General features: G+C 44.8%; 2 protein-coding genes across 2 annotated transcripts; one reads left to right on the top strand and one right to left on the bottom strand.

Annotated features, from left to right (window-relative positions):
• The first annotated feature begins 27933 nt into the window (after positions 1-27933).
• LOC125507581 (arogenate dehydrogenase 2, chloroplastic-like) lies at positions 27934-32545 on the top strand. The gene is made up of 5 exons (XM_048672124.1): positions 27934-27953; positions 28068-28296; positions 28358-28584; positions 28689-28857; positions 32368-32545. Exons 1-5 carry the CDS (start codon positions 27934-27936, stop codon positions 32434-32436), a joined length of 714 nt encoding a protein of 237 aa, XP_048528081.1. The 3' UTR covers positions 32437-32545.
• An 11856-nt stretch (positions 32546-44401) lies between these two features.
• On the bottom strand, positions 44402-47979 carry LOC125507583 (protein SMAX1-LIKE 3-like). Its single transcript, XM_048672125.1, has 3 exons — positions 47353-47979; positions 45396-45558; positions 44402-45309 (listed from the first exon to the last, which is right to left on the bottom strand). The coding sequence occupies exons 1-3, from the start codon at positions 47931-47933 to the stop codon at positions 44518-44520; spliced, it is 1536 nt and encodes a 511-aa protein (XP_048528082.1). The 5' UTR covers positions 47934-47979; the 3' UTR covers positions 44402-44517.
• Between the last annotated feature and the right edge of the window lie 24110 nt (positions 47980-72089).

The following is a 72089-nucleotide window of genomic DNA, read 5'->3' on the forward strand; positions in this document are numbered from 1 at the left end:
AGAGGAGAGGGAGAGAGAGACGCCTTAGGATTAATCATATTCAACACACGTTTTTTTGTTGTTTTGTGTGAACACCGAGGCCATCGACGATGAGGGTGAGAAGGAGGATAAGCGGCAACACAAATATGATGTCTCGCAAAAATAAAGGAGATGGACCTATTTGTGGTCTTGAGTGATGGTTGTTGAGTTAAGAGTGTGTGTTATGTTTTCTCTCCCGTTGCAACGCACGAGCTCTTTTGCTAGTTATAATAAAGTCTTTACCTAATAATAAAGCAAATTGATTTTCTTTCGTCCGTCATGGCATTTTTCAGAAAAGTTCCTCTATTTCAAAGAATTCAACCCGCAGTCCTGTTTTAAGTTAAAACGAATCGTTATTTTCGTATTTTACACAAAAGTCCTTGTCTTTACTTGAAATCAACTCGCCATCCGGATTTAAGTCACACCCGAACCGTTATTTACATTTTTCGAAAACCCCCCTAATGTTTTAGGTAATTCATCCGCATATCATATTTAAGTCAAAGAAATGATTTACGTGTTATATATGAAATTTGATTAGAAAAATATGTAGAATATGAATATGAGATTATTTTTACGTGTTAAGTATTTTCAAATATTATTTTGGAATATATTTGAGTCAAACCAAATGATTTTCTAAATTATATGTATCTTTTAAACCGTAACTTCGATTTTAACATATTATATATGAAATTTTGTTAGAAAAATGTGTGGAATCTAAATATGATGTTAATTTTTCCTGTTAAATATTTTTAAAATATTGTTATGGAAGAAAAATTATAATTTATAGCGTAAGATCCGTTTTTTCATACCGGCGGCGATCCATATTACAAATAAACACCCCACTTTAACCATATAGGGAAAAGAAAACATCGATAATTACATATGCATACCTCTGAAAAATGCCGCAGGGGAAAACAACAGATTTCTCATCGCGAGAGAGAGAGGGGGAGAGGGAGGAGAGAAGGAGAGAGAGACGCCTTAGGATTAATCATATTCAACACACGTTTTTTATTGTTTTTTGTGAACATCGAGGCCATCGTCGGCGAGGGTGAGAAGGAGGATAAGAGGCAACACAAATATGATGCCTCGCAGAAATAAAGGAGATGGGCCTATTTGTGGTCTTGAGTGATGGTTGTTTAGTTAAGAGTGTGTGTTATGTTTTCTCTCCTGTTGTAACGCACGGGCTCTTTTGCTAGTAAATAATAAAGCAAATTGGGTTTCTTTCGTCTGTCATGGCATTTTTCAGAAAAGTTCCTCTATTTCAGAGAATTTAACCCGCAGTCCTGTTTTAAGTTAAAATGAATAATTATTTTCGTATTTTACACAAAAGTCCATGTCTTCTCTTGAAATCAATTCGCCGTCCGGATTTAAGTCACACCCTAACCGTTATTTTACATTTTTTGAAACCCCCCCTGATGTTTTAGGTAATTCATCCGCGGATCATATTTAAGTCAAACAAATGATTTTTAAAATCATCCATATCTTTTAAACAGTAACTTCGATTTGAACATGTTATATATGAAATTTGATTAGAAAAATATGTAGAATATGAATATGAGATTATTTTTACCTATTAAGTATTTTAAATATTATTTTGGAATATATTTGAGTCAAACCAAATGATTTTCTAAATTATCTGTATCTTTTAAACCGTAACTTCGATTTTAACATATTATATGTGAAATTTTATTAAAAAACGTGTGGAATCTAAATATGATGTTAACTTTACCTGTGAAATATTTTAAAATATTATTATGGAAGCAAACTTATAATTTATAGCGCAAGATTCTTTTTTTCATACCGGCGGCGATCCGGATTGCAAATAAACACCCCACCATAACCATATACGGAAAAGAAAAAAATCGATAACTACACATGCATACCTCTGAAAATGTCGCAGGGAAAAGAACAGATTTCTCATAGTGAGACTGAGAGAAAGCGAGCGAGAGAGAGAGAGAGGGAGAGAGAGAGGGAGAGGGAGGAGAGAAGGAGAGAGACGCCTTAGGATTAACCATATTCAACACACGTTTTTTGTTGTTTTGTGTGAACACCGAGGACATCACCGACGAGGGTGAGGAGGATAAGCGGCAACACAAATATGATGCCTCGCAAAAATAAAAGAGATGGACCTATTTGTGGTCTTGAGTGATGGTTGTTGAGTTAAGAGCGTGTGTTATGTTTTCTCTCCCGTTGCAATGCACGGGCTCTTTTGCTAGTCTCTACCAATATAAAAAGACCTAAAGGAGCAGATCCAACTGATCTTGGCCATCGAACTAAGTCAATTCAACGACCTAGACTGCTCCAATGGCAAGCGTTAAACGTGTTTAATGTGCAATTAATATCATACCAAATATTACACTAACCACAGAATTAACACACAAATAATAGCATATCTAATATCCGCGTGCAATTAATATATTGCCTAAATATTAACGTGCATTGCACGTGCGCATTTACTAGTGTGGACGGTGGACCTAGTGGCAAATGTGATGCATCGAGGCATGTGGCTCCTCCCAGGTGTATCAGGGAAAACTGTATCTCACGCGCCTATCCACATCATCAAATAGGTCCAATATGTAATAAACGCTTCTCACTACCTCTTCATGCGCATGCAACCTGCCATAAATAACCATTTTTTCGTGCACTCTCAAGCATCAACATCCTACATTTCTTTTGCTATGTGTACATGTGTTGACGTCGTCCAATCGTCCAGAGGTCCGACACGAGTCCCCGACCAACCATTTGGTTAGACTTCGCGTGTTGTTAATGCGATCATTCGATTCCAAAAGCCGAACTGACCGCCTTTTCTAATTCTCATACCCTCACTAGTAGAAAAAGGGTCAAACGTGAAGCACATTAGTGCCGGTTTGTATTTGAGCCGGCACTAATGTATACATTAGTGCCGGTTCCAACGGCTAGCCGGGCCGCTTTCATTAGTACCGGTTCGTGGCGAACCTTTAGCACCGGTTCGTGCCATGAACCGGTACTAATGAGAGTGGTGGCAGGATGTTGTCAGACTGGGGCCCCTCCAGCCCCTTTAGTATCGGTTCTTGGCACGAACCGATACTAAAGGTCGTCCTACATAAATCCTTCATCCACCCGAGCTCGCTCTGTTCTTCCCCTTTCCCCTCTCGTCTCTCTGTTCTTCCCCTCTTCCTCTCGAGCTCATCACACATTTTGCCCAAAATTTGTCAAGATTTGAAGGCCCCCATCCATTCAAATGATCACAAAGGTTAGCAACTTTGTCCTTTCATCTCTCATTGCTAGATTAGCTCTTGCAATGCTTTATATAGTGATTAATTTGTGAGTTTAGTAATTTGGGAGGATATATATATATATATATATGTGCTAGTATTTGATTTATATGCAATTTGAGGTCAAAAATAACACTTAGTTTGCATATGTAGGTGTGGTTTACTTAGTGCCTTCTAAATCTCCGTCGTAGCCACTGTCCATCGCCCGCACCGTCCCGTCGCCGGCACCACCTTGTGGTGAGCCTCTTGTTCATGAAATTTTATATAAAAATTGATGTTTGTGTGATTTGGATATATAGTTACTCGTATAATTATCTTACCCGTACGTTGTTTGTTATACATATAGTGCCATGGTTTTGATATCCGTCCCCGTCGGCCCTCGTCCTTGTTATGATTCGGATGTGGTATATATATTCTCTTTTAAAACTAGTTGCATTTCGTGTTTATGACAAATTATGCCCATCAAGTTGACATAGAAATTTTTTCTAGGAGGTATGTGAACCGGAAATTCCAACCGACCCTATTGTCGAGAGGTTAAATTTAGTTGAAAGAGAAAACGAGTACTTGAAAGAAAAATTGAAAAGAATTGAGGGGGAGAAGATGGAATTGGAGTTGCATGTTGCCGATGTCGTCGATGATCACAAGATCAAGATGGAGAAAATGCGCTTGAAGATTAGAAAGATTAGAAAATATGCCATCGATAGTGAGGCTTGGTATCATTATGCTGTTGGATCCATTGTTACCTTAGTTGCGATCTTGATCGCATTTGTTGTTGCATTTAAATGCTTTAGCTAGAGTTATTTGTTTGTTGCATTTAAGTGTTGTATGAACTTTATGTATGAACTTGTATTAATTTGGTCTATTTGGTGTTGTGTAATGAAGATGAGCCGGCAATGGATGTACAATGACCGATGCTCTCCCCAGTTCGTTGAGGGCGTGCATACTTTTCTGCTTGCGACTGAGGCAAACAAGCGGGCGGATGGTTTTATGCCTTGTCCATGTGCTGGCTGTAAGAATGGTCACAATTACTCTACGTCAAGAACCATTCACGTCCACTTGTTTAAGTCCGGTTTCATGCCCCACTATAATGTTTGGACCAAGCACGGAGAAAGAGGGGTTATGATGGAAGACAATGAAGAAGAAGAGGACGATGACAACTATCCTGGCCATGGGTTCCCTGAATACGATGATACAACAATGGTGGAAGAAGCTGAGCCGGTAATGCGGGAAGAAGCTGAGCCGGCAATGCGGGAAGAAGCTGAAGAAGAGGCATCAGATGAGCCCATTGATGATCTAGGTCGGGCCATTGCCGATGCAAAGAGAAACTGCACAAGTGATTTGGAGAAGAAGAAGTTGCAGCGCATGTTAGAGGATCACAAAAAATTGTTGTACCCGAATTGCATAGGTGACAAGAAAAAGCTGGGCACCACACTGGAATTGCTGCAATGGAAGGCAGAGAATGGTGTATCTGACAAGGGATTTGGAAAGTTGCTGGTAATGATAAAGGATATGCTTCCAAAGGACAACGAATTGCCCGAGAGTACGTACGAAGCAAAGAAGGCTGTCTGCCCTCTAGGGTTAGAGGTGCAGAAGATACATGCATGCCCTAATGATTGCATCCTCTACCGCGGTGAGTACGAGGATTTGAACGCTTGCTCGGTATGTGGTGCATTGCGCTATAAGATCAGCCGCGATGACCCTGGTGATGTCGAGGGCGAGCGCCCCAGGAAGAAGATTCCTGCCAAGGTGATGTGGTATGCTCCTATAATACCACGGTTGAAACGTTTGTTCCAAAACAAAGAGCATGCCAAGGCGATGCGATGGCACAGAGAAGACCGTAAGAAAGATGGAAAGTTGAGAGTACCCGCTGACGGGTCGCAGTGGAGAAAAATCGAAAGAAAGTACGGGAAGGAGTTTGCAGATGATGCAAGGAGCGTATGGTTTGGTCTAAGCGCAGATGGCATTAATCCTTTTGGGGAGCAGAGCAGCAACCATAGCACCTGGCCTGTGACTCTATGTTTGTATAACCTTGCTCCTTGGTTGTGCATGAAGCGGAAGTTCATTATGATGCCAGTGCTCATCCAAGGCCCTAAGCAACCCGGCAACGACATTGATGTGTACCTAAGGCCATTAGTTGAAGAACTCTTACAACTGCGGAATGGAACAGGTGTACGTGCGTGGGATGAGCACATGGGGGAAGAATTTGTCCTAAAGGCGTTGCTGTTCGTGACCATCAATGATTGGCCTGCTCTCAGTAACCTTTCAGGACAGACAAACAAGGGATACCGCACATGCACGCACTGTTTGGACGATACCGACAGTATATATTTGGCTAATTGTAAGAAGAATGTGTACCTGGGACATCGTCGATTTCTTCCGAGCAGGCATCCCATAAGAAAGAAAGGCAAGCATTTCAAAGGTGAGGCGGATCACCGGAAGAAGCCTCGCCACCGTACTGGTGCTGATGTACATGATATGGTCAAGGATTTGAAGGTGGTCTTTGGAAAGGGTCCTGGTGGACAACCTGTTCCGAATGACGCTGACGGACGCGCACCCATGTGGAAGAAGAAATCTATATTTTGGGACCTGCCCTATTGGAAAGACCTAGAGGTCCGCTCCGCAATCGACGTGATGCACGTGACGAAGAATCTTTGTGTGACCCTGCTTGGCTTCTTGGGCATGTATGGGAAGACAAAAGATACACCTGAGGCACGAGAGGACCAGCAACATATGCACGGAAAAGACGGCATACATCAGGGTCATGCAAGCTACGCTCTTACCAAAGAAGAGAAGGAAATCTTCTTTGAATGCCTGCTCAGTATTAAGGTACCGTCTGGCTTCTCGTCGAATATAAAGGGAATAATAAACATGGCAGAGAAAAAGTTTCAGAACCTAAAGTCTCATGACTGCCACGTGATTATGACGCAACTGCTTCCGGTTGCATTGAGGGGGCTTCTACCGGAAAACGTTCGATTAGCCATTGTGAAGCTATGTGCATTTCTCAATGCAATCTCTCAGAAGGTAATCAATCCAGAAATCATACCAAGGTTAGAGAATGATTTGGTGCAATGTCTTGTCAGTTTCGAGTTGGTGTTCCCACCATCCTTCTTCAACATCATGACGCACGTCCTAGTTCACCTATGCGAAGAGATTAACGTTTTGGGTCCTGTATTTCTACACAATATGTTCCCCTTTGAGAGGTTCATGGGAGTCTTAAAGAAATATGTTCATAACCGTGCTAGGCCAGAAGGAAGCATCTCCAAGGGCCGTCAAAATGAGGAGGTCATTGAGTTTTGTATTGACTTTATTCCTGACCTTAAGCCGATTGGTGTTCCTGAATCGCGGCATAAGGGAAGACTGGATGGAAAAGGCACGCTAGGAGGGGAACAAATAATATGTATGGACGGACATTCTCTCACTGAAGCACACTACACAGTTCTACAGAATTCCGCCTTGGTGGCTCCATATATGGATGAACACAAGAATTTGCTATGCTCCAAACACCCGGAGCGGTCTGATGACTGGATTACACGTGAACAAACCAGGAGTTTCGCCAGCTGGTTGCAGACACGTACCATGCATGACACCTCTATTGAAGATGACCTGTACTTGCTGTCCCAGTTGCCATCTTCGAATATAATGACTTTCAAAGGGTACGAGATAAATGGTAATACATTTTACACGATCGCCCAAGATAAGAAGAGCACCAACCAAAACAGTGGTGTCCGCTTTGATGCAGAAACCAAGACGGGAAAGGAAACATATTATGGTTATATACAGGACATATGGGAACTTGACTATCGACGTGGTTTGAAGGTCCCTTTGTTTTGGTGCAAATGGGTCAATATGACACGAGGTGGGGTAACGAAGACCTGCAGTACGGAATGACAACAGTGGATCTCAACAATCTTGCGTATGCAGACGAACCATTCGTCCTAGCCAATGATGTGGCACAGGTTTTCTATGTGAAGGACATGTCTACCAAGCCAAGAAAAAGAAAAGATAAGGAAGCGAATGCATCGTACGATGAGCCAAAGCGGCACATAGTTCTTTCTGGGAAGAGAAACATCGTGGGAGTGGATGACAAGACAGACAAGTCAGAAAATTATGAAAAGTTTGATGAAATTGCTCCATTCACAATGAATATTGACCCGAGCATCCCGTTAAATGATGAAGATTTTCCATGGTTACGGCGCAAAGGGACACATGCGAAGAAAAAGTTTCACATCCAAAGATCTGGGATGTGATCGGCTTCACTATCATCACTTTCTTCTGTGTTTCACACCCAGAAGGGAATCTCTGTAATAGTTAGGGTAGTTAATTATGTGTTTTGGCATTTGAAACGCAAAGAAATTTTATGTGCAAACAAATTCTTTCATGCCTTTACTGATTTTTAAAGTTAAGTTATTCACAAACTAGTGATTCACACTAATTTCAAATAATTCAAAATTTAAACTATTCAAATTTGAAAACTATGGGCACTAACAGAAAGTTTGTAATTTTTTGTACCTAAAGCAAAAATATTCACAAAGAAACTCTAAATACACAAAAAACAACTCAAAAATAAATAAAGCAAAAAAAATAAAATAAAAAAAGCCCGCCTACTAGGCCAGAGCGGCCTGCATACGACTAGAAACCCAACCTGCTGTTGGGTCAGGATGCAGGCCCGCAAAGGCCCAGTAGGCCAACAGGGCAGCACAGAACATGTAGGCCCAGTAGGCCTGCTTTGGAGAGGAGCTCGAGAGAGCTACCGCACGGGGGTTTATAAACCAGTGCGGTCGCCCCTCGGCTAGCGAGGTGGGACTAAACTTGCGCACCGCACCTGCGCCAGCGCACCCCCTTTAGTACCGGTTCGTGGATCCAACCGGTACTAAAGGGGGGCCTTTAGTACCGGTTGGAGCCACCAACCGGTACTAAAGGGGGTGCGGTTCCCGCCGCTTGGCCTGGCCAAAACAGGCCTTTAGTACCGGTTGGTGGCTCCAACCGATACTAAAGGTGCCTTCTATATATACAACACTTACGAAAATTTCATTCTCCCTCTGTTTCTTCCTCTGTTTCCCCATTAAAGCACCGCCCGCGCGCCCCGATCGATCAACGCCGTCGCCGTCACCGCCCCCGTCCCCGTCGCCGCCCTCGTCTCCGTCGCCGCCCCGGGCCCGTCCCCGTCGCGCTGTCCCCGCGTCGCCGCCCCCGCGTCACGCCCCGGCCCGTCGCCGCCCCCGACCGTCGCCTCGCCGTCGCCGTCGCCCCGCTGTGAGCTCTCCCCCTCTAACCCCTCTCCCTCACCCCCGGCGGCCACCATGGGCGCCGCCCCTCCCCGAGCCCATACACACACACACAAGCATGATGAACACACACATACACACGTACATATGTATGAATTAATGCATGTATATATTAGTATATACGTATTTTGTATGTTTAATTAGTTTAGATTTTTTAGATTATTATTTTTTCACTAGTATATATGTATGAATGCATGTTAGATGGATATAATTAGTGTTTAATTAGTATGGAATTTTTTTTATATAATGTTGTTTTTCAGTTTTTTAATGGATGTATAAAAGTTGTGTTTTCTGTTTTTAGTGTTAGATGCTTAATTAGTATGAAATAGCATATAGAATTTTGACATATGCAATGATAGCATAATTAGTGTTATATAGAAATGTTAGAAATTTTAGTTATGAAAATCCAATCATTAAAAAAGTTACTTTTTGCGGGCATATAGCTAGTATTTGTTCTCAACGATGCCCGGCCCGCATCCTCGCCGTCGACCCGTCCGCGACGACGTCCGACTGACCCATGTCCGGGACTGGGCTCCGCCGGGCTGGCACTGGGAGGTGCTGCCTGGAGGGGCGCGCCGCTTGATGAGGAACCCGGCTCCGGGTCCCGTCGTCGACCCTGATCTCGTTTGGTGGTGTTCGCGTGGGCCAGTTTCGGTGCGGAGGGAGCCGGCCCCGCCGGAGGTGGTACGTCGCCGTGTCAGGGAGGAGGACGAGCACGTCCATCGCTACATGGTTGCGTTAGAGGGCGGCAGGTTCTCCAATACCTGGCAGTTTCTTCAGGGATCTCACTTCAGCTATGATCCTGTGAGGGTTCCTTCTCTTTGGGTGTCCACCGCCCGCGCCGCAGGAACCGCGAGTGTCCTAGATTCTTCTGTAGTATTCGATCTTTAATTAGCTACCTAGCCAGTGATGTACTATTCAATATTATATATTATTCGAGACAATGTATTCGAGATTATATCTATTATTTGAGACGATGTATTCGAGATTATATCTATTATTCGAGACGATGTAATTTGAATACTAAATTGTTTTATATTTCTTTTGGCATAGTTAAATAAAAGCTATGGCGGACAATACCAACAGAGAGGGAGAACAGACCATGTTCGATATAATACGCGGGCCAGATGATGATCAGAATGAAGAAGATTATGACGGCTCCGAATTTCTAAACAACACCGGAGAGGGTGATATGATATTTGATCGCGACGACCGAATTGATGAAGTCATGACCGGCGAGGTATATATATTTATATAAGCAGGCATCTGGTGATCATCACATGTTTTAAATGAGTTGAAGATATATTAACGAATCGATCTTTCTTCTTTCAGCCATTCGGATCGAGCAAATCTTCAGGCAACAGGACGAAACAAGGCCCGAACAAAAAGTTGAAGGAGGGCGTAAAGTATAATATTGAGGCAATCAAACCTAATGGCGAACCATTAGCGCCTAAGAAGATTGCGGACAAGAGTTCGTTCGTCAGTGCGGACTTCTTGTGAAGGACCAACTCCCGATCTCCCTTCAAGAATGGAGAGAGCCAGCAAAGCCACGTCCAGATCTTACTTTTGTCGATGACAGACAAAAAAGTTTGCTTTGGGATACTCTAATGGAACATTTCACCCTACCAGATCATTTCACAGAAGCAGATGTGCAGAAAGTCAAGGACGCTGCTCTTAGGAAGATGGCGATTGCATTCAAGAACCACAAGAATCGTGAATGGGACAAGTACGTCAAGGGAGGAAGGAAGACTCCAGTATTCGAGGGAACACTAGAGAATCAAAGTGCTCATTAGGACGATTTCGTGAAATTCAAGGATTCAGAATTAGCTAAGGAACGGTCGAGAATAAACAAGAAGAATGCCGAAAAAAGGATAAGTTCCATAAGCTGGGGCCAGGTGGCTATGCGGTGGCAATGCCTAAGTGGGATAAGTCTGAGAAAGAGATGGAGGATGCAGGTGTCACTCTGGTTACTAAGAGCTGGCCCCCCAGGTGCAGGACTTGGTTCTATGCGCATGGGGGGGAGTTGGACCCAAAGACAGGCAAAGTTTCGACGAAGGCATGTCTGAACGGAGCCGACGATAATATACTTGTTGCAGTAGAAGAGGCTCGAACGGGGGTGTTCCAGCCCAACAGAGAGAACGACGAGCTTACGCGTGCCCTGGGAAATCCTGAACACCCGGGAAGAACGCGAGGCAAGGGCGCTATTCCGTGGTATGAGGGGTTTTTGGACTGGAACGCCGACTACAGAACCCGTGCGAGAAGGAAGATTGCGGAGGAGAAGCAGAGGAAGATGGAGGAGGAGAAGAGGAAGCTGGACTATGAACGCCTTCAAGGCCTAGAATTAGCGCATGCGGACTTGGTAGTCAAATTCCAGCGGCAGCAGGAGCAGATCGACTCACTTAGCCAGCAAAGGGGGTCTCAGCAGCTGCAGCAGCTAGCGGATGATCCAGCATTGGATACCACCGCCCCATCCATGCCGAGAAGCAGCGTGGGTTCCGCCCCGTTTGACGCAATGCTGGATAGATACAACGTGGATGGCATCGCGGAGAACACTAACTGCGAGCTACACTTCAAAATTAAGAGCATATCCTTGAAGGTGGTGGACGACGTTGCTTATACAAATCCCCCGATGCAACCTTCCATTGCAACCCGATTCCAGCAGGCTATGCTCGTGTTGTGGTTGATGAGGTGGCGGACCAATATTCGGGGCTAGAGCTTGACATTCCTGGAGGTGACGAGGAGCACACACTCGGAGATGCCAAACATCGTATCATCCTATGGAGAAAGGATTGCATCATCTTTCGAAGGCCACCGACACCGCGTCACCCAACTCCTCATCGAAGTCCGCCACCGAGTCAGCAGACTCCCGCTCCTCCAAGTCCACCAACGCGTGAGGCCACTCCTCCTCCTCCAAGTCCGGCAAAGTGTCAGGCCACTCCTCCTCCAAGTCCGACACAGCGTCAGACGTCCACCCCTCCTCCAAGTCCGGCACAACTTCAGGCCACTCCTCCTCCAACTTCGGCACAGCTTCAGGCCACTCCTCCTCGTCCAACTCAGCCCCGTCAGCCGTCTCCGCCGCCTCAGCAATCGCAAAAGAGACACCCCACAGCTATGGTGCGTAGCGGTACGAGTCGAGGTCATAGTACAGGAAGTACAGGCGGAGGCAAGCGATATAAATATGGTCCAAACCTCACTACTCCTCTTCCTGAGAGGGCTTATGACAGGACCGAGGAGCAAACCAATGCCATAGTGCGGGCAGAAGTCGACGCCCATTTTGGACCGAAACCGCCACCGCCGCCAAGGGAGAAAGTGCCTGTGGAAGTAGTTGACCACTTCATTCGTATGGCTCAACCACCAGCTCCTAAGCCTGTTGACACAGACTATGAGCGCCACATCAGGAAGTTGCATCGACAACGTCTACAGAAGGAGGCGAGCTCAAGCTCGAGCAAACAACAAGCAGCTGTCAAAAAATGCGGGAAAACCGTTGCCCAGCTGGGAGAACAGGCGGCGCAATCGATCCCCCCGTTTGTTGTGCTGCCAACAACACGTGACAGTATGCGTGACCAATATTATTGTGGGCAAACAGTTTACGTTCCCGAGGTGGGCGATGTGGTAATAACCCAGGATCATATAATGTAGGCTGAAACTCTCAACATCACTGTTGGACAACTCCTCGAGATCGAGGACATGCCTGTGCTTACAAAGGAGGAAATAAAACGGAAATATGCCCGGGGCCAACCTTTGGTCAAGACAGAAGAGGTCAAGAAGCTCCCAACGAGAATGTATGAATTGCATCAATGGTACATGGACATTACCAAGAGATCCGATCGAGAGTCCCTCATGGTGCAAGTCAAGAAGGATCATTACTACCATGAGAAACCTGTGACCGTCGAGTATTCTGAACTGTTTCAGTTATACAATCAAGACGTACTCGACAAATCTATCGTTAGTTGCTATTGTATGTAAGTGATTTCTTTCTGTAATTTAAGTCTCAAGCTAGCTGTAGTGATCCTTTTGATCAATCATTACCTGTAATTATCCTCACTATATTCTTTTCTGTGGTATTATGCAGGATGAAGATGTATGAAATGAGAAAATGTGGACGCTATGGCATTGGGTTCATTGACCCAAACACCGTTAATGAATACACATGGGAAATAAACAAGCATCATGAAAAGCAGGTAGAGGACAGCATGCTAGAGTTCTTGAAGCGCCTCAAATACAATGAAGATATACTACTTCCTTACAACTTCCAATGAGTCACACTTTCTTGTACTACAAATTCTCTGTTTTTGCCTACTAGCTAGCTACATGTTTTTGCTTACATATGCCCGCTTAATTAAGACATGCAAACGTGTGTGCATGCAGATTTCACTGGATCTTGTGTATCATTAAAGTTGACGCCGGAACAGTTGAAATACTAGACTCACTACTCAAAGCAAATAGTGACTATAACATCTTGTTTGGGATAGTCAACATGTAATTTCAATCATTATTAACTATATATCTCAGCCTATTTAGTTCGTCATTTCATGATATGAACTATTTAATAACCCCTTTATTCATTTTCTTTGTCGGCGGGCAGGGCTTGGGCAAGGTTCATCAGCGTCACGGAAGGCGAATGGAAACGACAGCTGAAATGGTTTCGACCCAAGGTAAGTAATTAAGTAGTACTAGCTAGCTAGCTAGCTGCCATCTCTTTAATTATCATGCTTGATTAATTATTATCTGATCAAATTAAATTCCATTCTCGTAATAAAGGCCCTGAAGCAGGCGCAGGGGACTAATCTGTGTGCATTCTGCGTTTGCGAGAATATTCGCATGATGGCATCCGAAAGGAGCAGATCTCAAAGACAGGAATGGGTACGCTTGTCAGAACACTATTCACAATTTTTACACCATTATCGATATTTAGTCACACAACTAATACACATGCATATTGATCTCCTTCTTAACAGTTCACAGAGGTGCGGGACAAGCTCCTAGGAACGGAGCGCGTAGAAGCACTTCAAGAGCAAATAGCGGGATTTTTGCTCGACCAGGTCATAAATCCGAAGGGAGAATACTATTACCCGCTACCGCCCCCATCGACCAGGTCATGAACCACTTCCAATTGTCATCGTGCTCCGAAGGCACCAATTAGGCTAATGCCACTGGCTCCGAAGGCAACATGCACATGTAGGAGAAATTGTATATAGCTATATATACATGTGTGTATGTGTGAATTAATATGGTGGTTTGTGAGACATTGATGATATATATATGATTGGTTCTACTAGAAATTCTATATATATATATATGCATAACGTGTACAATGTGTAGTATCGTAAAATACCAGCAAACGAAAAAGAATTAAAATGGAAAACACAAAATTAAATGAAAAAGAAATCATAAAACCAAAAACCCCCCAAACATTTTAGTACCGGTTGGTGTTACAAACCGGTACTAAAGGGCTCCCGGCCCCCGGAGCTGGCTCGTGCCATGTGGTTGCCCTTTAGCACCGGTTCGTGCTGAACCGGTACTAAAGGGGGGCCTTTAGTGACCACACTTTAGTGCCGGTTATGGAACCAGCACTAAAGGGCCTTACGAACCGGTGCTATTGCCCGGTTCTGCACTAGTGCCTTCATGTCCATGTCTCCTTTTCTCTCCATAGAATTCCTCACTTCTCCATTGCCCATGCCAAGCTACCGTCCAGGCTCCAGACTAGTTGAACATTTAGCTACTACATGCGGTTGGCTCCTTGGAATTTCCCTGCGCTGCTCACTCACTATGCCCAGGTCTGCACAACGCACATGGCCCTCAACAGCCGCATGAGAGCATCTCCAACAGCTGCGCCAAAAGGTGCGCGCGTGATAAACTGGACTTTTAGCGCACGTGTGACATTTTCGCGCGCTTCAGCGGGGGCGAGAAACTAGCACGCGTCGAAAACGATTGCGCGCGCGGGAAAAGGCGGCATCTCGCGCGCTACTTTTGGCGCACCGCTTCCGGCACGCCTATAAATTGCGGCGTTCACCATGCGGCTATCCATACTGCCACGCGCGCCTATCCCGCTTCCTCGTAGCTTCCTCGCCGCTCCAGCGCCTCGCCACCGACGCGCCACCATGCCGCCGCGCCGCCGAGGAGCGTCAGGCTACCGCGGCGTCCGCCAGCGCCCCAATGGCTGGTACTACGCCGAGATCTGGTCCGGCAACGTCCGGCTCGGCCTCGGCACCTTCCAGACTGCGCATGAGGCCGCCCGCGCGTACGACGCGGCGGCGTGGCGCCTACATAGGCCGCGCACGCAGATGAACTTCCAGGACGTGTACACGCGCCAGCAGGCGCAGGACGTCGCCCTTCGCCTCGTCTTATCACGGACGAGGACCGTGCAGAGCACACTCGGCTACAGCGCCGTCTCCTCATCGCCGAGGAGGACGAGCGAGGCATGGCGGAGTGGCGCCGACGCCACCCAGAGGACGTCGTGAACGAGCATGCCTACTAGGCGGAGAGGACGGCAAAGCGCCGCGAGGATCGGTTGGAGGGGCGTCGGCGGAAGGCCCTGGCGCTATCGTAGTGCGATATCGTTGAAAATGGTGGGCAGTCGATCTTTTTGGCTAATGATCCTCGTTCGGACGATATGTGGCTCGATACCTCAGACCAGACCAGCGAGGATGATGATGATGATGATGATGATGATGATGACGACTGGGAGTAGGTTGTAGTTTCACTATCTAGTTGCACTATCTAGTAGTGTTTTTATGTCGTCGCACCGTAGTTTTATCTATCTATGCTATAGAACTACGTAAAATATCTATGTATCATTTTTATATATGAATTTTATTTAGTATCGTTTTTATTTAAAAATATGTACGCAATGTTCGTGCGATAGCGCGCTGCATTTTAGCGTGGCTACTGGAGCTATGCGCACGTTAAATTTTAGCGCGGCTGCTGAAGCCAACGTTGCCCACCGCGCTTTTTCAGGCGATAAACGCGCTGCAAACTACTTTTTAGCGCGCCGCGCGTTGGACGGCTGTTGAAGATGCTCTGAGTGAACATTGGCCTATTAGCCGACCTCATCTTCTCTTCATCTGGTCCACAACATATGAAGACACAAGAAGACAATAGTGTGTATGCTTTATCCTCGTCATTCATCTATGTAGTTGACTACAGAAAACAATCAAACCGTGTCATTGCTTTTTTTCATGCAAACCAACTTTGATAGATTACAAACAGAAAACCAAGTCAACAAATAAAAAACCAAGTCATATGCACTATTTTGGTTGCAGGATTTGGTCACATCCCAAGGTTTATGTATCCTATATTGTAGAAGAATCGGCCCAAAGCAATTTAAAGGCATGCTTTACCGGTGTGTATGTTGTAAAAATTATGTGCTAATAATAGCACTTGCTATAAACTATGAATTATATCTCTGTTATCACTCTTACATATTATTTCATAAGCAACTACCTGATGATTCTTATTTAAATTTTTGATTTGGTATAAAGTTTATATATTAGACTTTATAAAGTATGAACTCTAAAATATGGTATTTGGTCTGACACTCTGATTTGAAAGATAACGAGCGATCCCTTACTCCCTCGATGGGGAGCAGGTCGTGTATATATTGAGATCGGGCAAGCCTGCCTTGGCATACAAGGAAGAGATACAAGAGTTTGAGAAGAATACGAGAAGGAGAAGGAAGGTCGGTTGAGATTACATGTTTTCTCTAACACCCTTCCTTAATCTCAACTATCCTAAATTAAGATTATTCTTGAACTCTTCAAATGGTCTTGCTGAAAGTGCCTTTGTGAAGCCATCTGCTACTTGGTCCTTGGAGGGAATAAACCGTATCTCAAGTTTCTTTGCTGCAACTCTTTCTCGCACAAAGTGGAAGTCAATCTCTATGTGTTTTGTCCTTGCATGAAACACTGGGTTTGCAGACAAATATGTTGCCCAAATTGTCACACCATAAATATGAGATAGGATTTTTCTTAACCCCCAACTCATCAAGAAGTGATTCAACCAAAATAATTTCAGCAGTTGCATTTGCCAAGGACTTGTATTCTGCTTCTGTGATTGAACGTGACACAGTGGCTTGCTTTCTAGCACTCCAGGAAATAAGGTTGGACCCAAAGAATACTGCAAAACCTCCAGTTGATCTTCTGACATCACTACAACCTGCCCAGTCAGCATCAGAGAATGCACTAATAAGGGAGGAATTAGACCGTTTGAAATGAAGTCCTATTCCCATAGTATGCTTCACATATCTCACAATTCTCTTAACAGCTGCCCAATGAGCAGATGTAGGTGCATGTAGGTATTGACAAACCTTATTAATAGCAAACGAAATGTTTGGACGTGTGAGAGTTAGATATTGCAATGCTCCCACAGTACTCCTATACCTTGTGCTCTCCTCCTCTCGAAGTGGCTCACCTTCATATGCAGAGAGCTTTTCTGAGGAAGACAAAGGTGTGGGCACTGGCTTACAATTCTTCATTCCCATGAGAGACAGAAGCTCGTTTACATATTTTTCCTGATTTAACACAATGCCATCTTGAGTTTTCTTGACTTCAATGCGTAGGAAAAAGTGCAAATCACCTAGATCCTTCAAGGCAAACTCTGAGCTCAAATCATGTAATAGAGCATTAGTAGCATTTTGTGAAGAACTTGCAACTATGATATCATCCACATATATGAGCACAAAAATGACTACTCCTGCCTTGTTATAAATGAACAAGGACGTATCAGCCTTGGAAGCAATAAAGCCAAGATATTTCAATTGTAAGCTCAGTCTGGAATACCATGCTCTGGGTGCTTGCTTTAAACCATAGAGTGCCTTATCAAGCTTGCAAACATAATGTGGTAATTTCTTACTCTCATACCCAGGTGGCTGTCTCATAAACACTTCCTCTTCTAGAACACCATGCAGAAACGTGTTCTGTACATCTAGCTGCCTTAGGCTCCATCCTCTGGATACAGCAATAGCTAGCACAAGTCTGATAATTGCAGCTTTCACAACAGGACTAAATGTGTCCTCATAGTCAATGCCATAACGTTGCTTAAAGCCCTTTGCAACTAGACGTGCCTTATACCTATCAATGGAGCCATCTGCCCTTTTTTGATTCTATACACCCATTTACAGTCAATGATATTTTTACCTCTCTGGTTTGGTACAAGATGCCAGGTTTTGTTCCTCATGAGTGCAGAATATTCCTCATCCATCGCCCTTTTCCACTTAGGATCATCAAGTGCACTATTCAGCGTTGTTGGTTCTCCTCAAATACACAGCATCCCATATGGTATCATTCCATCTTTTCTTATTTTAGGGTTCCCTATACCTTTCTGTAGCCGAGTCATAACTCGTGAAGAGATTTCTGGCTGAACCATTGGAATGCTCGCCATAGAGGATCCGGGCGAATCTGCATGTGCTGACACAGCAGGTGAATTTGTCGCCACATGCGCAGGAGATCCTGCGGCCATCGGTGTGGCCGCTGCGCCTGCAGACACACGGGTGTCACCCGTTCGACCTGGCGCAGGAGATCCGCTGCCTGACCACGACTGGGCGCGCCCGCGTGACGAGGGGGATCAGGTCCCGCTACTGGTCCCGCCTGTACACGACGTGGCCGCGCGGGAGTGGCCCTCCCTGGAATCTGGAGTGGAGCCGGCTGGGGCGCGATCCGATGACGATTCGCTCACGCGATCCGAGGACTACGCACGCACAGGAGTGCCAGGTGTTGGAACTATGCCCTAGAGGCAATAATAAAATGGTTATTATTATATTTCCTTGTTCATGATAATTTTCTATTGTTCATGCTATAATTGTGTTATCCGGAAATCGTAATACATGTGTGAATACATAGACCACAACACGTCCCTAGTGAGCCTCTGGTTGACTAGCTCGTTCATCAAAAGATAGTCATGGTTTCCTGACAATGGACATTGGATGTCATTGATAACGGGATCACATCAATAGGAGAATGATGTGATGGACAAGACCCAATCCTAAGCATAGCTTAAAGATCGTGTAGTTCGTTTGCTAGAGCTTTTCCGAATGTCAAGTATCATTTCCTTAGACCATGAGATTGTGCAACTCCCGGATACCGTAGGAGTGCTTTGGGTGTGCCAAACGTCACAACATAACTGGGTGACTATAAAGGTACACTACGGGTATCTCCGAAAGTGTCTGTTGGGTTGGCACGGATCAAGACTGGGATTTGTCACTCCGTATGACGGAGAGGTATCTCTGGGCCCACTCAGTAATGAATCATCATAATGAGCTCAATGTGACCAAGTGGTTGATCATGGGATCCTGCATTACGGTACGAGTAAAGTGACTTGCCGGTAACGAGATTGAACGAGGTATTGGGATACCGATGATCGAATCTCGGGCAAGTAACATACCGATTGACAAAGGGAATTGTATATGGGATTGATCGAATCCTCGACATCGTGGTTCATCCGATGAGATCATCGAGGAGCATGTGGGAGCCAACATGGGTATCCAGATCCCGCTGTTGGTTATTGACCAGAGAGTCGTCTCTGTCATGTCTGCGTGTCTCCCGAACCCGTAGGGTCTACACACTTAAGGTTCGGTGACGCTAGGGTTGTTGAGATATTAGTATACGGTAACCCGAAAGTTGTTCGGAGTCCCGGATGAGATCTCGGACGTCGAGGAGTTCCGGAATGGTCCGGAGGTGAAGATTTATATATAGGAAGTCAAGTTTCGGCCATCGGGAAAGTTTCGGGGGTAATCGGTATTGTACCGGGACCACCGGAAGGGTCCCGGGGGTCCACCGGGTGGGGCCACCTATCCCAGAGGGCCCCATAGGTTGAAGTGGGAGGGGAACCAGCCCCTGGTGAGCTGGTGCCCCCCCATGGGCCTCCCCTGCGCCTAGGGTTGGAAACCCTAGGGGTGGGGGCGCCCCACTTGGCTTGGGGGGCACTACACCCCCCTTGGCCGCCGCCCCCCTTAGAGATTGCATCTCCTAGGGCCGGCTCCCCCCTAGGGGTCCTATATATAGTGGGGGGGGGGGAGGGAGGGCAGTGATACACTAGCCCCTGGCGCCTCCCTGTCCCTCCCGTGACACTTCTCCCTCTCCCTGAGCTTGGCGAAGCCCTGCCGAGATCACCGCTGCTTCCACCACCACGCCATCGTGCTACTGGATCTCCATCAACCTCTCCTTTCCCCTTGCTGGATCAAGTTGGAGGAGACGTTTTCCCAACTGTACGCGTGTTGAACGCGGAGGTGCCGTCCATTCGGCGCTAGGTCATCGGCGATTTGGATCACGACAAGTATGACTCCATCAACCCCGTTCTCTTGAACGCTTCCGCTCGCGATCTACAAGGGTATGTAGATGCACTCCCCTCTCCCTCGTTGTTAGATGACTCCATAGATTGATCTTGGTGATGCGTAGAAAATTTTAAAATTCTGCTACGTTCCCCAACAGTGGCATCATGAGCCAGGTCTATGCGTAGTTTCTATGCACGAGTAGAACACAAAGCAGTTGTGGGCATGGATATTGTCAATTTGCTTGCCGTTACTAGTCTTATCTTGATTTGGCGGCATCGTGGGATGAAGCGGCCCGGACCGACCTTACACGTACACTTACGTGAGACTGGTTCCACCGACTGACATGCACTAGTTGCATAAGGTGGCTAGCGGGTGTCTGTCTCTCCCACTTTAGTCGGATGGGATTCGATGAAAAGGGTCCTTATGAAGGGTAAATAGAAATTGGCATATCACGTTGTGGTTTTGGCGTAGGTAAGAAACGTTCTCGCTAGAAACCTATAGCAGCCACGGAATAACTTGCAACAACAATTAGAGGACGTCTAACTTGTTTTTGCAGCATGTGCCGTGTGATGTGATATGGCCAAAAGGATGTGATGAATGATATATGTGATGTATGAGATTGATCATGTTCTTGTAATAGGAATCACGACTTGCATGTCGATCAGTATGACAACCGGCAGGAGCCATAGGAGTTGTCTTAATTTATTTATGACCTGCGTGTCAACATAAACGTCATGTAATTACTTTACTTTATTGCTAAAGCGTTAGCCATAGTAGTAGAAGTAATAGATGACGAGACAACTTCAAGAAGACATGATGATGGAGATCATGATGATGGAGATCATGGTGTCATGCCGGTGACAACGATGATCATGAAGCCCCAAAGATGGAGATCAAAAGGAGCAAATGATATTGGCCATATCATGTCACTATTTGATTGCATGTGATGTTTATCATGTTTTGCATCTTATTTTCTTAGAACGACGGTAGCTTAAATAAGATGATCCCTCATAATAATTTCAAGAAAGTGTTCCCCCTAACTGTGCACCGTTGCGAAGGTTCGTTGTTTCGAAGCACCACGTGATGATCGGGTGTGATAGATTCTAACGTTCGAATACAATGGGTGTAAGCCACATTTACACACGCAATACACTTAGGTTGACTTGACGAGCCTAGCATGTACAGACATGGCCTCGGAACACGGAAGACCGAAAGGTCGAGCATGAGTCGTATAGAAGATACGATCAACATGAAGATGTTCACCGATGTTGACTAGTCCGTCTCACGTGATGATCGGACACAGCCTAGTTGACTCGGATCATGTTTCACTTAGATGACTAGAGGGATGTCTATCTGAGTGGGAGTTCATTGAATAATTTGATTAGATGAACTTAATTATCATGAACTTAGTCTAAAATCTTTACAATAAGTCTTGTAGATCAAATGGCCCACGTTGTCCTCAACTTCAACGCGTTCTTAGAGAAAACCAAGCTGAAAGATGATGGCAGCAACTATACGGACTGGGTCCGGAACCTGAGGATCATCCTCATAGTTGCCAAGAAAGATTATGTCCTAGAAGCACCGCTAGGTGACACACCCATCCCAGAGAACCAAGACGTGAAGAAAATATGCCCTAGAGGCAATAATAAAGTTATTATTTATTTCCTTATATCATGATAAATGTTTATTATTCATGCTAGAATTGTATTAACTGGAAACATAATACATGTGTGAATACATAGACAAATAGAGTGTCACTAGTATGCCTCTACTTGACTAGCTTGTTGATCAAAGATGGTTATGTTTCCTAACCATAGACATGAGTTGTCATTTGATTAACAGGATCACATCATTAGGAGAATGATGTGATTGACTTGAACCATTCCGTTAGCTTAGCACTTGATCGTTTAGTTTGTTGCTATTGCTTTCTTCATGACTTATACATGTTCCTATGACTATGAGATTATGCAACTCCCGTTTACCGGAGGAACACTTTGTGTGCTACCAAACGTCACAACGTAACTGGATGATTATAAAGGTGCTCTACAGGTGTCTCCGAAGGTACTTGTTGGGTTGGCGTATTTCGAGATTAGGATTTGTCACTCCGATTGTCGGAGAGGTATCTCTGGTCCCTCTCGGTAATGCACATCACCTAAGCCTTGCAAGCAATGCAACTAATGAGTTAGTTGCGAGATGATGTATTACGGAATGAGTAAAGAGACTTGCCGGTAACGAGATTGAACTAGGTATTGGGATACCGACGATCGAATCTCGGGCAAGTAACATACCGATGACAAAGGGAACAACGTATGTTGTTATGCGGTTTGACCGATAAAGATCTTCGTAGAATATGTGGGAGCCAATATGAGCATCCAGGTTCCGCTATTGGTTATTGACTGGAGACGTGTCTCGGTCATGTCTACATAGTTCTCGAACCCGTAGGGTCCGCACGCTTAAAGTTCGGTGACGATCGTAATAAGAGTTTTTGTGTTTTGATGTACCGAAGGTTGTTCGGAGTTCCGGATGAGATCGGGGACATGACGAGGAGTCTCGAAATGGTCGAGACGTAAAGATTGATATATTGGATGACTATGTTGGACATCGGAAAGGTTCCGAGTGGTTCATGCATTTTTCCGGAGTACCGGGAGGTTACCGGAACCCCGTGAGAGAAGTTATGGGCCTTATGGGCCATAAGAAGGAAGCACACCAGCCCACAAGGGGCTGGTGCGCCCCCTTTGGGCAGGAGGCCGAATTGGAGAAGGTTTGGGGGTGCGGCCCCCCTTTCCTTCTCTCCTACTCCTCCTTCCCTTCCTCTCCTAATCCAACTAGGGAAGGGAGGAATCCTACTCCCGGTGGGAGTAGGACTCCTCCAGGGCGCGCCATAGGGGCCGGCCCTCTCCCTAGGGCTGGACCAAAAGCTCGTAGCTCGTGAGCTTAATGAGCGCTCGATAGTTCGGCTCGTTAAGCTCATAGCTCGCTTCTTAATGACCAGAGCCAATCATTGATTATAGCTCGTTAAGCTTAACGAGCTTAACGAGTGAGCTAACGAGTTTCACGAGTAGCTCGTTAAGCTTGTTAGCAACAACACAACACATATTTTTATCTTATGTGACAAACTTTTTGTAACATCTCAGCCCATCTATTTAATCTAATCGACATATGAGGCAACAAACTACTTCATTTCCTTTTGTAGTCACCATATTTTATCTTGAAAACCATACCTACACATTCATCATGTATATCATAACATATTATAATCTGTTAACGAGCGCTCGCGAGCGCTCACGAGCTTAACGAGCTTCAAATGAGCCGAGCCGAGCAGGGTTTTCTGCTCGTTAATCTTAACGAGCCGAGCCTTAACCAGCATGAGCTTAACGAGTACGAGCTTAACGAGCCGAGCTGCTCGTTAGTCCACCCCTACCTCTCCCCCTCCTCCACTCCTTTATATACGAGGGTGGGGGCACCCCATAGACACACAAGTTGATCGTCGTGATCGTTCCTTAGCCATGTGCGGTGCCCCCTTCCACCATATTCCACCTCGGTCATATCGTAGCGGTGCTTAGGCGAAGCCCTGCATCGGTAGAACATCATCGCCGTCATCACGCTGTCATGCTGGTGAAACTCTCCCTCAACACTTTGCTGGATCGGAGCTTGAGGGACGTCACCGAGTTGAACGTGTGCAGAACTCGGAGGTGCCGTACGTTCGGTACTTGGATCGGTCGGATCGGGAAGACGTACGACTACTTCCTCTACGTTGTGTCAACGCTTCCGTTGCCAGTCTACGAGGGTACGTAGACAACACTCTCCTCTCTCGTTGCTATGCATCACCATGATCTTGCGTGTGCGTAGGAAATTTTTGAAATTACTACGTTCCCCTACAGTGGCATCCGATCCTAGGTTTTATGCGTTGATGTAATATGCATGAGTAGAACACAAGTGAGTTGTGGGCGATATAAGTCATACTGCTTACCAGCATGTCACACTTTGGTTCGGCGATATTGTTGGATGAAGCGGCCCGGACCGACATTACGCGTACGCTTACGCGAGACTGGTTTTACCGTCGTGCTATGCACACAGGTGACTAGCGGGTGTCAGTTTCTCCAACTTTAGTTGAATCGAGTGTGGCTACGCCCGGTCCTTGAGAAGGTTAAAACAACACTAACTTGACAAACTATCGTTGTGGTTTTGATGCGTAGGTATGAACGGTTCTTGCTCAGCCCGTAGCAGCCATGTAAAACTTGCAACAACAAAGTAGAGGACGTCTAACTTGTTTTTGCAGGGCATGTTGTGATGTGATATGGTCAAGACGTGATGAGATATAAGTTGTTGTATAAGATGATCATGTTTTGTTGAAGTTATCGGCAATTGGCAGAAGCCTTATGGTTGTCTCTTTATTGCATACGATGCAAGCGCCAAATAATTGCTTTACTTTATCGCTATGCGATAGCAATAGTTGCAAGAGCAGTAGTTGACGAGACGACCATGTGAAGACACATTGATATAGATCAAGATGATGGAGATCATGGTGTCATGCCGGTAACGATGGAAATCATGACGATACTTTGGAGATAGAGATCAAAGGCACAAGATGATGATGGCCATATCATGTCACATATTTTGTTTGCATGTGATGTTTATCTTTTATACATCTTATTTTGCTTAGTTCGACGGTAGCTTTATAAGATGATCTCTCACTAATTATCAAGGTACAAGTGTTCTCCCTGAGTATGCACCATTGCGAAAGTTCTTCGTGCTGAGACACCACGTGATGATCGGGTGTGATAGGCTCTACGTTCAAATACAACGGGTGCAAAACAGTTGCACACGCGGAATACTCAGGTTAAACTTGAGGAGCCTAGCATATAACAGATATGGCCTCGGAACACGGAGACCGAAAGGTCGAGCGTGAATCATATAGTAGATACGATCAACATAGTGATGTTCACCATTGAACTGCTCCATCTCACGTGATGATCGGACATGGTTTAGTTGATATGGATCACGTGATCACTTAGAAGATTAGAGGGATGTCTGTCTAAGTGGGAGTTCTTAAGTAATATGATTAATTGAACTTTAATTTATCATGAACTTAGTCCTGATAGTATTAGCATATCTATGTTGTAGATCAATAGCTCGCGATGTTGCTCCCAGTTTATTGTGTTTCTAGAGAAAAATTATGTTGAAAAATGTTAGTAGCAATGATGCGGATTGGATCCGTAATCTGAGGATTATCCTCATTGCTGCACAGAAGAATTATGTCTTTGATGCACCGCTAGGTGACAGACCTATTGCAGGAGTAGAGGCAGACATTATGAACGTTTGGCTAGCTCAATATGATGACTACTTGATAGTTTAGTGCACCATGCTTAACGGCTTAGAATCGGGACTTCAAAGATGTTTTGAATTTCATGGACCATATGAGATGTTCCAGGAGTTGAAGTTAATATTTCAAGCAAATACCCGAGTTGAGAGATATGAAGTCTCCAACAAAGTTCTATAGCTAAAAAGATGGAGGAGAATAGCTCAAGCAGTGAGCATGTACTCAGATTGTCTGGGTATTACAATCGCTTGAATCAAGTGGGAGTTAATCTTCCAGATAAGATAGTGATTGATAGAATTCTCTAGTCACCATCACCAAGTTGGTAGAACTTCGTGATGAACTATGATATGCAAGGGATAACGGAAACGATTCCCAAGCTCTTCGTAATGCTGAAATCAACGAAGGTAGAAATCAAGAAAAATATCAAATGTTGATGGTAGACAAGACCACTAGTTTCAAGAAAAGGGCAAAGGGAAGAAGGGGAACTTCAAGAATAACGGCAAGCAAGTGGCTGCTCAAGTAAAGAAGCCCAAGTCTGGTCCTAAGCCTGAGACTAAGTACTTCTACTGCAAAGGGACTGGTCACTGGAAGCGGAACTGCCCCAAGTATTTGGCGGATAAGAAGGATGGCAAAGTGAACAAAGGTATATTTGATATACAGATTATTGATGTGTATTTTACTAGTGTTCGTAGCAACCCCTCGGTATTTGATACTGGTTCAGTTGCTAAGAATAGTAACTCGAAACGGGAGTTACAGAATGAACAAAGACTAGTTAAGGGTGAAGTGACGATGTGTGTTGGAAGTGGTTCCAAGATTTATATGATCATCATCGCACACTCCCTATACTTTCGGGATTAGTGTTGAACCTGAATAAGTGTTATTTGGTGTTTGCGTAGAGCATGAATATGATTTGATCATGTTTATTGTAATACGGTTATTCATTTAAGTAAGAGAATAAATTGTTGTTCTGTTTACATGAATAAAACCTTATATGGTTACACACCCAATGAAAATAGTTCGTTGGATCTCGATCGTAGTGATACACATATTCATAATATTGAAACCAAAAGCTGCAAAGTTAATAATGATAGTGCAACTTATTTGTGGCACTGCCGTTTAGGTAATATTGGTGTAAAGTGCATCAAGAAAATCCATGCTGATGGGCTTTCGGAATCACTTGATTATGAATCATCTGATGCTTGCGAACCATGCCTCATGGGCAAGATGACTAAGACTCCGTTCTCCGGAACAATGGAGCGAGCAACAGATTTGTTGGAAATCATACATACTGATGTATGTGGTCCGATGAATATTGAGGCTCGCGGCAGGTATCATTATTTTCTGATCTTCATAGATGATTTGAGCAGATATGAGTATATCTACTTGAGGAAACACAAGTCTGAAACATTGGAAAAGTTCAAAGAATTTCAGAGTGAAGTGGAGAGTCATCGTAACAAAAATAAAAGTTTCTACGATATGATCGTAGAAGTAAAATATTTGAGTTACGAGTTTGGCCTTCAGTTAAAAACAATGTGAAATAGTTTCACTACTCACGCCACCTGGAACACCACAGTGTAATGGTGTGTCCGAACGTCATGACCATACTTTATTAGATATGGTGCGATCTATGATGTCTCTTACCAATCTACCACTATCGTTTTGGGGTTATACATTAGAGACAGCTGCATTCACGTTAAATAGGGCACCATCTAAATCCGTTGAGACGACACCGTATGAACTATGGTTTGGCAAGAAACCTAAGCTGTCATTTCTTAAAGTTTGAGGTTGCAATGCTTATGTGAAAAAGTTTCAACTTGATAAGCTCAAACCCAAATCGGAGAAGTGCGTCTTCATAGGATACCCAAAAGAAAATGTTGGGTACACCTTCTATCACAGATCCAAAGGCAAGATATTTGTTGCTTTGAATGGATCCTTTCTAGAGAAGGAGTTTCTCTCGAAAGAAGTGAGTGGGAGGAAAGTAGAACTTGATGAGGTAACTGTACCTACTCCCTTATTGGAAAGTAGTTCATCACAGAAATCTGTTCCTGTGACTACTACACCAATTAGTGAGGAAGCTAATGATGATGATCATGTAACTTCAGATCAAGTTACTACCGAACCTCGTAGTTAAACCAGAGTGAGATCCGCACCAGAGTGGTACGGTAATCCTGTTCTGGAGGTCATGTTACTTGACCATGACGAGCCTACGAACTATGAGGAAACGATGATGAGCCCAGATTCCGCAAAATGGCTTGAGGCCATGAAATCTAAGATGAGATCCATGTATGAGAACAAAGTATGGACTTTGATTGACTTGCCAAAGATCGGCGAGCCATTGAGAATAAATGGATCTTCAAGAGGAAGACGGACGCTGATAGTAGCTAGAATTGTCGCAAAAGGTTTTCGACAAGTTTAAGGTGTTGACTACGATGAGAGTTTCAGTACTGGAAACAGGGAATTTGCCATCAGCCAGCTCTTTGCCATCTGCCAGCTGATGGCAAAGAACGTCTTTGCCATCTGCCAGCTGATGTCAAAGAACGTCTTTGCCATCTACTTATAAAAAACAGATGGCAAATAACTGACAGACGGCAAAGAACATGATTGCCATCAGCCAATTCTTTGCCATCTGCTAGTGGATGGCAAAGATTCTTTGCCATCTGCCAGCAGATGGCAAAGAGGTTGGCAAATCCTGTGGCCGTCAAGCGTGCAACGGCGTACCAGCCCCACCTCTTTGCCATCTGCCAGCAGACGGCAAAGATTCTTTGCCATCTGCTGGCAGATGGCAAAGAGATGGGGTTATTTTTTTCCAGGTAAAAAAAACTGTGGGGTTATCCCCTCCCCCTCTCTCCCCACCCATCCAGGTAAAAAAAACGACCTTCGCATCTCATCCACACACCGAACAGCCCCCGTCGATGGCGCTCTAGGCTCGCCCTCCGCCACCCTGTCGCCGGCCCCGTTGCTCCCCCGCCCCGTCGCCGTCGCTCCCCCTCCCCGTCGCCGGCCCTCCCCCGCCCCGTCGCCGGCCCTCCCCCGCCACCCTGTCGCCGGCCCCGTCGCTCCCTCGCCCTGTCGCCGGCCGCGTCGCTCCCCTGCCCCGTCGCCGTCGCTCCCCCGCCCCGTCGCCGGCCCTCCCCCGGCCTAACTATGGGTCAGGCCAGCCGCCGCCGGCGCCAAGCCCCCGAGAGACGCCACGACCTCCACCGAGCAGGAGTAGCAGCTCGCCTTCTCGTGGCGCGGCGCCTACGAGGAGCCGTCGCCGTCACCATCGGTGTCCTCGACGGAGGCGCAAGATCCCGCGGCGCTGCGCGTGGGGATCATTGGGTTCGGCAACTTCGGGCAGTTCATCACCAGGGGCATCCAGCGGCAGGGCCACGCCGTGCTGGCCACCTCCAGATCCGACTACTCTGACTACTGCTCCGCCCACGGGATTCGCTTCTTCAGGTGACCAGCCATGCCAACCCACGAACCTATCTTTCTTCGATTCCGGTCGGGATGCAACTGCAAGGGGATCAATCGATCATGCTGTGAAATGCTGACAACAACAGAAGCTTGGAGGCGCTGTGCGAGGAGCAGCCGGACGGGCTGCTGGTTTGCAGCTCCATCCTCTCCACGGAGTCCGTCGTCCGCGCCACCCCCCTCGCCATGCTCCGCCCCGACACCATCGTCGCCGACGTGCTCTCCGTCAAGCAGTTCCCCCGCAACCTCCTCCTCGAGGTACTTACATCAAATACAAATCTTCAACCCAAACTGTACTTACCATTGATGATCACACCAGTACCAATACCACTATTTCTTCTCGTGCAACTTGGACGAGCTAGCTATTTTTCCTAAACAACAACAACAAATCATTCAGATGGTTTAGACTATAAGTAAATGGCAACAATGTTCAGTGTGAATATCAACAAAGTATAGTTAAACCTGAATGAGGCACCCTTTCATTTTTTTTCATGTTGACCAAGTTATTTTTAGATTCTCTGTTTTGACATTTGTTGAAAATAAGGTGAGATCCACCTTTTAATTTATTGAAAGGAAAGTGAATGGCCTCTGATGGATTACTACCCCGTTGTAGATAACAAAGGAGTATAGGTCAAAACATCCTTGAAGGAGCTAGCGAAGGTGAGTAGTGGACATAACATGGCAAAAATGTGTCCTAGTTGGACTGAATACAAACAATCAATGGCCTATAAGACCCTATGATCTCTCAGCTCACCATGTATGCAAAAGGAAAATTAATCCATTAGGTTCATGACATTTCAGCTCATATTTTTTCTTATAAGAGGGATTATACAGTTTAATACCCTATGACTCCCAGCTCGACATGTATGCAAAAAGAAAATTAATCCATAAGTTTCATGCCATTTCTGCTCATATAGTTTTTGATATAAGAGAGATTCTGGAGTTTAGTAGAACACGGCGTGCACAATTATGTGTTTCCTGTTTTTTAGTACTATTTATTTTGATTTTACAGTACATGAGGGAGCATTTAAACTCTTGTGCAAAAACTCCATGCTCGAAAGAAATAACCTATATTGCCTCCATCTGCTAACTTCTGACTGTTCTGATTTAAAATTTATACCTACTCATGTAGCAAAAAAATATAAAAAACCCCGTCACAGAACATAGTTCATGTCAATATCAACAACAGTATATGAAATCCAGAGGTACATACAAATTATGATCCTTCGCAGCTATTGTTATTGTTCTGTAACAAACCAAGAATCGATTGAGCTGAATAATCAACAGATTTTATTGCTGCATGCAGAGCGGTGCATAAGCACACTTGATGATTGCACCCTGTTATTGTTGACTGAACTTTGTTTTCCCTCTCAAATAATGTTATCACAAAGATTATTTCATTATGAATCTATGTCCTCTTCCTATAGCTTGCGTACCTAACTCCCTGGGATAATATAGCACCTTGCAACATGTGTGATAGTTCAATGATTACTTCATCTTTATAGGCCCAACTTAATGTCAAATCCATCAAAGAATGCAGCATATTCCCTGATCTCTTTCCTTTTTTATCTCCTAGGGTACTACCGCATCTGAGTAAATATGCATAACTAAACAACATATTCACAGGCAGATTACAGAGTCACCAGAATACTTCCCTCCAAAACAATTCAGCTATATGAATCAAACAATATGATTTGTTTTTGTCTTGTCATACATATACCAATTGGTTACCCATATCCATGCAAATGTCTCTTAATTGGAATGGAAATTTAACACACTTTTGATTCAAAAATTGAAACAGAGCAAGGCTGAGCACTCTTGAATTAGTTAGAATGCTTCACAAATCCTGTAAGTTGGTGAACTAAATCACGACTACTACTAATGCATGAATAGCAGCAGATGGTAGACCTTTTTGGGAAAATATATTTGATGCATCTTTATAAAAAGTTGAAATGTCTTGGCTGGAAGTTCATCCCAGCAGCTGGGTAGAAGTCAACACATACAAACAATCTGAAAGAAAAACCTGCATGTGAACTCATCTAGGTTTCAGTACTGAATATGTCCCAAACTCCCAATAACAGTCAAGAAGGCGGCGTTGAACTGGTTGGTGAAAAATCATTGTACCTAGCACCTTGGGTGAGTTTGCATGTAAGTTCACACACATGCAAGAATGGTGTTTATACTTTCCAAGATTTCATGATCAAGCTTGATACCACCTGACACGGAAATATATAAAAATATGATTTCAGCAAGGTACAATCAATATTACGCAAGAGACATGCCATGCATACATATATATAAAATTTATTTTCTTAAGGCAATAAAATTAAAATACCCTTTATACGTATATCTTTTGAGTTGAATCCTAGTATCATTGTCCTAATAAGTTAGAAGCTTATGCTAATTTAGCATGAGGATAGACTGAATTTTCAGTTTACACACGTGATGCTTATGCCTGTCAGTGCATGTGCTGAAGCAGCCAAACCAACATGTTCAACCTAGTGTTAAAACATACAGTGGAATCACGTGGAGGATCTTCCGCATCTTTTCCCTATATAAGAAGTCAACTACAGTATGGCGCATTCAGTAAAGTATTTGAAAATAAGTGACATCCACATCGAAGTTGTGTTTGCTTCATGCAACTACATGCATATACATTATAGCAATCTCACTACAGGAAAAACTTTGTAAGCTGTGTATGTTTCATACATGGCAAAAGTTGTTTCAAACTCGGCGAACTGTAAGCCAAGTGTTACACTCGGCGTATAGCACACAGCTTACAACTGGTCGGCTTAGTTGATTGATAGAGTAAAACCCGCATTAAAGAAAATGACTGCATGTACGTCACCATCATCATAGTTATCGTGATCAATCTCCTAGAAAAGTTGGCAAATTGAGCAGAAGAAAAGTTGGCAAATTGAGACTAAAACCCGCTTTGTTTCGTTTGTTGGTGCTAACTAGAGTAGATGACAACATTAGCATGCACAAGCCTCATGCCTCTGCTTCGCCATGAGTGTACATGAAAGAAAAAAAGTAGCTCTTATAATTTGCAAAAAATAAACAAGAATGGAGTGGCTGCGTAGCATGTTTCGGTGTTGCGGCCAGGCGAACACTTTGGTACGTGGGCACCTGCTAATTAATTCCGTCATTAGCCCTCGTGAATGGTGCGGATGATGGTGGACACCCCACGAACATGTCCACTTGCATCTTGACTTCCTCTGCACCCATCATCGTGACTTCTGACATGGTTTCGTCTATAGGATGAAATTAGATGCTACTCCTTGCGTTTCAAAATAGTTGACAGTCAAGGGTAGAAAGAACTCATAGACATGATCTATATTGACAACTTTAGTTTGGACAGAGATGAAGTAATCAATTTTGGACATGTGGATGGCATTCAAATATGTCGGTTTCGAAACTGAATCAAGAAGGCCACAACACATAAAAATTGTAAACTATGGCAAGCAGTTTGTAATATCTGCTTATTTGGATGAACATATTTTAGCTCCTAAATATCTTCACATGCTTAGCTAGCTCCAAAATGACATAATAACCTTACTTAGCTCTAGAATGACCTTAGCATGGTTTACACCAAATGACTTAGTATGCTTAGCTAGCTCAAAATGACATAATAACCATACTTAGCTCGAAAATGACCTATTTTACAGATATAAGTTGCATCATAATAATCTTCACATTTTAGTTGCATCATAATAATCTTCTTCTTCTAGTCTTCTTCTTCTAACTTTCTTCTTTCCCATTTTACAGATTTGCTTAAGATCACAGAAGCTTGGGTTGATGGAGTGCTTGTATTTAGTTTTTGTTTTGACCTTGTGAAACTTGCTACCTATGGATGAAACTATGTAATATTGATGAAACTATGTATATGTACGGATGAAACTTGCTACTATTGGTAACATGTATTGGATATATGTGTTCATGACTATTGGTAATATGTGTTGAATATGCTATATTTGTCATATAAACATATTTGTGTTTGATTTCTGTGAAAATGAATTGATATAAGAAAAAACAAAATTAAATGGGGCAATATAGTCACTTTGCCATCGGCTGGCAGATGACAAAGAGCTTTGCCATCAGCTGACAGATGGCAAAGAGGCCACGTGTCATCTACATGTAAAATTTGGGCTGGCCTATTTGGGCTCTTTGCCATCTGCCAGCAGATGGCAAAGCTCTTTGCCATGTGCTGGCAGACGGCAAAGCATGCAGCCTTTGCCATCCGTTGGCGCACGGCAAAGAGCCTGCATACTTTGCCATCTGCTGGCAGACGGCAAAGAGCCTGCAGCCTTTGCCATCTGCTGGCTGACGGCAAAGTATGCCGTTAGCCTTCTAACGGGGCTAACCCCGTTAAGAGGCTTTGCCATCTTCTAGCTGATGGCAAAGCCACAAGCTCTTTGCCATCAGCCAGCAGACGGCAAAGAAGCCTTTGCCGGCAGGGTTTCAGACAAACTGTATGCCATCTGCTGGCAGATGGCAAAGCCTTTGCCATCCGCCGACCATGCCTTTGCCATCTGCCATGGCAGATGGCAAAGTGCCAGATTCCAGTAGTGTTTCTCACTCGTATCTATGCTTAAGTCTGCCCGAATCATGTTAGCAATTGCCACATTTTATGAGATCTGGCAAATGGATAAACAAAACTGCATTCCTTAATGGATTTATTAAAAAAGAGTTGTATATGATGCAAACAGAAGGTTTTATCAATCCTAAAGGTGCTAACAAAATATACAAGCTCTAGCAATCCATCTATGTACTGGTGCAAGCATCTCAGAGTTGGAATATACGCTTTGATAAGTTGATCAAAGCCTATAGTTTTATACAGACTTGCGGTGAAGCCTGTATTTACAAGAAAGTGAGTGGGAGCACTACATCATTTCTGATAAGTATATGTAAATGACATATTGTTGATCGGAGATAATGTAGAATTATTCTGCAAAGCATAAAGGAGTGTCTGAAAGGAGTTTTTCAAAGAAAGACCTCGATGAAGCTACTTACATATTGAGCATCAAGATCTATAGAGATAGATCAAGACGCTTGATAAGTTTTTCAATGAGTACATACCTTGACAAGATTTTGAAGTAGTTCAAAATGGAACAGTCAAAGAAAGAGTTCTTGCTTGTGTTACAAGGTGTGAAACTGAGTAAGACTCAAAGCCCGACCACGGCAGATGATAGAAAGAGAATGAAAGTCATTCCCTATGCATTGTCCATAGGTTCTATAAAATATGTCATGCTGTGTACCAGATCTATTGTATACCCTACACTATTTTTGGCAAGGGAGTACAATAGTGATCTAGGACTAGATCACTGGACAACGGTCAAAATTATCCTTAGTGGAATAAGGATATGTTTCTCAATTATGGAGGTGACAAAAAGGTTCGTCGTAAAGGGTTACGCCGATGCAAATTTTGACACTGATCCAGATGACTCTAAATGTCAATATGGATACATATTGAAAGTGGGAGCAATTAGCTAGAGTAGCTCCGTGCAGAGCATTGTTGACATAGAAATTTGCAAAATACTTACGGATCTGAATGTGGCAGACCCGTTGACTGAACTTCTCTCACAAGCAAAACATGATCACACCTTAGTACTCTTTGGGTGTTAATCACATAGTGATGTGAACTAGATTATTGACTCTAGTAAACCCTTTGGGTGTTGGTCACATGTCGATGTGAACTATGGGTGTTAATCACATGGTGATGTGAACTATTGGTATTAAATCACATGGCGATGTGAACTAGATTATTGACTCTAGTGCAAGTGGGAGACTGAAGGAAATATGCCCTAGAGGCAATAATAAAGTTATTATTTATTTCCTTATATCATGATAAATGTTTATCATTCATGCTAGAATTGTATTAACTGGAAATATAATACATGTGTGAATACATAGACAAACAGTATGTCACTAGTATGCCTCTACTTGACTAGCTCGTTGATCAAAGATGGTTATGTTTCCTAACCATAGACATGAGTTGTCATTTGATTAACAGGATCACATCATTAGGAGAATGATGTGATTGACTTGACCCATTCCGTTAGCTTAGCACTTGATCGTTTAGTTTGTTGCTATTGCTTTCTTCACGACTTATACATGTTCCTATGACTATGAGATTTTGCAACTCCCATTTACCGGAGGAACACTTTGTGTGCTACCAAACGTCACAACGTAACTGGGTGATTATAAAGGTGCTCTACAGGTGTCTCCAAGTTACTTGTTGGGTTGGCGTATTTCGAGATTAGGATTTGTCACTCCAATTGTCGGAGAGGTATCTCTGGGCCCTCTCGGTAATGCACATCACCTAAGCCTTGCAAGCAATGCAACTAATGAGTTCGTTGCGAGATGATGTATTACGGAACGATTAAAGAGACTTGCCGGTAACGAGGTTGAACTAGGTATTGAGATACCGACGATTGAATCTCGGGCAAGTAACATACCGATGACAAAGGGAACAACGTATGTTGTTATGCGGTTTAACCGATAAAGATCTTCGTAGAATATGTGGGAGCCAATATGAGCATCCAGGTTCTGCTATTGGTTATTGACCGGAGACGTGTCTCGGTCATGTCTACATAGTTCTCGAACCCGTAGGGTCCGCACGCTTAAAGTTCAGTGACGATCGTAATAAGAGTTTTTGTGTTTTGATGTACCGAAGGTTGTTCGGAGTCCCGGATGAGATCGGGGACATGACGAGGAGTCTCGAAATGGTCGAGACGTAAATATTGATATATTCGATGACTATGGTTGCACATTGGAAGGGTTCCGAGTGGTTTAGGCATTTTTCTGGAGTACCGGGAGGTTACCGGAACCCCCCGGGAGAAGTTATGGGCCTTATGGGCCATAAGAAGGAAGCACACCAGCCCACAAGGGGCTGGTGCGCCCCCTTTGGGCAGGAGGCCGAATTGGAGAATGTTTGGGGGTGCGCCCCCCTTTCCTTCTCTCCTACTCCTCCTTCCCCTCCTCTCCTACTCCAACTAGGGAAGGGAGGAATCCTACTCCTGGTGGGAGTAGGACTCCTCCAGGGCGTGCCATAGGGGCCGGCCCTCTCCCCCTCCTCCACTCCTTTATATACGGGGGTGGGGGCACCCCATAGACACACAAGTTGATCTTCGTGATTGTTCCTTAGCCGTGTGAGGTGCCCCCTTCCACCATATTCTACCTCGGTCATATCGTAGCGGTGCTTAGGCGAAGCCCTGCGTCGGTAGAACATCATCACCGTCATCATGCCGTTGTGCTGGTGAAACTCTCCCTCAACACTTTGCTAGATCGGAGCTCGAGGGACGTCATCGAGTTGAACGTGTGCAGAACTCGGAGGTGTCGTACGTTCGGTACTTGGATCGGGAAGACGAACGACTACTTCCTCTACATTGTGTCAACGCTTCCGTTGCCGGTCTACGAGGGTACGTAGACAACACTCTCCTCTCTCGTTGCTATGCATCACCATGATCTTGCGTGTGCGTAGGAAAATTTTGAAATTACTACGTTCCCCTACAAGACGTTATGAACGCTTGGCAGTCACGTGCTGATGATTACTCCCTCTTTCAGTGCGGCATGCTTTACAGCTTAGAACCGGGGCTCCAAAAGCATTTTGAGCGACACTTAGCATATGAGATGTTCGAAGAGCTAAAAATGGTTTTCCAAGCTCATGCCCGGGTCGAGAGATATGAAGTATCCGACAAGTTCTTCAGTTGTAAGATGGAGGAAAATAGTTCTGTCAGTGAGCACATACTCAAAATGTCTGGGTTTCATAACCGCTTGACTCAGTTGGGAGTTAATCTCCCGGATGACGCGGTCATTGACAGAATCCTTCAGTCGCTTCCACCGAGCTACAAGAGCTTTGTGATGAACTTCAATATGCAGGGGATGGAAAAGACCATTCCTGAGGTATATTCAATGCTGAAATCAGCGGAGGTGGAAATCAAAAAGGAACATCAAGTGTTGATGGTGAATAAAACCACTAAGTTCAAGAAAGGCAAGGGTAAAAAGAACTTCAAGAAGGACGGCAAGGGAGTTGCCGCGCCCGGTAAGAAAGCCGCTGGGAAGAAGTCAAAGAATGGACCCAAGCCTAAGACTGAGTGTTTTTATTCCAAGGGAAGTGGTCACTGGAAGCGGAACTGCCCCAAATACTTAGCGGACAAGAAGGCCGGCAACACTAAAGGTATATGTGATATACATGTAATCGATGTGTACCTTACCAGTACTCGTAGTAGCTCCTGGGTATTTGATACCGTTGCGGTTGCTCACATTTGTAACTCAAAGCAGGAGCTGCGGAATAAGCGGAGACTGGCGAAGGACGAGGTGACGATGCACGTCAGGAATGGTTCCAAGGTCGATCTGATCGCCGTCGGCATGCTACCTCTACATTTACCTACGGGATTAGTTTTAAACCTCAATAATTGTTATTTAGTACCAGCTTTGAGTATGAACATTGTATCAGGATCTCGTTTAATTCGAGATGGCTACTCATTTAAATCCGAGAATAATGGTTGTTCTATTTATATGAGAGATATGTTTTATGGTCATGTTCCGCTGGTGAATGGTTTATTCTTAATGAATCTCGAGCGTAATGTTACACATATTCATAGTGTGAATACCAAAATATGTAAGGTTGATAATGATAGTCCCACATACTTGTGGCACTGCCGCCTTGGTCACATAGGTGTCAAACGCATGAAGAAGCTCCATGCAGATGGACTTTTGGAGTCTCTTGATTACGAATCATTTGACACGTGCGAACCATGCCTCATGGGTACCAAGACTCCGTTCTCAGGAACAATGGAGCGAGCAACCAACTTATTGGAAATCATACATACTGATGTGTGCGGTCCAATGAGTGTTGAGGCTCGCGGTGGCTATCATTACGTTCTCACCCTCACTGATGACTTGAGTAGATATGGGTATGTCTACTTAATGAAACACAAGTCTGAGACCTTTGAAAAGTTCAAGGAATTTCAGAGTGAGGTTGAGAATCAACGTGACAGGAAAATCAAGTTCTTGCGATCAGATCGTGGGGGAGAATACTTGAGTCACGAATTTGGCACGCACTTAAGGAAATGTGGAATAGTTTCACAACTCACGCCGCCTGGAACACCTCAGCGTAATGGTGTGTCCGAACATCGTAATCGCACTCTATTGGATATGGTGCGATCTATGATGTCTCTTACCGATCTACCGCTGTCATTTTGGGGCTATGCTTTAGAGACTGCCGCATTCACTTTAAATAGGGCTCCGTCGAAATTCGTTGAGACGACACCGTATGAATTATGGTTTGGGAAGAAACCTAAGCTGTCGTTTCTAAAAGTTTGGGGATGCGATGCTTATGTCAAGAAACTTCAACCTGAAAAGCTCGAACCCAAGTCGGAAAAATGCGTCTTCATATGATACCCTAAAGAAACTATTGGGTATACCTTCTACCTCAGATCCGAAGGCAAGATCTTTGTTGCCAAGAATGGATCCTTTCTAGAAAAAGAGTTTCTCTCGAAAGAAATAAGTGGGAGGAAAGTAGAACTTGATGAAGTATTACCTCTTGAACCGGAGAGTGGCGCAGCTCAGGAAATTGTTCCTGAGATGCCTGCACCGACTAGAGAGGAAGTTGATGATGATGATCATGAAACTTCAGATCAAGTTGCTACTGAACTTCGTAGGTCCACAAGGACACGTTCCACACCAGAGTGGTACGGCAACCCTGTCTTGGAAATCATGTTGTTAGACAACGGTGAACCTTCGAACTATGAAGAAGCGATGGCGGGCCCAGATTCCGACAAATGGCTGGAAGCCATGAAATCTGAGATAGGATCCATGTATGAAAATGAAGTATGGACTTTGACTGACTTGCCCGATGATCGGCGAGCCATAGAAAATAAATGGATCTTTAAGAAGAAGACAGACGCGGATGGTAATGTGACCATCTATAAAGCTCGGCTTGTCGCTAAGGGTTTTCAACAAGTTCAAGGGGTTGACTATGATGAGACTTTCTCACCCGTAGCGAAGCTAAAGTCCGTCCGAATCATGTTAGCAATTGCCGCATTCTATGATTATGAGATATGGCAAATGGACGTCAAAACAACATTCCTTAATGGTTTCCTTAAGGAAGAATTGTATATGATGCAGCTGGAAGGTTTTGTCGATCCTAAGAATGCTCACAAGGTGTGCAAGCTCCAACGCTCGATCTATGGGCTGGTGCAAGCATCTCGGAGTTGGAACATTCGTTTTGATGAGATGATCAAAGCGTTTGGGTTTACGCAGACTTATGGAGAAGTCTGCATTTACAAGAAAGTGAGTGGGAGCTCTGTAGCATTTCTCATATTGTATGTGGATGACATACTGTTGATGGGAAATGATATAGAATTCTTGGAACGCATAAAGGCCTACTTGAACAACTATTTTTCAATGAAGGATCTTGGAGAAGCTGCTTACATATTAGGCATCAAGATCTATAGAGATAGATCGAGACGCCTCATTGGTCTTTCACAGAGTACGTACCTTGACAAGATATTGAAGAAGTTCAATATGGATCAGTCAAAGAAGGGGTTCTTGCCTGTATTGCAAGGTACGAGATTGAGCACGGCTCAATGCCCGACCACGGCAGAAGATAGAGAAAAGATGAGTGTCGTCCCCTATGCCTCGGCCATAGGGTCTATCATGTATGCTATGCTGTGTACCGGACCTGATGTAAACCTTGCCGCAAGTTTCGTAGGAAGGTACCAAAGTAATCCCGGCATGGAACACTGGACAGCGGTCAAGAATATCCTGAAGTACCTGAAGAGGACTAAGGATATGTTTCTCGTTTATGGAGGTGACGAAGAGCTCGTCGTAAAGGGTTACGTCGATGCTAGCTTCGACACAGATCTGGATGACTCTAAGTCACAAACCGGATACGTGTATATTTTGAATGGTGGGGCAGTAAGCTGGTGCAGTTGCAAGCAAAGCGTTGTGGCGGGATCTACATGTGAAGCGGAGTACATGGCAGCCTCGGAGGCAGCACAAGAAGCAATCTGGGTGAAGGAGTTCATTACCGACCTAGGAGTCATACCCAATGCGTTGGGCCCGATGACTCTCTTCTGTGACAACACTGGAGCTATTGCCCTTGCCAAGGAGCCCAGGTTTCACAGGAAGACCAGGCATATCAAGCGTCGCTTCAACTCCATTCGTGAAAGTGTTCAAAATGGAGACATAGATATTTGTAAAGTACATACGGACCTGAATGTGGCAGATCCGTTGACTAGACCTCTCCCTAGAGCAAAACATGATCAACACCAGAACTCTATGGGTGTTCGATTCATCACAATGTAACTAGATTATTGACTCTAGTGCAAGTGGGAGACTGTTGGAAATATGCCCTAGAGGCAATAATAAAATGGTTATTATTATATTTCCTTGTTCATGATAATTGTTTATTGTTCATGCTATAATTGTGTTATCCGGAAATCGTAATACATGTGTGAATACATAGACCACAACACATCCCTAGTGAGCCTCTAGTTGACTAGCTCGTTGATCAAAAGATAGTCATGGTTTCCTGACTATGGACATTGGATGTCATTGATGACAGGATCACATCATTAGGAGAATGATGTGATGGACAAGACCCAATCCTAAGCATAGCTTAAAGACCGTGTAGTTCGTTTGCTAGAGCTTTTCCGAATGTCAAGTATCATTTCCTTAGACCATGAGATTGTGCAACTCTCGGATACCGTACGAGTGCTTTGGGTGTGCCAAACGTCACAACGTAACTGGGTGACTATAAAGGTACACTACGGGTATCTCCGAAAGTGTCTGTTGGGTTGGCACGAATCAAGACTGGGATTTGTCACTCTGTATGACGGAGAGGTATCTCTGGGCCCACTCGGTAATGCATCATCATAATGAGCTCAATCTAACCAAGTGGTTGATCACGGGATCATGCATTACGGTACGAGTAAAGTGACTTGCCGGTAACGAGATTGAACGAGATATTGGGATACCGACGATCGAATCTCGGGCAAGTAACGTACCGATTGACAAAGGGAATTGTATACGGGATTGATCGAATCCTCGACATCATGGTTCATCCGATGAGATCATCGAGGAGCATGTGGGAGCCAACATGGGTATCCAGATCCCGCTGTTGGTTATTGACCGGAGAGTCGTCTCGGTCATGTCTGCGTGTCTCCCGAACCCGCAGGGTCTACACACTTAAGGTTCGGTGACGCTAGGGTTGTTGAGATATTAGTATACGGTAACCCGAAAGTTGTTTGGAGTCCCGGATGAGATCCCGGACGTCACGAGGAGTTCCGGAATGGTCCGGAGGTGAAGATTTATATATAGGAATTCAAGTTTCGGCCATCGGGAAAGTTTCGGGGGTAATCGGTATTATACCGGGACCACCGGAAGGGTCCCGGGGGTCCATCGGGTGGGGCCACCTATCTCGGAGGGCCCCATGGGCTGAAGTGGGAGGGGAACCAGCCCCTGGTGGGCTGGTGCGCCCCCCCATGGGCCTCCCCTGCGCCTAGGGTTGGAAACCCTAGGGGTGGGGCGCCCCACTTGGCTTGGGGGGCACTACACCCCCCTTGGCCGCCGCCCCCCTTGGAGATTGCATCTCCTAGGGCCGGCGCCCCCCTAGGGGTCCTATATATAGTGTGGGGGAGGGAGGGCAGAGACACCCTAGCCCCTGGCGCCTCCCTCTCCCTCCCGTGACACTTCTCCCTCTCCCTGAGCTTGGCGAAGCCCTGCCGAGATCACCGTTGCTTCCACCACCACGCCATCGTGCTGCTGGATCTCCATCAACCTCTCCTTTCCCCTTGCTGGATCAAGTTGGAGGAGACGTCTTCCCAACCGTACGTGTGTTGAACGCGGAGGTGCCGTCCGTTCGGCGCTAGGTCATCGGTGATTTGGATCACGACGAGTACGACTCCATCAACCCCGTTCTCTTGAACGCTTCCGCTCGCGATCTACAAGGGTATGTAGATGCACTCCCCTCTCCCTCGTTGCTAGATGACTCCATAGATTGATCTTGGTGATGCGTAGAAAATTTTAAAATTCTGCTACGTTCCCCAACACCAGGCGCCGCCGGATCTCCTTCGTTATCCATGCCAGGTTCGTCCTCTTCCTCAGCATGCAATATTGGGTCAAATTGAGCCATATCTTCGAAATTTTGATCAGTTTGAACACCGTTTTCTCCAGGAACCCGCACAGGCATAAGAGAAGAACCAGTACCAGCAAAAACATCATCACATTGATTAGTACAATTGTTGTCGCCCCCATGATCAAAAGACCGAAGATGTGGAGGAAGAAGGAGGATTTCCTTGCGGAGAAGTGCACCGGCATTTGGATGAAGAGATGCAAAGGGAAACACAGGCTTATCAAACACAACATATATAGATATATAGACCCGACTAGTGGGAACATCAAGGCATTTGACCCCTTTATGCATGGGGCTATAACCTAAGAAGACACATCTTTTTGAGCGGAAAGCGAGTTTACGTGTGTTGTAGGGTCGAAGATTGGGCCAACATGCACAACCAAAAACGCGAAGAGATGTGTAGTTAGGTGTGACACCTAGGAGTCGTGTAATGGGTGTTTCAAATTTGATGAGTTTGCTTGGAAGCAAGTTGATAAGATATGTGGCAGTTAAAAAGGCTTCATCCCAAAATTTGAGTGGCATGGACGCATTTGCTAATAATGCAAGCCCCATATCAACTATGTGATGGTGCTTTCTTTCGGCAGACCCGTTTTGTTGGTGAGCATGAGGACAAGAGACATGATGGGATATGCCAAGTTTTTGGAAGAAAAAGTTCAATTTTTCATACTCACCACCCCAGTCACTTTGCATAGCAATGATCTTGGAGTTTAGTTTGCGTTCAACAAGATTTTGGAAATTGATAAAAACTTGGAACACATCACATCTTTTCTTCAGTAAATAAATCCAAGTAAATTTACTATAGTCATCAATAAAGCTTACATAATAGGAAAATCTACCAACGGAAGTAGGAGCTGGCCCCCATACATCTGAAAAGATAAGTTGTAGTGGAGCAGTAGATACACTAGTAGAAATAGGGTAAGGTAATTGATGACTTTTTGCTTGTTGACACGGATCACAAACTGACTCAACACTAGGCTCATAAGCGAGTTTATTTTTGCTAAGAACATATTTAACTATGACTGAAGATGGATGACCCACGACTATGCCACCTTGATGATGAAAGCTTGGTGACCCACTGTTTATTGGACCACGAAGATGATGATGATATGAGTAGGTAGAGGCCTCCCACACACCGTCCTCTAAGAATGATTCTCCTTGTTCTCAAGTCCTTAACCAAGAAAAAATAAGGATAGAACTCTATAAGAACATTGTTATCAAGAGTTCGTTATCAAGAGTGAATCGATGAACGGAAACAAGATTTTTTGATGTTTGAGGAACGTGCAAGATATTTGTCAAATGTAATTTTTTCACGGGGTTTTCAACAATTGAACTACCAATGTGTGTGATATCCATACCAGAACCGCTTGCCGTGCGAATTTGGTTGCCTCCATTGTACTTCTCCCGCATCGTCAACTTGTCAAGTTCACCTGTGATGTGGTTTTTTGCTGCACTGTCGGCATAGCAATTTGTGTCTACGCCATATGAGGCGGCATGTGCCTCCTTTTCTTCTGGCTCGTTCTCCTCATAGCGCCACCAGCAGACCCGTGCACCTCCTAGATGATGCATGTAGCATATTTGGCACTCATAATAATCATGTTGCTGCTCACACACCTGGTGCTGCTGTTGCTGCTGTCGAGGACGCCCTCTAAAGCCGTTGCCACCGCTGGAGGAAGAGGGTTGGCGGTCACCGCGGTCACCACGGCCACGCCCCCGTCCTCCTCGCCCACGGGATCTGCCGCTGGACTGTCCACGACCTCTGTAGACCGCGTTGGCAGATGAGTGAAATCCGCCTGAAGAGGAATCACCTAGCATCTCCATCCTTTGATCACAGGCAGAGATTTGGGCGAAGAGATCATCAGCGGTGATGGTGTTCTTGACAGCGCCGATCGCCGCCACCACGGAGTCGTAGTCGTGGTCCAGTCCGGCCAAGATGTAGTCCACCATCTCCGGATCAGAGACGGGACGACCGGCAGCAGCTAGTTCATCTCCGAGGCTCTTCATCTTCGCCATGTACGCCGAGCTTGACATGCTGCCCTTCTTAGTGTTGGTGATGGCGATTCTCAGATTGGTAATCCGAGATTGTGACTGCGAGGCGAAGAGGTTTGTCACCGTCGTCCAGAGCTCGAAGGTGGAGTCCTTCCCGACGACCTGCGCAAGAATTTCTGGCGACATGGAATTGAGGAGGTAGGACAGGACCTGCTGGTCTTTGGCGATCCAGGGCCCGTACAGCGGATTCGGCTCTAGGGCCGTGGTCTTGTCAGCCTTTGTGACCTCCACCATCCTGGGCGGAGCGGCATCTGTGTTGTCGAGGAGTCCAGTCACCTGCGCTCCTCGCAGGGCTGGTAGCACCTAAGTCTTCCAGAGGATAAAGTTTCCTCGTGCGAGCTTCTCAGATGGCGGCGAACCGAGGTTGAGGGTGACGCCGGTAGAGGAAGCCATGGAGACAATAGTATGCGGTTTCTAGGTTTTGATTTGTGGGGTATGTGGTTTTCTAGGGTTTTGGTTTGTGGCTAGATGTATGAGAAGAGGCGGCTCTGATGACCATGAAAGATAACGAGCGATCCCTTACTCCCTCGATGGGGAGCGGGTCGTGTATATATTGAGATCGGGCAAGCCTGCCTTGGCATACAAGGAAGAGATACATGAGTTTGAGAAGAATACGAGAAGGAGAAGGAAGGTCGGTTGAGATTACATGTTTTCTCTGACATGACTAACAGCAGCCGTCCATTTTCAAAATGGTTGAGAACACCTGGAATGGTTTGAAAGAATATCCTCTGCTAATTGAAAAGGAAAACACCATCGACGACACTTATGACCCCCTCATCATGAGCCAAACTGTCTTCCTCCTCTTCCCCGTCCACTGCACAAACGTTCAGATCCCAGCAAAGACCACGACGTGGTCTCACTTCCATGTCCATGACGTCACGTTCGTCCTCGTTGTTATGTCGTCGCTTCACCCGTGGGGAGGAAGCGGAAGCTACAGACCTCGAGTCACACACGTCGGAGCTTAGCACCACGATGGCATCCTCCAAACCAACCACGTCGTCGTTGTATCCCCTCGCCATTGTTCCTCCCGTAATCGCATTCTTGATGCGCATTTCCGAATCACCATCCAGTCGGTTGACGCCATCGATCAATATGACGCGGTGAGGGTTCACCGCAATCGCTTCAAACAGCCTCGCCCCTACGTCACCACCATTGCCATCGCCGTCGATGTCCGGTGATCTCTGCCTCTTCAGGGCAAGTTTGCCGTTGTGTGCGGGGATGTCGGGGTTACCCTGAACCTGCAGGGTGGTGAACTCGGCGTAGGAGCCAAACACGAGGCTCGCGAGCTCCCGAGCAACCGCCGTCTTGCCCCCACTATCCCTTCCTCGGAAGAGCAGCCAGGTCGTCGGCCATACGCCCGCCCTCCGCCTCGTCACGCCGGATCGGCACCGGAGCACCGTGCTCGATATGCCGGGAAAGATGTTCGCGTGCCGCGGAACGCGCAGCTCGAGCGCGCCGCACAGGATCTTGAGATTTTGCGCGGTGAGCTCCGTGAACTTCGGCCGGCGGGAAGCAGACTGCATCTGTCACGTGTCACGGATCGTGAGTTCTTGACTTCATGCGTGACTGACATTAGACGCATGTATCTATCTCAATGTGTTATACGTACGTTTGCTTGAAGACTGGCGCCGCAGTACGTTGTACTGGTGTATTTTGTACATTTGTAGCGGTGGAGCCACGGAGGCAGGATCTCCGTCGTTGCCACCACCTCGGTGCCGCATAAGAAAGCCGGCTGCGTTGTTCCTGATTTTCCTTTGCTAGCTTGACATTCACTGTAAGAAAACAGGCATAATTAGTCTATTTCTCAGCCCTAATTAAGTTCCATACATACGCATGCATCTACATTGGCCAAATGGGCTATTGTTGCCTTGTTAGCAACTAGATTTACTTCCAGCACAGACGAGGATATTCGAGATCGATAAGGTTTGGTTGGTCCCAGTTCCACAAACACCCTTTATGTCGGCTCCTAATCTCGAAGAAGTTGGCATATGACAAAGCCAAGATTGTGTAAAAAGTTTGCTATGAGAAGCATGAGCGACAGGATAGAATAGTGCATCATGCAAGGAAAACCGCATAGATGAAAATATAGTACCATTCCTATGGTTGGTCGGACAAAGAGGCCATCATATGTAGTATAGTCGATTAAGAGAGCCCTGGTTACATTTCTAACACTAGAACTGCATGATAACACTCCCATTGTCCATGACTCCATGTAGTGACACCTTACACAATGCCACCGAGTGAAACAAAAATGTTAGAGAACCAGTTAGACATAGACATATTCGCATCATGAACCATATGGTAGGAGGAAGTTCTCTATTCCGTCTATTGTACCAATCTATAAAGTTCGATTCGGGTGAACTGGTTTCATTAATTAAAGTTTGTGGCTTGTTAGATCTCCTTGAAAGTCAAAGTTTTCTCTAGCTAAAGACAATTTGTTCAAATGGGGATATAATGTTAAATAAGATATAAATGCATGTTATGTCATCAAGTGGTAATCATTGAGCAACTTTTCTTTCATAGTGCACTTGCTAGATTTATTCTGTGGAGTTGCAAAATGCACAACTAGAAACTGATAGCTCTCGATAATTTCATAGTGTTAGTTATGTGGCTTATGCATTTTCCTCATAAAGCCAGAGAAGTTGCACTTATAGGAGTTCCTGCGGTATTCTGGTCCATTTGGAAGTCAAGAAACGCGACTTGCTTTTATCACGGTTACCGCGTGATTCCATAGTGTGATATTTCAAGTAGCTCACTAGTTGTACTATTAGGCTGGTTTGCTAAAGGTAAATTTTTCTTCCAAGATGTTTGTTGTGTTTCGAAGTGTGTGCCTTGTAATTGTGAGGGCCTGATCTATTTAATACCCCCTTTGTCCGGAATTACTTGTTGTAGAAATGGATGTATCTAGATGTATTTTAGTTTTAGATATATTCATTTTTATCTAATTATGTGACAAGCAATTCAAGACGGAGGAAGTAATTCGAAAATAAAGAGGCAAAACACTGAACCCTATGTTGCTAAAGATCCATCTATACGCAGGCCGAGCCAACAGTCTAACACATAGGTTCCTCAGGGTCACGGGAGCGGATCCGGGAGAGGTTGCCACTCTTTCCCTTGCGGAACCAGGCGTGATGCATATGTTGTCATTTGTGCCAGTCAGAGCATCTTCAACAGACGCGCTAGATTAGTCGCGCACTGGAAAAAACGACTATACTGCACGCGCGCAACCGAGACTGGCTCTCTAAGTAGACACGCTAAAATCCGGCACGCGCAAAGTAGGTTCAGCGTGCTGGAAAACGGCATCGCGCGCTGCTTATTTGATGCGCCGGCTCGCGTGTGCTGTAAAATCTGGGTTGCTATAGGTGGGGCCGCCAGATTGGGCGCCCTGTTTTTACGCTTTTGAAAAAGCAAAACACTAGTCCGACGTGCTAAAACTCTATTTCGGTGCCATAAAAAAAATTAACGCGCCGCGCAACCGAGTCAGTTGGAGATGCTCACAGGAAGAAGGAAAAAGTCAATCATAGACGTGCATGCATGCCGCACTCTGGAGCTAGTAGGCTACGTACTTTCCGTCCGGGACGACGTGGGCGATGACCGACGGCTGAAGTTCCATGATGTCGCAACTTGCCTTACTCGGGTGCTCCCAAGAGACGGCGGCGCTCACTATGCTGGCCCCGGCCTGGGACTGGGAGCTCGAGAAGCCGGCCGCGCGCATGACACGGTCCACGCTCGGGTCGTCAAGGATGGAGAGGACAAGCTGCTCGAGCTTGCCGACCACGGCGCCCCTGCGTCCCCGGTGCACCTGCGCCCGCTTCAGCGCGGCCACGAACGCGTTCGACGGCGCCGGCTCGACGCGGTCGCCACCGTGGTGGATCACGGACGCTGGCCTGGCCAAGGGGAGCCAGCCGAGCGCCACGTCTAGGCGGAGGCCGAGCGGGTTGTGCTGCTGTAGCGGGTGGGACTGGGACCTGGCGCAGGCCGCGCAGAGGATGGCTGCCGCTGCCGGGGACGCCGAGAGCATGGCGCTGGCGATGTGGAGCGGGGTCACCTGCGCGTGCCCCCGCAGCCTCGCCAAGCTCAACGCCTGCCGCACCACGGCGGCCGCCTCCTCCCCCAGCGCGTGCTCCTGCCCGCCGGTGATCCGCATGCTAGACCGAGCGTTCGACGCGCGCTAGCTAGCTACTCCTACGTACTTTCGGGTGTGGTAAACATACCCACACGCCGAGATTTATGCAGGTGAGGCCGTGATCGAAGTCGTGGTTTTCATGATGCATTATTTCGGTTACGTACTTACGATAGATCTGAGTACCCCGTCAGTGTGTATACCCCGCAAATCCTTTGTGGTCACTAGTTCCGGCACAAGATCGACCGTACATCATCCTCATCCATGTACATGCAGTCATGGCAGAAGGGTGCAGTATATGTAAATATATCTGTGCCCATTTATATCCATGTGGGTGTGATCATCGGCAGTAATCATGGTGGACATGACCGTGTGATTATTGCCGAACATACGAAGGACAGCAGCTATAATTTGTTTGATTGTTACTACTCCCTTCGTTTCCCTACAAATTTTTCTCGGCAAACTTTTGATCTATTCATCTTCAATCATGACAATGCACTTAACACCAGAACTAGTAAAAATTACATCCAGATTCATAGACCACCTAGCGACGATTGCAAGCACCGAAGTGAGCCGAAGGCGCGCCGCCGTCATCGCTCCTCCCTCGCCGGAGCCGGGCACAACTTGTTGTAGTAAACAGTCGGAAAGTCGTCGTGCTAAGGTCCCATAGGGTCAATGCACCAGAACAGCAACCGGCACCGATGAAGAGAAACTTAGATTGGAAGAATCCAACCTAAAGACACATGAAGAAAGACGAACAAAGACCGGGTCCGATAAGATCCACAAAAACAACCACCGACCGAATCCCGCAAGATCCGACAGAGACACACCTCCACACGCCTTCCGACGATGCTAGAAGCACCATCGAGACAGTGGCTAGACGGGGAGAACCTTATTCCATTTTCAAAAAGCCGCCGCCATTTCGTCTTCCTAAGAAGGACACAACCCTTTACAAAACTTGAAGAGACACCTACAAATGAAGCCCTCTCGCCGGCAAGGGACGGGATCCACCACCCACCCATGTCCCTAAGGCCACAGGAGACGTGGCAGATCGGCAGCGCGTCTTTCGGTCGATCTTGTATAACTTTGTATACGGAAAAGGTTTTCAATGGTATAACTTTCTTGTCCGGTCGTCACTTCAAGATCGGCTGGCATGCTCGAATTCTTTCTCGGATATCCTTCGGCTCTAGCTTGGGTTGATCCCGATGGCATCCTATCTCTTACACATGACGTCGTTGTCATTGCTCTTGGTCCTCGTTGTCTCCTGGTAGGCTCATCGCTCCACGATCCTGAGCGATCGAGAGGGCAAGGGACCCTCTCCGGTGACAACTTGGGATGTGTGTTGCATTGATGTCCGGTGGTCTTTCGAGGAGGCATGGTTTCTCTTCTAGTCATAGCTTTCAGGTGTTTCTCGTGGGGTGCGGGTTCTGCTGTTTTTGTTTTCTATCTTTGATCTTCTTTGTAAGAGGTTTCTCTCTTCACCTTATACCGGTTCAGCTGTGTGGCTTTATTTATAAAACCAGATAAAAGCCTTTTTTTTTGGTAGTTGTCGAGGGGTTCTCACAAGGGGTTCTTTTGCAATGTTATGTTCCATATGTCATGGCTTGAAGTTGTTGCATGTTGGTAGTGTCAACCAGGCCGCCTTTGCGGGTGTGTGATTTTATGCTTTGGGAGTAGCTCGCAATTCGCATGTGGACATGTTTGTAACGGTTTTCATGTGTTTTCTGTTAATTAACCAAGAAATTATCTCCTTCATAATTAATTGAAGAGGCAGATCTTTTGTCTCCGTTCAAAAAAAAGATTAATATAAAGGATGAGGCAAATCACTTAAATGAAGTGAGTAGTAGTACTTATGTTTGTAGAACAAAACAATATTGTGTGTGCATGTGCATGTATCATTGTGTAAAGAGTGAAGTACCCTAATGGTTTCAGGGTTAGCCCCTCAACACTAAATTTGGTTACTTAATCCCCCGAGTTTACAAAAACAAAATAAATCATCCCCAAAGTGACCCTCAAGTGGTTTTGAGAATGTTTTCGCAAATACTCTCTCCCTTTCGGTTTAAAGAGCATATATCAAAAAAATTGGATTTACATTATAATAGCCCCACCTTAGGTCCCATTTAGTTGTGTTTTGAGTCCCATGCCATATTTAATCCATTGAGACGAGAGAGGATAAGAGGCCACACATGCACTCTTATTTTACATGTACTAGTAGAGTGCCCGTATGTTGCTACGGGCCAACAAATGAATTTACTAAAAAAAGATCTCTCCCGCTTCATTATATATAAAGCATGACAAACATACACGCAATCATATACAACACGTCACCACCACACACAACACATACACAAGGTAAAAAAATAAGGATGGCAAGGAACAACACCACCTCCCAATCGGCCACTAAGCACACTACAGATGGACCAATTGCTTGAAGTCGACAGAGACCTCCATCGAGAGCTAGGCAACATGAAGAGGTGAAACCACACACTGACGAAGCATGTACTTCAAAGTGGTGCCTAGAAGATGGATATTCCACTGGAGTGCCATCACCGCCCGATCCTGGGGATCAAGATTTCACCCAGAGCAACCTAAAGGACAGGGCGCCACCATGAAGGAACCTCTAAAGAGGTAACTACACCCACACAGTCATGGGAACCATCGGTCTGCCACAAATTGATCAAGTTAGCCCCTGACACTCACATATCTTTGTTGAACCAGACACCAAAACATTAGCAGCACCAAGGTCATGGTATGCGAGAGACCAATGACCATGCCACTCGCGTGACCATGGCATCCAGCCCGCACCAGAGACCCGAGACACGTGCTCCTTCCACAAACGATGTGTCCCTTGCCGCCAGGGCCGCCGCCCTGCATCTAGACAACTCCAATATCATCCAATGGCCCGGGCTTTGTCCTGGCTAGCAGCCCCAATTGACGAAGATGCCAACGACCACCATGCCCTGAACATGGTCGGATATGAGAAACCATGCACTCGGCCGACAAAAAGGTGAGGAGAAGGAGCGGATCTCACCCATGACCAGCGACCCCTCACCAACGACGGGTGGCTTGAGCACCATCGAAGCCTCCCATCCCTCCAGCCAACCTCCCCACCAGACACCTTGCGTCGCCCCACAACACCAGCCAACTCAAATCCACACAAAGCCATGAGCACCACCTGCAACCAAGAAATTCCACAGGAAATGCCATCCCGCGCCGCTCACCGTCATCCAGGTGCCGCAGCTGAAAGGGCCCGCCCGGACTCCGGCCAGCATGCCTCACCACATCCCGATTCACATAGCCGCACCGCCAGTAGATGCCCCTAGTTAATTCCATGTGCATTGCAGCCCCTAGTTAATTCCTTGTGCATTGCAGCGGGTATAAATACGCATGTGGTTCAACATTAATCGTGTTAAACATTTAGTTTTTGTATCATTGTGCACATTAAGCAATAATGTTCATTTTTGGTACCATTAAACCACTATTCTTCTTTGTCTTCCGTCTTCTCCTTATCTTCACCCACTATCTCTACCTTCCCCATCCAAGCTCGCCGCAACCATCAATGACGCGTCAAGCTAAAAAAAAATCGTCCACATCCACACCATCAAGGGATCATTTGCCATTTTATTCACCTATCAGAGTCGTCATACAGTAATCAATGTAAAAGTAATTAGCGGAAACTCCTTTATGCCCACACACATCCTCTACAACTACAAACTCTCCTGTCTCGCCTACATGACCTGCATCCACTCCCACAATTTTTCCCTTACACTGGTGAGGCCGACATTACCTCCAAACATTAATTTCCCATCACGGATAAGTTGGCATGCGACACACAAACATATGTGATAAAAGTCCGTGTGATATAACAATACAGAGGTAGAGCAACATGAAAAATAAAAGATCATTCTTCTCATCTTCAGACTTCTACAGTTTCAACAAATGTTGATAACCTTACCACATTTTTCAGACTCACGCCCATATTGAAAATAATTTATGCATTAAGGAACACCACATAAAGTAAATTGGAATCCAAGAGAAACTAACAGCAAGCGACGACGACATGGATGGTTACCGGATGGCATGAGTCGTTGCCAGATGCAAGAAACAGTCCCGACCATGCAAAGCTAGCCAAGAAACATTGGGTAAAAACCAGGGTGTTGGTACCTTGCACAACGACCCCCTCGCGTTGGCAAGTGCCCAACCCAACTCCTCGTGGCCACCTCGGCCACCGCATGGACATCCTCATCTGCCTCCTGGACGCATGCCTCTAGAACTTGCACGCGTTCCGAATGACATCCTCCCCGCTTCCCGAGCACGATGATCAGCCATCGTAACTTCTGCAGAGCGAATCCTTCCATAGGCGCTCTCGAAACGTCTAAAAAACTGCACAAAATGCAGAACATGTAAATCATACCAACCTTAATCAATAGATCTTTTCTGAACCATGGTCGACTCTGTACATGGTCCATAGACTGGATTATAATGAAAACTAAACATTGGGTTAGCCTTTCACATATGTCTTTTGAAGAAGAAAATCAGAAGCATTAGCACCTACTACGTGGAAGACAAAACCCTTCAGAAAAAGTTTGGCATGTAGATTATGATTCAGATTTCAACCGTACTCAGGACAATACGAATGGCATCTCAATGATCTAGTTAAATACCTGGACCAAAACTCGATGAACAACCACAAAATCAGTCGAAACAAAACATGAAAATTTGGAACTCGCTGACTTTATGTTAGTCCAGTAGTAATAGTAGTACAAGCGCAATGTAACTCTCAAGGTGCATATATATACGCTATTGTCCTTTTGTTAGTGTTTTGAAGAAAATTCTCGTGAACAGAAGATACAAATGATATGACAAAAACATTTTCACGTAATAAAACTGCAGCCAGAGAAGTAGATAACTGCATAGGCTATTGTAATCGCCAACATTAGCAAGCCAGCAACAATAAATACCATATATGAGTTGACAGAGTCAACCCAGGAATAACATGTTATTCTTTTGAAACAAAAAAACAAGCAAGCTCTGCATGATATTCCTGGGGTAAGTCTCTTCTTCCTCCATTACCCTGCCGAGCTAGACTGTCATGCAAGACATAACTTTAATTTGGCGTGTATTATCTGAAAGTCAAACTTACGTGTACACATCTCCTGTAATATTTAAGTCGAAATTCCATGCATGGACCAGGTGGTTCCACATTATATATGTGTGTAACTCGTTACAGGCAAATAAATATTTTGCTCGAGCTAAGTAATTTAGTATAAACAGAGTTCTCCTAAGCAATCACTCAAATCAAACTTATGCACCTGGATCATATGCCACACGCATCTCCAAGAATCCCTGGTAAATACCGGTGCCATCACCTCCACGAAGCTGTGTGAGTTGTGTAACACCCCGAGACCGTTGCGCCAGGTGTCTTCCAGTTATTCGCTGTTACCTTGTCATTTGTTTGCGTGTTGCATATTTGTCATGTCATCATGTGCATTGCATCATCATGTTTTCGAAACTTGCATCCGTCCGGGTTCCCCCAGTTCCGCCCGTTGTCCGTTCTGAGTCCAGACACACTTGCACGCGCCCGCGGCACGTTCGAATATTATTTTATAAGTGGCCGGAAAATATTCTCGGAATGAGATGAAAGTTGGCGTGCGGTGTTGTTTTGTTGTTAGTAGGCCGCCTGCCAAGTTTCATCGCATTCGGAGTCCGTTTAATGCCCCAACGGATAACTATAGCGGCACCGCTGCCGGTCTAACGTCGGGCGTTTTCGGTCTCCGAAAACAGTTGCCGGGTCTCTCTCTTCTCTTCTCTCAGCCCAAAGCTTTCTGCATAGTCCGCTGTCAATCGTCAGACCCCGAAACCCTCTCTGCACAGTGCATCGAACCCCTCACGTGAGCGTCCGAAACTGTCCCGAACCCGACCCGCTCTGTCGTTACCAACGGGTCCGGATCATCCCCAAACGTCTACAAAATATCACCGTTTTCTTATTTGGACTCCCGAGCCTATTTATTCTTGTCCGTCAGATTTTGATCGGATGATCCAACTTCCTTCTTTTCCTGTATATACACTCTACCCCTAGTCTATTTTCGGACCAATCCCTAATCCCTAGGGATCCTCCTAGCCGCCGCCACCGCACTGTCTCTTCTCTATTTTCCGTGTCCGACCAAATTTCGCGCTCCGTTCCTCGATCTCCTCGCCCGACAAACTGCAAGCCGCGGCAGCAGCAGTCCGTGTCCACCTCGCCTTCGCGCTCCCGGAGACATTCAACGCTCGCAGCTCCTCGCGTCCGCGCACCGCAGAGCATCAGCAGCAATCTTGAGCGCCTCGTTCCCTCGTCTTGTACCTCGATCCAGGATGGATCGGGAGCAGAGTTGCTCTTCACTCGTCGCCGGCGTCCTCAACATCTGGATCCGCCGCCGCCTACCCCAGGTCACGCCGCCCAAGCAGTGCAATTCGCCTCCCCTTCTCTTCCTTTCTCCGGTGCCCTCCTTCTGCTCTAAGTGCCGCCACCATTTTTCTTGCTGGAGCCAACGCCGAACTCGTTGCCGGCCTCCTCGGCCACGTCCTTCGCCGGATCTAGGTTCCCCATGCGCGGATACCTCGTTCATGTCCTTCCCCGCCTTGCCCCGTCGTCGTCCCCGCCGAATCACCTTCGCCGGCGCGGCCGTTCCGTCGCGAGCCGCCACCGTCCTCACAGCGGCCTCGCTCGACCTCTTGTGCGGGGGAGAGGACCGAGCCGCTGCCTCCCTGGGCCAGCCCCGCGCTCATGGGCCGCGCCAAGGCCCAGCCTCCCGCTGCTAGCTTCCCCTGCAGGCCTCCCTCTCCGTCCAGCAGGCCGTGGCCCATGTGAGCAGCAGCCCCTTCTCTCTATCGGGCTAGCTAGTTTTGGCCCGACTCATGTTTTTTTCCGAGGAGTGATTTATCTATTTATCCAGTTAAAACAGAATTGCAGAAAAGCCCTCAAACTCCATGCATTTAATAACTTCACAACCGTGCATCGGATCTAAATAAATTATATATGAAAGTTGCCTAGAATTTTGTCTAGTTTAATAATATTCAATTTTCATCCATGTTTAAAATGCTGTTTGGTTAAATTTGCTCCTATGTCATGTTAAAATGCTTTAATTCATAACTAAATAACCGTAGCTCAGTTTTAAATAAACTTTATATGTAAATGGGGTAGAAAAATGCCTAGTTTAACATGGTTCACTTTCTTTACATGTTAAACTACTATAAAATTGTGTTTAGGGCAGAACAGTTCCAAACCTTAAAATATGCACATGAGCATTTTCCGGACTTGTTGTTTGTTGTTCCAGCCTCATTTAAACTTGCCTAGATAGGTAGTTTTCTTTTGCTTCACCTCTTGCCATGTTAATCAACACTTAATATTTTTGGGTACCTAAATGAGAGAGAACTAAATTAGTCATGTGGTGTTCCGTCAATATGCAACGAGCTCCACTTAATTTGTAGGATTGCTTGTGCACTTTGCCATGCCATGCATAATTAAACCGGACATGCATCATACTTGGTTGTGTATCATGCCATGATTATGTGGTGGTTGTTTACTATGTGGTTTGCTTCTTTCCGGTGTTGCTTCTTCGGGTTGGTTCTGATAACGTCGCGTTTTTGAGGATCCGTTCGACTACGTCCGATTGTCTTCTTCATGGACTCGTTCTTCTTCCTTGCGGGATCTCAGGCAAGATGACCATACCCTCGAAATCACTTCTATCTTTGCTTGCTAGATGCTCGCTCTTTTGCTATGCCTATGATGCGATACCTACCACTTGCTTATCACGCCTCCCATATTACCATGCCAAGCCTCTAACCCACCTTGTCCTAGCAAACCATTGTTTGGCTATGTTACCGCTTTGCTCAGCCCCTCTTATAGCGTTGTTAGTTGCAGGTGAAGATTGGAGCTTGTTTCACGTTTGGAACATGGTTATTTTGTTGGGATATCACAATATCTCTTATTTAATTAATGCATCTATATACTTGGTAAAGGGTGGAAGGCTCGGGCTTATGCCTGGTGTTTTGTTCCACTCTTGCCGCCCTAGTTTCCGTATTATCGGTGTTATGTTCCCGGATTTTGCGTTCCTTACGCGGTTGGGTTATAATGAGAACCCCTCGACAGTTTGCTTTGAATAAAACTCCTCCAGCAAGGCCCAACCTTGGTTTTACCATTTGCACTAACAACCTACCACCTTCCCTTGGGTTCTGCAGACTCAAGGGTCATCTTTATTTAACCCCCCGGGCCAGTGCTCCTCTGAGTGTTGGTCCGAACTGAGCTGCCTGCGGGGCCACTTCGGGGAAACTTGAGGGTTGGTTTTACTCGTAGCTAGTCTCATCCGGTGTTGCCCTGAGAACGAGACACGTGCGACTCCTATCAGGATTTGTCGGCACATCGGGTGGCTTTGCTAGTCTTGTTTTACCATTGTCGAAATGTCTTGTAACCGGGATTCCGAGTCTGATCAGGTTGTCTTGGGAGAAGGAATATCCTTCATTGACTGTGAGAACTTGTGATGGGCTAAGTTGGGACACTCCTGCAGGGATTTGAACTTTCGAAAGCCGTGCCCGCGGTTATGGGCAGATGAGAATTTGTTAATGTCCGGTTGTAGAGAACTTGACACTTAACTTAACTAAAATGCATCAACCGCGTGTGTAACCGTGATGGTCTCTTGTCGGCGGGGTCCGGGAAGTGAACACGGTGTTGGAGTAATGCTTGAGGTAGGTCGTTCTAGGATCACTTCTTGATCATAGTTGTTCGGCCGTGCTTTTGCCTTCTCTTCTCGCTCTCATTTTCGTATGTTAGCCACCAAATATGCTAGTCGCTTGCTGCAGCTCCACCTCATACCTTTTTACCCTACCTATAAGCTTAAATACTCTTGATCGCGAGGGTGTGAGATTGCTGAGTCCCCGTGACTCACAGATACTTTCAAAACCAGTTTGCAGGTGCCGATGATACCGTGCAGGTGATGCAACCGAGCTCAAGGAGGAGCTCGATGAAGTTTGTGTTCGCTATGTTGTTCCGTTTCCAGTTGATCAGTAGTGGAGCCCAGTTGGGACGATCGGGGATCTGTGTAGCATTTGGGGTAGTATTCTTTTATTTTGGTTCTGTAGTCGGACCTTGATTGTATCTGGATGATGTAATGCTTTATTCATGTATTGTGTGAAGTGGCGATTGTAAGCCAACTATGTATCTCTTTCCCTTATGTATTACATGAGTTGTGTGAAGATTACCTCACTTGCGACATTGCTTTCAATGCGGTTATGCCTCTAAGTCGTGCTTCGACACGTGGGAGATATAGTCGCATCGAGGGCGTTACAAGTTGCGAACTTGATTAATTTATGTGCATCCTAAACAGAAATGGCCTTGCTATTGATTGTAGAGGGAGAGTAACTGGTGCGGCTATATGAACTGTTTTGAACCATTGCTGGCGTTGAGTTGAGTATATCAAACTGCAACCTGAACAGTGTAGTTGGGCTCCTACCTACGACATGGCTTCTCTCTGTGCCTCACTCATCTCAGTTAACCTTGAGGCATGGCTCCCTGGTGAAAAGAAGTGAAGGCACCATGCATGGTTGTTGTGATCTTTATAATGAACTAATAGCCATTGCACGACCGACAATAAACTATAAACGATAGCACAAAGATCAATATTAACTAATAGCCATTACTAACCACTATAATTACTAAAGCTTGAAAAATACATAAAGATTATAAAGAACTAAAGGTTGCAAAATTTCACCATGTGATATGAATAAGGAATATGTCTTTGAAGCAAAGTGTACTCTTAAACGATAGCACAAAGATCAATATGAACTAATAGCCATTACAATAAACTATAAATGATATAATAAAGATCAATAAATTAGTATCAAGGGACATGGGTTGTACCGCCACCCCACAATAGCTTCGGCCAATAAAGTGTAGCTAAGAAAAACAAGAAGATGTGATGCACGGTATTTTGATTAAAGAAGCTACAACCTACAGAGATCACTACATGGAAAAAAATTGTAGACATCAAGATTGTATCGTGATTAAAGCAGTTATATGCCTGTGGATATGTTTTACTGTCTTCCATTAATTGTATTTTTTGGCCAGACTGGGACTAAAATGGGTAGAGCAAATCAGATGGCGGTGATGGTGCTCATCAAACTGAGGCTAAGACCTGCTGACCAAAGGTTTAATACATTCATGGACGAACATAAGAAAGAGGATCGGTAACCAGGTGGCTTATAACTGGATTGCAAATTAAAAAAGCCCTTACTATATATCCATATGAATCCATTTTTAGATGACAAACAGCGAAATAAGGCAAAAAATAATAATCAATAATCAATGACTCTAGGCTGGGGAATAGCATGAGTCACACCTTGCACTAAGCCACGCATGCATCATACCATAAAGCTGCACCATAGGGGAAAATCCTATGAACAGAATGTACAGGTCAGCAAAATATAAAACATTATGCATCATATCATAAATCTGCACAATAGAAGAAGCTGGACTAAAAACGCCACGAACAGAGTGGTCGATGCTTGATAGGATGGACATCTGACCATGTCATGAACTCAAGTAAAAGAAGATTATTTTATCTATCGGCAAGAAGCCAAAAACTAAAAGAAGATAATTATCTCATTTCAGTCCTTACTATATTGATTACAGAAGCAAACAAAAGGCCTATCCACGCGTCGATTAAAATTCACAACACAACACATATTTCTAAATTTGAACCAGCTCCTTGATTTAGTTTTCTTAACATAAATGACTATTGACAATGTCATCATGTGAAAATGTGAAACACTTAAGCTATAATATTATAGACGTCTCAACGAACACATGGCTTAGTCTCACCTCCAATCCTACCTTCGAGGGCCTTTAACAAAACGGGAGATAGGAGCTGCAATGGCGCTCTCAGCCCGATGGCCCCGCTCGACGGCACTGGCACGGAACCCACGAAAGCCATGTTGTGCACTCTAAGATGGAGTCGATTTGTAAGTGTTGAAGGAGAAGGAAACGACCGGCAGCCATGCTGGAGCATGCGACGGTCATCGTGCACTTCTTATTATCTTATATGATGGTGATATCAATCGTTGTCCGGATGTTAGTTTCTAGATGAAAAATAAGAAGAACACAAAAGAATTCATTGAAGAAAAGAACAAAAATGAACAGAAGTGTTTACTGCTATCTCTCAAAGTTACACAAGTAAAACTTAGAATACCAGAAAATTAGTTGGAAACTGCAAATAAAAAAATGACAGCCAGAACTTCAGCTGCAGCATCCTAACAATGAAAAATTTATCTGATGCATCATCCTAGTTAGGAAATACGAAGTTAGGAGCACACATGTGGCATAACTTTGTAATAATCTTTGCTTGGAAATAACACAAACAACTCAACTGTAGTAAATAGAAGCAATTGTTAACTAATACAGACGATGACAAGAAGCTTCTTTAGGTGTTTAGCTTGCAATAGGTAGCCTGGTTTGTCGTCAACATCTGGGGTGTGCCATGGGATATGCAAGCTGCAGCTGCTGCGTCGGCGATATCATCGTTGAAGAGAACTATCCGGTCCTCACCATTCGAGCAACCATGAAACGCCCACCAACTCGATCATCAGCATTATCTTATAGTCAGCATTTCGCTACTTCCACATCTTGGGGATAAATGTTCACTAGGCTGGTGTAGTTGATGGACTGTGCACCCAGTGATATATATGATATGGAAACTTAGGTGTTAGAAACCAGGGGCACCTGAAATGACAAGGATAGCCACATCAGGGTTTGACAATAATCTACATAGCCCTGCTATCATCAAGCACAACAAAATAAACCTTGAAATTGCACAAAAAACTACTATCATCAAGCACAAGAAAACAAAGCTTGAAGATGCATAAATATCAAGTACCATCACTTGGAACAGTGGCCAATTTTTTATCTATTCAATTCATCAAGAAAGCGCACAAGGAAAATAGTACTCACATCCAGAGTTAGGTACCTCAACAACGTCAAGCTACCCACAATAAAGAGCCTAAGCTCAATCGTCCCTGTCATTAAAGAAAAGAGTGGATCAGAAAATTGCATCCTCGAATCATATCCCATGAAAGTAAATCCATCCCCCAAGATTAATTCCCCATTCTGGAGTTCACACAAAAAAATCGTAGGGGTGTACATCAAACTATAAACTGTCCAAACCAGGGAATGAATGGGAAGTTGGGAACACATATGGCATCAAATTGAGAGGGAAGCTCACCTAAGGGAACCCATAGATAACTCTATTTTGGTGCTTTACATAGAACCACAATTTGAGCCAAAACACGACTCAGGTAATACACTGTCCATATACGGGCAAGGTAATGATGATGGCAGGTACGGTCACGGACACATAAGAAATATAAGTATGTTGATGAAACGACATAACTGAATTTAGCTAGTCATAGACACACAGTGACCTCGGTTATCTTAAAACGAATGGAGTACAACTGCGTCGTAAACTCTGAAATGTCTGCCTTCTTGTTCTTCTCGAACTTCTTCACCTGTAGATAAGAAAAAAAGGTAGTCTGAAGGCAGTAACTCCCTGGTCTAGACTCACATTCCAATTGCATAGTACTACGTCACACAAAATAGTCCCACAATTTATAGACCATGAGTTAGAAACAATCATGCTGCTTGAAATATTTGACACGGTATGAAACACTTCTCGCCCAACTAACAGTAACTGATGGTGTAAGTTCATCTAGTGCCCCTTAGTGATTTTGGTCTATTGAAGACTTATATGTTAAGGGACTGATGCATTTGTGAATGTACACAGGTCTATAAGTCTATGAGGAGTTTGATATTTACAGAGAGAGTCGACCCCTAAAAATGAAGTTCTTCGACTAAAGACTTTGGATTTCTGAAGACTTTCTGAAGACTTTGAAAGTGAAGAAATTGGTATAATCCTGAAGACTTGGTATTCATTCGAGGAACATGAAGCATGAAGACTTTTGTTTTCATAGTTTCATTTTCTCTTTCTTGAGTCATAGGAAACACCATACTGTTAAAGGGGTCGAGGAAATACTAAGGAAAATTTTCCAAGTGATGCTCAACTCAAATCCTACACCTACCAATCCTTTCGAGTGAAGCCATTGGAAATCACATACAGTTCAGTCAATTTCTTCAGTGACAGAGACGAAGTTCTTCTGGTCTCTGAGGAATTTGTTCTGACTAAGGAGTTAGGAATTCGCCAATGCGGATTGCCTACATAGTGAGGAACATGATAGCCCTGAGGAATTTAATACTCAAAATTCCGACCGTTGCTGTGCTATCCGCCAGCTGTCCCAAAATATCTACCCACCTAACGGTCATATCATTGAAGGGCATTTATGTCTTATCATGTCGTGCTGCTCCCTAGGCTATAAATAGCCGCCCCTACAACCACTAGCTGGTTGGCTGCTCCGAGAGAAACTGACACTTGTCATTTGAGAGCATCCCATCCTCCGAGGACTTTGAGTGAAAATCATCAAGTGACGAAAACCCAAACCCAAACACCTACAAACCCAAAGTGATTGAGCATCACTGAAGAGGTTGATCCTGCGTGGATCCGACGCTTGTTACCTTTGAAGACTGTGCATCTTCCAGACAGTTAGGCGTCATGGTCTAGAGCATCCAAGAGGAAATTGTGGATCGCCGAGTGACCGAGTCTGTGGAGGTTTGGAAGTCACCTGAAGACTTACCACGAGTGATTGGGCGAGGTCTGTGTGACCTTAGCTCAAAGGGAATACGGTGAGGACTGAGTGTCCTGAGCTGCGTGTTCAGGACTGGGTGTCCGGGACTGTGTGTCCTCAGAATTAAATACCTATCCGCCCTAACTAGATGTACAACTGTCACAACAGTTAGAACTGGTCTACCAAATCATTGTCTTCACCAAGCTACCTGGTTCCATTTCCTCAACCCTTCCATTTCCTCATTTCTGTGTTGTGTGCTTGTCCATATCTGTTTGAAGACTTTGACTGAAGACTTTCTCTATTTCCCAAGTTCAATTTCTTCAGTCTGTTTGTCTTTATCCTGTGTTATCCCATGTTTACGCTTTCTATACTTTGTGCTTGTTTTCATTTCATCATGAAGACCATGCTCATGCACTGTTATGTTTACTTCTGAGTACTTATTCCGCTACAAGTAGTTCTTCACTCAGGAATTTCCTCACCCTGAAATTCCTAAGTGAAGAATTCATAAAAATCACCTATTCACCCCCCTCTAGTCGATATAACACACTTTCAATTGGTATTAGAGCAAGGTACTGCCTTGTTCTGTGTGATTTTGGTTTAAGCGCCTAGAGTTTTAGTTATGTCGACCACAAGAATGAAGACTGTGACTTGCCCCATCTTTGACGGTCATGATTATCCCAAGTGGAAAGCCATGATGAAGAAGCGCCTCATTGCGATGAATAGCAAACTCTGGACTATCACCAAGATTGGTCTTACTGACCTATGCAAGATGGCGGAGGCTGATGATATTCGCAAATACACACTTCTCAACCTCACGGCGAAGGACATCATCTGCTCCAGCTTGTCACAAAATCAGTTCAGGAACGTTATGCATCTCAGCCATGCGAAACTCATCTGGGACCGACTCTATGAGGTATAGGAAGGTCATCGATCTCACCCATGAACCCTGGTTCGAAGAATTCATGGAATCGCGCAAGGCTATGACTTTCAATCCAGAATCATCATCCTCTGCACTATGCCTTATGGCAAAAGGTGCCAAGGTAACTGATTGCTACGTATCTGAGTCAAGTGATGATGAATCTGGTGATGAATTTGGACCCAGTTATGTCAAACTTGCTTCCCTTGCCACTAAAGAACAAAGAGCTTTGGAAAAGGTTCAAAACATGCTAAATGAGAGCGACGATATGTTGGGCGAGGAAATGGATCGCACTAAAATTTTGACTGAAAATCTTCAGAGACTTCAATCCAAGTTTGACAATCTTCAAGGTCATCATAACACTCTCCTATCTGATCATGAGAAGCTTTCTTATGAATTTCTTCAAAGAAAGCAAGATCTTGAGCAGTTAAGAGTGAGTTATGAAGATCTTCAGAAGGAGCGTGATTCATTACCTGGTCAACAGATCAGAGCGACTCAGGATGAATTTATTCCTCCATGTTTGAAGTGCATTGAACGTGAAACTGCTAATTCTTCACCTGAATGTGCTCAAATGCTTCCATTGTTGCAAATTCTCAACTGTCTCTTCTATCACTAATTCCTCATCTGAGGTCATTGCTAGTATCAGTGATGATGCAGGGCTGAAGGAATTGTATATGACAGGCATGTACAAAAGCCTCAAAGGGCATCAGGCTCTTTGTGACGTGCTTAAAAAGTAGATCCTCAACAGGAACCCTAGGAAAGAGGGTATTGCCTTTGAGAGGAAACTCAATGCTGATGGGACCTACTGGAAACCTGAGCAGTATCCCAAAACCTCATGGGTTGCTGCAAAGGGACCTTCAGTGGATCCATCTACTTTATCTGGCTTTACATGTGAATCTTCATATTCTTCTGATTAGTCATTTGACTCCAATTATAAACTGTTCAAAAATCAGAATGGTGAAGTATTTGCTAGATGTGTTGGCACTAACTGCAGGAACGGTTCTCCTATGAAGAAAATCTGGGTTCCCAAAGGGTGCCTTGAAAATCTTCAGGTGAATGTCATCATGACACCACCTGTGAAGAATAGGAACCCTAGACCAAATTCTTCATATGGATCCAAGTCCTGATACGGACCAAACTCCTCACATGGATCAAATTCCTCAAAAGGATCAAAGTCCTCATGTGAACATCATCGTGCTAACCCGTATGTTTCGCAGGGAAGATCTAAGGATTATGGATATGTGCATTATTCTTCAAATCATTATGTTCATAAGTCCTCGAAGAATTTCTTTGCTTACTCCTATGCTTACCCTAACCCCTCTTATGGGAAACGAAATGGATTGGCATCTATGCCACCTTTCTCTTATGGAGCTCGCAGAATGATGAACTCTTTGCCACCCCTTCAGATGTGGGTGGTGAATAAAAAGAAATAACCTCTTATGCAGGGTCAGGTCTTCAGACGAACTTAATCGTCTGAAGAATTTGCTAGAGACCTGAATTTGCTTGAAAGGACGCAAGCTAATCATGAAGAAATGAATTTTCATTTCTCACGTCCTCATACTGCTTTATCTGTTCTATTGATCTGATGAAATTGATACCATATCCTTCACTACTGAAGTATATGAGTTCGTAAGTTGCACTAATTCATCTGCAGGATGATTAACTCAAAGCCACTGAGTGGGTCCTCGATAGTGGATGTACAAATCACATGACTGGTGACAGGAGCTTATTGATGGACTCTGCTTTATCTCCATCACATCCGAAACATATCACCTTGTTGGGGAACGTAGTAATTTCAAAAAAATTCCTACGCACACGCAAGATCATGGTGATGCATAGCAACGAGAGGGGGAGAGTGTGATCTACGTACCCTTGTAGATCGACAACGGAAGTGTTAACTTGGTTGATGTAGTCATACGTCTCCACGATCCGACCGATCAAGCACCGAAACTACGGCACCTCCGAGTTCTAGCACACGTTCAGCTCGATGACGATCCCCGGACTCCGATCTAGCAAAGTGTCGGGGAAGAGTTCCGTCAGCACGACGGCGTGGTGACGATCTTGATGTACTACTGCAGCAGGGCTTCACCTAAACTCCGCTACAATATTATCGAGGATTATGGTGGAAGGGGGCACCGCACACGGCTAAGGATATGATCACGTGGATCAACTTGTGTATTTGGGGTGCCCCTTGCCTCAGTATATAAAGGATGGAGGAGGAGGAGGCCGGCCAAGGTTGGTGCGGCCAGGATGTGGAGTCCTACTAGGACTCCAAGTCCTAGTAGGAGTCCACCAAGAGGGGAGGAAGGGAGAAGGAAGTGGAGGAGAAGGAGTGGTGGCCGGCCCCCTTTTCCCTAGTCCAATTCGGACTAGAGGGGAGGGGGGGCGCAGCAGCCCCTTGGCCCTTTCTCCTCTTCCCAGTAAAGCCCATCAAGGCCCATTGCTTCTCCCGTAACTACCCGGTACTCCGAAAAATACCCGAATCACTTGGAACCTTTTCGATGTCCGAATATAGTCGTCCAATATATCAATCTTTACGTCTTGACCATTTCGAGACTCCTCGTCATGTCCCCAATCTCATCTGGGACTCCGAACTCCTTCGGTACATCAAAACTCATAAACTCATAATATGTCTGTCATCGAAACCTTAAGCGTGCGGACCCTACGGTTCGAGAACAATGTAGACATGACCGAGACACGTCTCCGGTCAATAACCAATAGAGGGACCTGGATGCCCATATTGGCTCCTACATATTCTACGAAGATCTTTATCGGTCAGACCGCATAACAACATACGTTGTTCCCTTTGTCATCGGTATGTTACTTGCCCGAGATTCGATCGTCGGTATCCAATACCTAGTTCAATCTCGTTACCGGCAAGTCTCTTTACTTGTTCCGTAATACATCATCTCGCAACTAACTCATTAGTTGCAATGCTTGCAAGGCTTATGTGATGTGCATTACCGAGAGGGCCCAGAGATACCTCTCCGACAATCGGAGTGACAAATCCTAATCTCGAAATACGCCAACCCAACATCTACCTTTGGAGACACCTGTAATGCTCCTTTATAATCACCCAGTTACGTTGTGACGTTTGGTAGCACCCAAAGTGTTCCTCCGGCAAACGGGAGTTGCATAATCTCATAGTCATAGGAACATGTATAAGTCATGAAGAAAGCAATAGCAACATACTAAACGATCGGGTGCTAAGCTAATGGAATGGGTCATGTCAATCAGATCATTCAACTAATGATATGACCTCGTTAATCAAATAACAACTCTTTGTCTATGGTTAGGAAACATAACCATCTTTGATTAACGAGCTAGTCAAGTAGAGGCATACTAGTGACACTCTGTTTGTCTATGTATTCACACATGTATTATGTTTCCGGTTAATACAATTCTAGCATGAATAATAAACATTTATCATGAAATAAGGAAATAAATAATAACTTTATTATTGCCTCTAGGGCATATTTCCTTCAGTCTCCCACTTGCACTAGAGTCAATAATCTAGATCACATCACCATGTGATTAACATCGATAGTTCACATCATCATGTGATTAACACCCATAGTTCACATCGCCATGTGACCAACACCCAAAGGGTTTACTAGATTCAGTAATCTAGTTCACATCTCTATGTGATTAACACCCAAGGAGTACTAAGGTGTGATCATGTTTTGCTTGTGAGAGAATCTTAGTCAACGGGTCTGCCACATTCAGATCCGCATGTATTTTGCAAATTTCTATGTCAACAATGCTCTGCATGGAGCTACTCTAGCTAATTGCTCCCACTTTCAATATGTATCTAGACCGAGACTTAGAGTCATCTAGATTAGTGTCAAAACTTGCATCGGCGTAACCCTTTACGACGAACCTTTTTTTTCACTTCCATAATCAAGAAACATATCCTTATTCCACTAAGGATAATTTTGACCGCTGTCCAGTGATCTACTCCTAGATCACTATCGTACTCCCTTGCCAAACTCAGTGGTAGGGCATACAATAGATCTGGTATACAGCATGGCATACTTTATAGAACCTATGACTGAGGCATAGGGAATGACTTTCATTCTCTTTCTATCTTCTGCCGTGGTCGGGCTTTGAGTCTTACTCAACTTCACACCTTGTAATATAGGCAAGAACTCTTTCTTTGACTGCTCCATTTTGAACTACTTCAAAATCTTGTCAAGGTATGTACTCATTGAAAAAACTTATCAAGCGTCTTGATCTATCTCTATAGATCTTGAAGCTCAATATGTAAGCAGCTTCACCAAAGTCTTTCTTTGAAAAACTCCTTTCAAACACTCCTTTATGCTTTGCAGAATAATTCTACATTATTTCCGATCAACAATATGTCATTCACATATACTTATCAGAAATGCTGTAGTGCTCCCACTCACTTTCTTGTAAATACAGGCTTCACCGCAAGTCTGTATAAAACTATATGCTTTGATCAACTTATCAAAGTGTATATTCCAACTCCGAGATTCTTGCACCAGTCCATAGATGGATCGCTGGAGCTTGCATATTTAGTTAACACCTTTAGGATCGACAAAACCTTCTAGTTGCATCATATACAACTCTTCTTTAGTAAATCCATTAAGGAATGCAGTTTTGTTTATCCATTTGCCAGATTTCATAAAATGCGGCAATTGCTAACATGATTCGGACAGACTTAAGCATAGATACGAGTGACAAAATCTCATCGTAGTCAACACCTTGAACTTGTCGAAAACCTTTTTGCGACAATTCTAGCTTTGTAGATAGTAACACTACTATCAGCGTCCGTCTTCCTCTTGAAGATCCATTTATTCTCAATTGCTTGCCGATCAGTGGGCAAGTCAACCAAAGTCCATACTTTGTTCTCATACATGGATCATATCTCAGATTTCATGGCCTCAAACCATTTCACGGAATCTGGGCTCATCATCGCTTCCTCATAGTTCGCAAGTTCGTCATGGTCTAGTAACATGACTTCCAGAACAGGATTACCGTACCACTCTGGTGTGGATCTTACTCTGGTTTACCTACAAGATTTGGTAGTAACTTGATCTGAAGTTACATGATCATCATCATTAGCTTCCTCACTAATTGGTGTAGTAGTCACAGGAACAGATTTCTGTGATGAACTACTTTCCAATAAGGGAGCAGGTACAGTTACCTCGTCAAGTTCTACTTTCCTCCCACTCACTTCTTTCGAGAGAAACTCCTTCTCCAGAAAGTTTCCGAATTTAGCAACAAAAGTCTTGCCTTCGGATTTGTGATAGAAGGTGTACCCAACAGTCTCCTTTGGGTATCCTATGAGGACATATTTCTCTAATTTGGGTTTGAGCTTATTAGGATGAAACTTTTTCATATAAGCATCACAACCCCAAACTTTAAGAAACGACAACTTTGGTTTCTTGCCAAACCACAGTTCAGATTGTGTCGTCTCAACGGACTTAGATGGTGCCCTATTTAACGTGAATGCAGCTGTCTCTAACGCATAACCCCAAAACGATAGTGGTAGATCGGTAAGAGACATCATAGATCGCACCATTTCTAATAAAGTACGGTTATGATATTCGGACACACCATTATGCTGTGGTGTTCCAGGTGGCATGAGTTTGTGAAACTATTCCACATTGTTTTAATTGAAGACCAAACTCGTAACTCAAATATTTTACTTCTGCGATCATATCGTAGAAATTTTTCATTTTTGTTACGATGATTTTCCACTTCACTCTGAAATTCTTTGAACTTTTCAAATGTTTCAGACCTTTGTTTCATCAAGTAGATATACTCATATCTGCTCAAATCATCTATGAAGATCAGAAAATAATGATACCTATCGCGAGCCTCAATATTCATCGGACCACATACATCAGTATGTATGATTTCCAACAAATCTGTTGCTCGCTCCATTGTTCCGGAGAACGGCGTTTTAGTCATCTTTCCCATAAGGCATGGTTTGCAAGCATCAAGTGATTCATAATCAAGTGATTCCAAAATCCCATCAGCATGGAGTTTCTTCATGCGCTTTATACCAATATGACCTAAACGGCAGTGCCACAAATAAGTTGCACTATCATTATTAACTTCGCATCTTTTGGTTTCAATATTATGAATATGTGTATCATTAAGATCAAGATCCAATGAACTATTTTCATTGGGTGTGTAACCATATAAGGTTTTATTCATGTAAACAGAACAACAATTTATTCTTTTACTTAAATGAATAACCGTATTACAATAAACATGATCAAATCATATTCATGCTCAACGCAAACACCAAATAACACTTATTTAGGTTCAACACTAATCCTGAAAGTATAGGGAGTGTGCGATGATGATCATATCAATCTTGGAACCACTTCCAACACACATCGTCACTTCACCCTTAACTAGTCTCTGTTCATTCTGCAACTCCCGTTTCGAGTTACTAATCTTAGCAACTGAACTAGTATCAAATACTGAGGGGTTGCTATAAACACTAGTAAAGTACACATCAATAACATGTATATAAAATATACTCATGTTCACTTTGCCATCCTTCTTATCTGCCAATCACTTGGGGTAGTTCCGCTTCCAGTGTCCAGTCCCTTTGCAGTAGAAACACTTAGTCTCAGGCTTAGGACCAGACTTGGGCTTCTTCACTTGAGCAACAACTTGCTTGTTGTTCTTCTTGAAGTTCCCCTTCTTCCCTCTGCCCTTTTCTTGAAACTAGTGGTCTTGTCTACCATCAACACTTGATGTTTTTCTTGATTTCTACCTTCGTCAATTTCCGCATTACGAAGAGCTTGGGAATCGTTTCCGTTATCCCTTGCATATCATAGTTCATCACGAAGTTCTACTAACTTGGTGATGGTGACTAGAGAATTCTGTCAATCACTATCTTATCTGGAAGATTAACTCCCACTTGATTCAAGCGATTGTAGTACCTAGACAATCTGAGCACATGCTCACTAGTTGAGCGATTCTCCTCCATCTTTTAGCTAAAGAACTTGTTGGAGACTTCATATCTCTCAACTCGGGGATTTGCTTGAAATATTAACTTCAATTCCTGGAACATCTCATATGGTCCATGACGTTCAAAACGCCTTTGAAGTCCCGATTCTAAGCCGTTAAGCATGGTGCACTAAACTATCAAGTAGTCATCATGTTGAGCTAGCCAAACGTTCATAACGTCTGCATCTGCTCCTGCAATAGGTCTGTCACCTAGCGGTGCATCAAGGAAATAATTCTTCTGTGCAGCAATGAGGATAAACCTCAGATCACGGATCCAATCCGCATCATTGCTACTAACATCTTTCAACACAATTTTCTCTAGGAACATATCAAAATAAACACAGGGAAGCAACAACGCGAGCTATTGATCTACAACATAATTTGCAAAATACTACCAGGACCAAGTTCATGATAAATTTAAGTTCAATTAATCATATTACTTAAGAACTCCCACTTAGATAGACATCCCTCTAATCCTCTAAGTGATTACGTGATCCAAATCAACTAAACCATGACCGATCATCACGTGAGATGGAGTAGTTTTCAATGGTGAACATCGTTATGTTGATCATATCTACTATATTATTCACGCTCGACCTTTCGGTCTCCGTGTTCCGAGGCCATATCTGCATATGCTAGGCTCGTCAAGTTTAACCCGAGTATTCTGCGTGTGCAAAACTGGCTTGCACCCGTTGTAGATGGACGTAGAGCTTATCACACCCAATCATCACGTGGTGTCTGGGCACGACGAACTTTGACAATGGTGCATACTCAGGGAGAACACTTCTTGATAATTAGTGAGAGATCATCTTATAATGCTACCGTCAATCAAAGCAAAAATAAGATGTATAAAAGATAAACATCATATGCAATCAAAATATGTGACATGATATGGCCATCATCATCTTGCTTCTTTGATCTCCATCTCCAAAGTACTGTCATGATCTATATCATCACCGGCATTACACCATGATCTCCATCATCTTGATCTATATCAATGTGTCGTCACGTGGTCGTCTCGCCAACAATTGCTCTTGCAACTATTGCTATCGCATAGTGATAAAGTAAAGCAATTATTTGGCGCTTGCATCTTATGCAATAAAGAGACAACCATAAGGTTTTTGCCAGTTGCCGATAACTTCAACAAAACATGATCATCTCATACAACAACTTATATCTCATCAAGTTTTGACCATATCACATCACAACATGCCCTGCAAAAACAAGTTAGACGTCCTCTACTTTGTTGTTGCAAGTTTTACGTGGCTGCTACGGGCTTAAGCAAGAACCAATCTTACCTACGCATCAAAACCACAACGATAGTTTGTCAAGTTGGTGCTGTTTTAACCTTCGCAAGGACCGGGCGTAGCCACACTCGGTTCAACTAAAGTTGGAGAAACTGTCACCCGCAAGCCACCTATGTGCAAAGTACGTCGGGAGAACCGGTCTCGCGTAAGCGTACGCGTAATGTCGGTCCGGGCCGCTTCCTCCAACAATACCGCCGAACCAAAGTGTGACATGCTGGTAAGCAGTATGACTTATATCGCCCACAACTCACTTGTGTTCTACTCGTGCATATAACATCAACACATAAAACCTAGGCTCTGATAGCACTGTTGGGGAACGTAGTAATTTCAAAAAATTTCCTACGCACACGCAAGATCATGGTGATGCATTGCAACGAGAGGGGGAGAGTGTGATCTACGTACCCTTGTAGATCGACAATGGAAGCGTTAACTTGGTTGATGTAGTCGTACGTCTCCACGATCCGACCGATCAAGCACCGAAACTATGGCACCTCCGAGTTCTAGCACACGTTCAGCTCGATGACGATCCCCGGACTCCGATCCAGCAAAGTGTTGGGGAAGAGTTCCATCAGCACGACGGCGTGGTGACGATCTTGATGTACTACTGCAGCAGGGCTTCACCTAAACTCTGCTACAATATTATCGAGGATTATGGTGGAAGGGGGCACCGCACACGGCTAAGGATATGATCACGTGGATCAACTTGTGTCTTTGGGGTGCCCCTTGCCTCAGTATATAAAGGATGGAGGAAGAGGAGGCCGGCCAAGGTTGGTGCGGCCAGGATGTGGAGTCCTACTAGGACTCCAACTCCTAGTAGGAGTCCACCAAGAGGGGAGGAAGGGAGAAGGAAGTGGAGGAGAAGGAGAGGTGGCCGGCCCCCTTTTCCCTAGTCCAATTCGGACTAGAGGGGAGGGGGGGCGCAGCAGCCCCTTGGCCCTTTCTCCTCTTCCCACTAAAGCCCATCAAGGCCCATTGCTTCTCCCGTAACTACCCGGTACTCCGAAAAATACCCGAATTAATCGGAACCTTTTCGATGTCCGAATATAGTCGTCCAATATATCAATCTTTACGTCTCGACCATTTCGAGACTCCTCGTCATGTCCCCGATCTCATCTGGGACTCCGAACTCCTTCGGTACATCAAAACTCATAAACTCATAATATAACTGTCATCGAAACCTTAAGCGTGCGGACCCTACGGTTCGAGAACAATGTAGACATGACCGAGACACGTCTCCGGTCAATAACCAATAGCGGGACC

This window comes from Triticum urartu, chromosome 5, assembly GCF_003073215.2.
Source record: "Triticum urartu cultivar G1812 chromosome 5, Tu2.1, whole genome shotgun sequence".
Lineage (NCBI taxonomy): Eukaryota > Viridiplantae > Streptophyta > Magnoliopsida > Poales > Poaceae > Triticum > Triticum urartu.

Coding starts and splice junctions, on each gene's coding strand:
- LOC125507581 (XM_048672124.1), top strand. CDS start 27,934: ATGGGGTTATTTTTTTCCAG. Junction 28,585..28,688: donor CACGGGATTCGCTTCTTCAG/GTGACCAGCCAT, acceptor TGACAACAACAG/AAGCTTGGAGGCGCTGTGCG. Junction 28,858..32,367: donor CCCGCAACCTCCTCCTCGAG/GTACTTACATCA, acceptor CCCATTTTACAG/ATTTGCTTAAGATCACAGAA.
- LOC125507583 (XM_048672125.1), bottom strand. CDS start 47,933: ATGCGGATCACCGGCGGGCAGGAGCACGCGCTGGGGGAGGAGGCGGCC. Junction 45,559..47,352: donor CACGTCGTCCCGGACGGAAA/GTACGTAGCCTA, acceptor GTTTTCTTACAG/TGAATGTCAAGCTAGCAAAG. Junction 45,310..45,395: donor GCGCCAGTCTTCAAGCAAAC/GTACGTATAACA, acceptor GACACGTGACAG/ATGCAGTCTGCTTCCCGCCG.